Source organism: Anoplopoma fimbria, chromosome 17 (genome assembly GCF_027596085.1).
Source record: "Anoplopoma fimbria isolate UVic2021 breed Golden Eagle Sablefish chromosome 17, Afim_UVic_2022, whole genome shotgun sequence".
In the NCBI taxonomy this organism is placed as follows: Eukaryota; Metazoa; Chordata; class Actinopteri; order Perciformes; family Anoplopomatidae; genus Anoplopoma; species Anoplopoma fimbria.
The window spans coordinates 19,151,235-19,223,323 of record NC_072465.1 but is presented as its reverse complement, the minus strand read 5'-3'; the positions used below and the strand labels follow the sequence as shown (position 1 = coordinate 19,223,323).

Sequence of the window (72,089 nt, the reverse complement as noted above, 5' to 3'; positions counted from 1 at the left end):
ATAAGGTGTGACCACAGCTTTTACTTTAGGTATTACAGCTCTGATAATGTGAGTGTCTCTAGATAGAAGGTTTAAAAGGTCAAACGTTTGAGTGCTGCTAAATCTATTTTCAAAATTTCAGTTTCAACAAGATTATTAATTGTTTATTATTTTTAGAAAAAGGCCAATTAAGGCATAGAAAGAACAGAACAGAACAGAACAGAACAGAACAGAATAGTGCACACTGCAAAAATCCTCCATCATCATTATCTTGTACCTAACCCTCAGCCTAACTGATGAAGAGGATTTTAGTCTCTAAAATAAACAATCAGTATAATTTACATCATAGCAGTGATCTATCCTACCTTTATTTTAAAGTCCCAAATCTAAGTCTAAAATACTTTTTCTTAGATGTTTTTTTTTCCATTATGATGATATTTTGTGCAGTATAGAATAAATGTTTGGCTCTACATGTTTCACATGTTGGAATAAATGGTCTAGATTATTGTGTCCTCCAAATTAAAGTTGTAAAGTAGACATGATTTGCAAAAGTCAGCTTTTCGCTGGTTGGTTCAGGGGGAGAATATGAGTAATATTTGAGTCAGAGTGGTCAGAGTGATTTTCAGTCTGGGGCTCAATGGAAAAGAGGCCCTTATCTGGTGAGTAGGTGTTCATGAGGCCTATTTCTGGTTGGAGTGCCGACAGACAAGCTCAAGTGTTTCCTCTGTTTTATCACACACACATACACTCTCTCACACACACACACACACACACACACACGCACACACACACACACACACACACACACACACACACACACACACACACACACACACACACACAGTGACACACAATAACTCACAGTCAGTAAAGGCACTGACTGAGATTGACCCTCACACATTTGCGTGTGCACACACACCAGCGCTGTAGCGATGCAATGTTGAAATCCTCACAAATCAACACTCCACATGATTTGGGAGAGTGTGAAGTGTGACAAAACACACACACACACACACACACACACACACACACACACACACACACACACACACACACACACACACACACACACACACACACACACACACACACACACATTGAACTCAGTATTCTATCACCCTGTCTCTATGGCAACTGGGACACAGCAATAACCAGTGTGGTGATGTGTGAGTGTGTTTAAGTGTGAGAGTATAAGTACCTCTATTCATGTACACATTTGTTTGTGTAAATAAACATGTGCTGAGGTGTCTGTGTACGTGATTAAGATTTATGGATATACAGTAACATCTCACCTCTCTTCAAGCCTGTGAAGAGGATATTCGAGGGGGTTCTCATTAAATGCTACTGTTGGACCTCCATTATAAAAAAGAGAAGTCTGTAAAACAGGCCAGGGCGCTTCCAATTGCATACAAGGTAATTTATTACTGTTTGTATCATGATTTTTTTAAATCCATGAAGGTCTGGAAGTTTTTTAATACATCCATGACATTTACTTCTTATCAAATTTGAAATATTCTTGGGTGGGAAGCCAGTGCGGGATCATCTCTGTATGGCCTGTTGGCCTCCTGTCTGTCCGGTGAAAAAAGTTGACTCAGGCTCAAGACCCAACTTTTACTTTACTTTTGTCATATTTACATTTTTGTAAATGTTCAAGCTTTAATGTCATTTGTTTTAGTGCTGTAAATGTAGCTTATCTGTTTATTACTGTGAACAACTTTTTAACATCTGCTCTTAAAGGTGCATAATAATAAACTTTGAATGTAGGACATTGTTGTCTGTCTGCCAAGCGACCTGTCTGTCAGTTCAACTCTATCAGTAAGGATATACACTGTTCGGATGTGTCTTGATCATTAAAGTTGAAATGGGTGAGCGTACCGAGTTACAAGGGGCTCTCCTGCTTCATTAATAATCCATAGGAGACCAATTCACCTCCAGACAGCAGTAATACTAACTAACCTCTTCCTCTCCCCATTCACATGCTCTCCCTTTCTTCATGTCTCTGTCTGTGCATGTGTGTGTCTCACATGTCTTCTGGTATGTGTGGTCTACCTTTTTGCAATTATAAATGACCTCTAGACGGGTCATGCAGTCTAGAGGTCAGCCCGGTGAAGTAAAGGACGTCTCCTGTTTACCATCTAATAGGTTGGCTCAATGTAGCATGTGGCTGATGTTGTGTGTGTATCCTCCATCACCAATATGTTTCATTTTCTTTTATTTCTCAACATGTGGGGTCAAATACAACTATATTTTGTACATTTTTAGAGATGCATGTATTGTATTTCTAAATGAATAATAAATGCTGAGGAGTGGAATCTATTAAGTGTGCTGAACATGAATACAAGAGTAGTAAATATATGTATCGATTGATGTATGGATAAATGCAGTTTGAATAGCAGAATATTGCACAGTTGAATAATTGTCCATTATTATACAGTTTAATCATTATTGCACATAGTAAAAATCAGAAATTATTGGCTGAAATATGTCCACAGGCCAGTCTATTGAGTGTCTGACACTTTGAGGGATTGATGGTCACAGGCAGGAAGGACCTCATGTGGCGCTCAGTGGTGCATCTTGTTGGAGTGAGTCTTGCATTGAATGTGCTCCTGGAGAAATAATCACCTCATGCAGTGGATTGGGAGAGAGATTGTCCAAGATGACTGTTGTTGACAAACACAACACGCTGAAGGTGCCCCGGCCTGTAACATCAGACTGGACTGCACCAACGTGGCGGGGTGGGTGAGCGGATGACATTAATGATTCATGACCGGGGTTACTGGCAGAGCGCCTGATGTCCCTCCAGACTGGCTAAACGATGATGTCATGCTTTAGAGTATCGATCAAACTCCCCCCCCTAACACATCACTCTGCCTCTCTCTTTCTCTATTGTCTCTGCCCCTCCCCTCCTCCCGTCCTCCCTTCCTCTCCCCTACACTGACCTCATCAAGTCCATCATCAGAAACCAGATGCACCCACTAAAACAATAAAGCTCCCATCCAGAGAGTCATAAAACACATCATAATCAGATGATCCGCGCCAGGATCAATTTTTTTTTTCCAGTTATACCCTGGACCCTAGGAGGCAGTTTTGGATGCTGCAGCTGGATGCAGAGGGGGCTGAGAGGATTGATGGGGGCCGAGAGTTGGGTTACATCTAAAGTGCTCCAGAGGATCGATAGCTTGTGTAGGCCCAGGCACAAAGTCAGAGTTATGGACTGGACTCTCGTGGGATCTGAAGCCCTGACAAAAACAACAGATGGTGTTTCACTTTCAAAAAGCATTACACTCGTCATCAATTTAAAATATAGCAGTGTTGTCAGGCAATATATGTGCAAAAAGAATTGTAGCAATACCAGAGTGTAGAAATACTTTGACTAGATGTTTTACATATCATATTTTACTTTAAAGTTAAAGTCACAAGTAAGAGAATCATTATGAAGAATGGCCCATTTCAGAATCATGTTTAAGGTAGTTAGAATCTGTAAAGTTAAAGGACTTTTTACAGTATACATTGATACTATAAATACATGTAATGGAGATTTGTCTCAGCCCTGCAAATGAAAATATAGAAGAAATTTTGTATTTAAGTACACTAAAGCTGAATCTACGTTCAGAGGCTGCATCCTCTGAAGGCTGTAGCCTACATAGGTAGGTCCTCCAGGAAACTTCAGATCCTCCTCTGATGGTAAAACCTTCAAAAAACTACATTCAAGTATTCCAGTACTCAATCCATTTTATCAGATTTATTCGAAATCCTAAATGTATTTTCTTCTAACCTGTGTCTTGCCTGCAATAAATATAGTATAGAACCGATGACTCTCACCTGGGCCCCAGCGTGTGAAACTACTTTGATTTATTTTGTTAAGTTCTATGTCCATGTGAATCTTGTTTTGGAGAAAATAAACTGTGTTCAGATGATTGAGAACTCCTGGCTTCCTTTCATTCATTCTGATCCAAAGCCACAATGATGGGCATGGTTAACTTTTCAGTCCTAACCCAATTAACAGTCCCCAAAAGGGCATGTTTGCTGGGTAGTCACTAATGGCATGCATGTTCAGTATGCTCATGTACGGGTAAGCATTGATCTCAAGGTACAGATGAGATCTATGGGGTTGTGTTGGACCTGATATTGACGCTATAAAAAAAATCACCAATCTTTGGGATTCATCTACTGGTGACTGTTAATATCAATCCACTGTGCTGATATATGTCACCCTTGAGCAAAATGTTCAACAAACATTGCCTTCTCTTGAGCAACAGTGTTGCACAAAAAAAAGACAAGTCTGTAAATATGAGCAATCTAGCCTTTTGAGGAAAGTTGAACATTAGTTAAGTAAGAGATAACGGGTGTCAATGACACACTTAGTAGAGAGCATAATGGTACAAAAGGATCTGCATGGCGCTGAGTTTAAGTGCCTACCATGGCATTAAAGATTTACAGCACAGCAGTAGACTCAAACACAAGACATTCATAAATGTGACAGTTACATTCATGCAACTTTGCTTAGAATTTGGGGAGGAAAAGAAAAAATAGGAAAGAAAAGAGATTCATGAAATACTATTAGTCATTAATTTATACTATAACACTGAGTTACAGTAATTCATATTCATTTAAAAAAAAAAAAAAAACAACGAGAAATGCACAAAACCTGCTGTACTTGATTTAACTCCTGTTGCCTGTTACGGGCTTGAAACAGCAAAAGGCGATGGTACACACTCTTGTCATCAAAGGTTTCTTTTCTTTCCTTCCTCTTATCATGAGCTCAGCTACTGCTGGAGTACTGACTACCAGAGTGAGTGCTCCTCAGAGCAGAACCGATCATGTCACTTTTACAGATCACTGTGCTTCACTCAGGACGTTTGGACACAGCCAGCGATTGTGCTCAACCACTTTTGGGGACACAATGGAGGCCAGAGACACTTACACACACACACACACACACACAGAGAGAGAGAGAGAGAGAGAGAAAGAGAGAGAGAGAGAGAGCGTGTCCCACATTTACCTTGCACTGTACTGCAGAGCTCCATTCATAGTTAATCAATGGAGAGGAAATGTAGATTCTAATTATCCTTTGCAGTGGCCTCTTTTCTTTCTCCCTTTTCTCCTCCATTTATCTGCCTCTTTCATATCCTTTTTTTGTCCTCCAAATTTGTCTCATACGGCCTCTCTTCATCTCAGTCAGCTCCCCTTTTCTTCCTTGATCCCTGTCTTTCTCCCCCACCCCTCCCTTTTCTTCAAGATTCGTTTTTTTTTAGTGGAATGATATTTCAAACAGTAGCCAGTTGCTGAATGAGAGGGATTTGCTACCACCCCGTCTTCTGCACTATCTCTCTCACACAGACACAAATGCAAAACCATCCACAGTTCTGAATGATCTGCAAGAGGGGATCAAATGAAGTATTAATTCCACTATAATTAAGACACACACAATAACATATGCAAGCACACACTTTATGGTGAGAGCTTTTCATTCATTAATGCTGCAAGTCTCACAGTTTCGCACATCACTTGGTCTTTAGTGAGTGAAAGAGACGAAGGAGTGCATCACAATAGTGCATCTGTAGCAAAGTATATGTGCTAATAAAGCTTGTTTACTCTCATGCATGGAGAGATACATCAGCGTGTGCATGAATGGATGTGTAATCGTGCGTGCATGCTCCTGTGCATTGTTGTCTATGCAGTTGCTTTTTGCCGCCTGTTGGATCTGCTGTCACATTACCTTTTTCTCAGGAACAAACGAGGCAGCGGCTCTGCAGAGGAAAATTGTTACATCTAACACTGTCAGGATTTTATTCCACGTCTCCACCTGCATGTGAGAAAACATTTTAGTGGGGCTTGCATTCATCAGCTTTGTAACCATTTCTGTTACAGTTTTTTCAGTAATAATTAATCAAGTGAAATTTCTTCGGGGATTTTTCACTCACTCTTGCAGGACCTTCAATCATTGCAGCTTAAACTCCTACGGATGCATCATCTCACTCCCAACAGCACCAGTGACACATGCAGCCCTTATGGATTTAACTTGAAGCTGTGGGGCCTAAAATTGGATAAGACTGTTATGGATCAGGTCCCTGTTTGTTCTGTTTCCCATAGCAGCAGATACAAACCAGATGCTGGAATGTCTGATTTCCCAGAAGCGGTGATGATTTTTTTACTTTATTTACAGATCAGATTAGGATGGGGGATGGCTATGTTTGGGTTATTAATGTTTGAATTAACTTTTCATGTAACTTTATATTTCAGTACTAGAATACATAGAGTGAAAGAGAAAGGGAAAGTGAAGGACAAACTAAACTGGAACTGATACGGTGCATATAGTGCTTAGTTTACTGGAAGGCCACATATCTACATGCATGGTTCAGCCCGGTAATATACAGATTTTCATATTTATATATATTTAATTTCAATGGGGTTGCTGATTGCCTGCTCCTGCCCTAATAAGAGTAGATATTGTATATCTCTATAAATGTGTCTAATACACCCAGCAGGAAGTTGGTGAGTGGGTATAAGTGAGTATCTCAACCATTCAAAAGGGATTTTATGATTAATACTAAAGGATAATTTGTTTTCATTACAACTTGAGTCTTATTTTCAGAGTTTTGGCCACTAAATAAAGGGTTCAGGTATCCTTGTAAACATCGTTTTCAAAAAGAAAGATGTTCATTGGGATAAATGCAATCCTTCAGATGTAAAATGTTTGTTGCTGTTATGCTATGTTTCCATTTTTTTAGCTCCTTATAGGCATTACAGATACACACATAGTTCACGTTATCCCTAAATACATTAGCATATTTTCATGTATTTCATTTTAGCAAACCAAATCAGTCAAAAACTGCTATGTGCCTTTTTTAAACTCCACATGAAGGGAAAGCACTTTTAACCACAAGAAGAAAAAAAATCAGACTTTTGCTCTGACCTTAAAAGTCCCTCAGCATAAAAATTCATAGGCAGAACTGCAGCCCTCATTTTCACGTGTTTAATCAACACCTTCATCTCGCAGCAAAATGCATATGTGTGATTAACAAGATGAGAGACCTACTTTTCTCCCATCACACAGACAGCAGCGGGTTTCCAGCTGTAAGCATCGCTCTCCCTCTGTCTCACGTGTGTGTGTGTGTGTGTGTGTGTGTGTGTGTGTGTGTGTGTGTGTGTGTGTGTGTGTGTGTGTGTGTGTGTGTGTGTGTGTGTGTGTGTGTGTGTGTGTGTGTGTGTGGACATGTACAGGCCAACCACTGAAGAGCTTCCACTGTAATTACACACACCTTGACAGCCAATTACTTCCTGCTATGAAAAGAAAGAGAGAGGAAAAAGAGGGGGAAAGACACACAGTGTGTGACCTCATGACTGCGTGTTTAAATGTATTATTGTGAAGCCAAACGTAGTCATTTCTGACTACATGTTGATGCTACACCTTCCACACCACCCACAACGACCGACAGGTAATAAAACCTTCTTTTAAAGACATCTGTGGAGGGTTTGATGCAATGTTGCAATAATGTGGTAAAGAAGACTTCCAACTGCAGCTTTCAAAACATTTGATAAAGAATATTTATTATTATGACGAAGGCTTGTTTAAGATGAAGACATATTTGATGTGAATAATTGGTTTCCAGATTGATCATAGATTATCTATTTACATAGATATTTATTTGCCTTAAAAACCTGTTTTATTAGAATTCTGAATGTGTCAATTATGACAGCTCGTCTGTTTAAGAACAGTAATGCAACTTATAGTGAAGTTACTACAGTAACTATAAGAATTGCACTTGAAGGAATAGAATTGAGAGTCGGGAAAGTGTCCTGTGTTTGCAAATAGCAGTGTTTGCAGCATAAAATACAGTTATTGCACATTAAAGCACCTGTTACGGAGGGTACCTTTAAGAGTGCAACAAAACGATATGTGGTGGTTTTATTGTTGAGTTTTAAGGTAATCAAAATCTCTCATTGGTCTGGTTTATTGTACATTTTTGACACGCATGGTAACACAACGTTAAGCAAGAACACACACTAGTTGGATACACACTTATTTACAATGGTTTGAAGACATTTATCAGAATATGGTCCTGAGAACTAAAGCACAAATATAGAGCAGAGTTTTGAAAGATACTAGGGGATTAAAGAAAAGTAACAATAAACAAACCCAGAGCTAAATAAACTTGTCAATATACTGTATAGATGACTCAACTCCCTGAGGAGCCTGTCCTTGTGATAGACACTGTGTATTCTTTTCACTTTACTTCGCTTCACAGAGCTTCAACAAAGAATATCGAAGGTCAAAAACACACCCAGGCACAACCATCAATGGACTTTGGGAAAACATTTTCACATGTTTTCATAATTATTATTTATTTCCTGAAACGTAAGACACATTGTACGGAGAGAAATCAAAGTGTAACATACAAAGCGCCTCCAGTTATAGAACTTATGACACTCATCTCAGAGCAAAAAACATGGTTCATTTAAATCATCTTGGGGCACCGGGATTCATAGAAGATAAACAGCCACAGCCACATTATTGAACACTAAAGCTGCCTGTATGCTTCATCAGAAGACTTTGTCGGACACTTGAATAGCTTTGGACCCTCACACACCTTTCTGATTAGGATTCAGGGATGCCTGTGTCTGTGTCAACATGCTTATATACAAATACACATCCATTATCTTTTTGTTATTTGACTCCTGACTTCATTTGAACCACATACATCGTCCTGTAAATGTGTGTCCACCCACATTTTCTTTAGAAAATCCAGCGTTTGTAATTCAGCAAAAGTGACCCTATTCCACTGTAGCTTTTATGAATTGAATGATAATGTTTTGGCAATACTCTGCATGTTACTTTAAATCTCCAAAGGCCATTGGTATAATGGGAAGCCACAGCAGTAAAGATTAGCACCAGTGAAAAGTCTCAGGAGCACTGTTATTTCAATTCATCCAATCACTGAGGGTTTAGGGTTCAGCTTTACTATATGGAAGAGTTTGGGAAGTGGGCCACAGTGCAAACTGGTGTTAAAGTGACACACATGATTTGCTTCTGACCCGATTCCTCTGCTAATTATGGGTATATATGTAGTGTTACAGTGCCACTTTGTGCCGTCGTGCGTAAGCAAATGTTTGTATTCTCACATTATTTACAATATGGCAATATGACTCTATAATTGCTAAGCTATGTATGGTCATATTGAGTCACTGTGAAGATGCAGGAGGCCACGTTTAAAATTAAATCTCCAACGTCACAATCCACAGCACAGGTGACTAAATGTATCTGTTACCTAGGAGGTATGGTGAATCATTGACATTGCTTATACACTTCTTCATGCTAAAATCCCACAGTTTAATGCTTTGCCTTTTTATATATGTGAAAATTACAGTCAAAACAACACCTGCAGCAAATCTGTATTAATTCATAAATGTTGGGAAATCTCAAATGAATGATAATAATAGAGTCAAGTAGTGAGTGTTTACCATGTAGGGAATAGTAAATCAATAATATTAGATTAATCTTTTCCGTCAGTGCACACAGTAAGTACCATTAAAACAAAATGCAGTTTAGCATCCAAGCAGAAATTCCTTACAGAAGCAAAAGTGCCTATAATATACATTTATTGATCATATATAGAACAATATACAGTAAGAACAATATATAATATGTTGTGCAAGAGCTTAAGGTTAAAGGTCTTATCACATCATGTCAACATTTGTCTCATTGAAGTTATTTGTTATTAGATTATTTTCTTTTCTTAAGCATCAGCACTTCAGGAATTCATTTTCATATCAAACCCACTTCACATCAAACGCCCCCTCTGTGTTTTCTTTCTGCAGTGGATCCTTTTTTGTTTGTTCTAGTAACTCATCAGTATATTTCAGAAGAAATGGCCAGTGGCAGAGATGACAACTAATGTTCACCTCTGTCTCTCTCTGGGTAAAGACACTAGTGAGTCGTGCCTGTTTGCGAGGCCGATCTCTTCCCACCTTCCCACTGAGACAGAAAACAGGTCAGAGTAAGACTGGCTGTCCCTGAGACACATATTGTGTAACACGCTACCCAACAACACTGTATTCAAAAATACCCAGTGCAGAGCTGCACTGTGTGCAAGTGTGTGCGTAGGTGTGTACTATATGTGCAATAAATGAGCGTACACTGTGTGAAAGTGAGCGAGTGTGGCAGCGATACAAGTGAGTCACCAGATTATGATTTATACAGTATGTTTGCCTCCGTTTCTGGTCCATTATTTAACCAGTGAATTGCTTTACTAATCTTTATTAATCTGTGTCATCTGTGATAGGGAAGACGTCCTGCTAAGGAGAACGGCAGCAGCAGTCGTCTCAGCAAGAGACCCAAAACGACATACGTTGAAGTGACAAAGCCCACTGGTGACCAAAATAAGTCAAGTGACATTATCGAGCATGACAAAGATTGTGTAGGGAGGAGGTTGGATTTAACACGTTGTTTCACCTTTCCATCAAACAGTAACACTCTGTGTGTTGTTCTAGATGGCACAGACAAAGAGCATATTTTGTCGTATAATTTAGAGGACTTGTTTGTAATAAGGCATATTAAATGTCTTCATATGTTTTTTCGACAATCATGGTTTTACTATAATAGTTTTGTCCAACGTAGCCTGCTAGCATTGCATGCATCACTGTCATTGTGTATATTGTGAACATGTGCACTGCAGTGAATCCAAACCAGAAATTATGAATCATCATTTCAGTTTCAGTTTTGTGCATGCATGGCGCTTATTCCTAAATGAATTGGTGCTAGCTAATGCACGCAGAATGGACATAGAGTATCAGAAATCAAAGGGGTTAAAAAGGGACCATAGGTACTAAATGTTTTAGGTGAGTTACTACCTTCTGCAGACATAAAATACAGTGGTGATGTCTCATGAAACAGTTGTGACAATTTCACAAACAGTTTAGAGAATATTAAGATTGTTTAAATAAATGACCCAAAGCATTTGAAAAACTATAATATTTTTGGTGCTAATATTGATCGTGTAGAGTATATTTGTACATTGTACGTACAGTATATTACAAAGAACACTGCTCTATATCAAGAGGTAAACATAACATATGTTATGTATTATATTAAAGTTCTTATGTGTCTAGTTCTTATTGTTTCCCTCAGCGAGTCTCCAATAATGAGACAGTGTCTGAAATGGGTCTTCCCTTTCTCTTTCAAATATAATAATTGACGTGTTTGCCGTGAACAGAGCTGCGAGTGAATCATTGACATATTAATATTGTGTGATGAAGGAGTGTAATGCTCTAAAACAGAACTTTATAATCAGCATGTACATCAACAATGCAACGCTGAGAAGAAACCGAGGTAATGTAATCATTTTCATTGGCTCACATTCGTTTTCCATCTGCTGATATTTCAATTAGTTTGATTGAAAGCGGCGCGGGAGAGAGTACATCTCAGTAATTAATATTGGGACAAATAGCAGCACGTCTCAGTTTTCGAGGTCATTTATTATAAATATTGGGAAAGCCTTATCTTGGCGTATACATCTAATATATTGGATGTGTTGTATATCACGTTAATGGAATGTTTGGAGAAAAGGTTAGATTCTTGAAAATGTATTAATTTCTAACAAATAAGATCTCTGTACAGAGTTTGTTGTCGTGTTTCGATATTTAAAGACTCAATATTTCTAGCTTTTATTCCAACAGGTTATATTTCTATTTCAGGTGCTGTATCAGCATTGTTATGCATGAAAATAGACATACACCCAAGAAAAATACAAAAAAGGTTCCCTGAGGAACATCAAATTACCATAGATACTACAAGTACTACTGTATATTGAATAACAACGTACAACCTACTGAACAAAATCAGTTGTGTCACTTTAAATGTTTTGTGATTTTATGTCATACAGTATGTTCTTCATCTTTGTCTCTTTGTTCATCTCTTATGTTTGAATTGCATGAGGTGGTTTATATTGTTGTTCCTAGTTGTGAAGTTTCATAGAGCATATTGTTGTATTACTTTAAGTGCCCTTTGCGTTTCGCTCATGTCCTGACTGTTTACTGTAATGTGGACCGACGTCTGTTGTTTCTTTTTGCCAGAAGCAAATGGATGCACAAGGTCAAATGTGATGGGCAAAGTCAAACAACAAGACTCATGTGAAAGGTCAAGGCAAAGAAAACAAAAGCAAGTAAACGTGTAATCGGATAAAAGGAACCACAAAAAACGTGCAAAATAGAACATCATTTGTTAGTTGTTGGAGTTGGCAGGGTGTTTTTTTTTGGTATCTGAAATGTTTCTCTGGCATACAAAACTGTTGAGCTGAAAGCTTAAATAAAATCTAAGATTTGAGCTCTAAATGTCTGATCACATAGTTTCAGATTTAAAGGAGAATATGACTGTATAATAAAAAAGTATTGTAAGTGAAGAATATTTATAAATATCTTGTTTAGACAATGTTATTGTGCGGCTGATTGTGTTGAGACAGTATTTAACGTTCGAAAAGTTTGTTGAATGAGAAAACTGTATATCTATATATATAGAGAGAGAGATATACAGAATATATTAATGGATCATTACTAGCTTTTCTTTTTTCAATACCAGCTAAAAAAAAACCTCTAACTGTAATTTACATTTTAAAACACATTTGTTGTTCTTTGCTGTATCCTCGTACAGATCTGTGTGTGGATAGATAGATAGATAGATAGATAGATAGATAGATAGATAGATAGATAGATAGATAGATAGATAGATAGATAGATAGATAGATAGATAGATAGATAGATAGATAGATAGATAGATAGATAGATAGATACATACATACATAGAATGATTCATACTTCGCCCTCTATCTTTCATCCCACTGGTCCTTCATATCCTGATGCCCTTCATTCAAATCAGAATCCTTTCATTCATCCCCTCCAATTAACCAATAGGGAAGCTCAATCATAGCCAAGACCGCCTGCTTGTTTTCTCCCGGCGCCAATACACACACTACTTCCCTCCTCCACTTTATGAAATTTTCATTCTGCCTTTCATTCTCGTACACTGATCTCTGTCTTTCGATTAGAATGAATGAAGTCAGCGCAGCAAAGCAAACGAAGAGAAAGCATAAATAGAAAGTTGGATTGAGAGACAAAACACAAACTCTCACACACACATATGTACACAGAAAGAGCGAGATAATCACTAAGTGAATACAATTCAATGCCAGATTGATGGGGAGGTGGAGGGACTTCAATGTGTGATGTAACAGGGATTTTCTCTGGCGGAGTCAGTGTTTTTTTTGAAAAATCGGTCTGCAATGCAGGCTCGCAAAAAGAAGGGCATTAGCGTAGTAGTCATTTTTTTTAAAGAACGATATTGATCACATGTGACGCATCTGGTGAGGGAGGATTTGCACAAATACACACCATATCTGCTGCAGATTCTTCCTGCTGGGCAGCTAAATTGAGCATTCAGTAATTCACTATTTTACTCAGGGGCATTCCTGAATGTGTACATTATAACTTATGCTATTTAACAGAGTTACAGCGTTGAGGGTAAGAAGGGGTTGCAATTTGAGAAGGTATTCAATCCACTGTCTTTATCTGTTTATTTGCACGTTGATGATTCTTCTGTCGCTCTGTGACTGAAATGTTGTGCACATTAACATACTGTATCCTGAGTTATTTATGTGAGTCAACAACGTGTACACCTGCATCTGTCTCATGCACGCTTGTCGACATTTCTGATGCCGTTTTTCTGTCAATATTTTTCATAGGTGTAGCAAAGTAGCTAGATGATGGCAGTTAATCAGCGGGCTGAAACCAGGCTGTGAAGTAAACGCTCCTATCCAAATATGTCTTTAAAGTATCATTAAAGATCTGTATTGTGTGTGTTCTGGTGGCCTAGTCTTGTTTCTGGTCACCTGGTGAATGCAAATCCAATATTCAGCCTTCTTTTAGCTCTCTCTATAGCTTTTTTAAAATGAATGTTAGGCATTCATGTAACTGTAATAGATACGTGACTACATAGGAAGAATGTCATGAAACAATAAGTTAATGTTTGTTATATAATAAACAGTATAGGCCTTAAAAGAGTTGATTTGATTAATCACAAGACAGCAACTGTTAAGCAGTAAGATTTGTCCCCTTCATTTGTGCTAATTCAAGGCACTATGTGAGCAGCAAAGAATAATTTACAGTTAACAATCTCATTGAAAAAAACTTACCATTGTTTTGTGGGCTTGTAAAACTTCAACTCATATTTTAAAGCTCAAGAAATAACACTTTCCATACACTGTTGCTCTTCAAGTCTTTAAAATCCTGTGTTTTTTCCCCAACTTATAATATTCATTTGCACTTGTGTATGCCACACATATTGGATCTCCCATTGTGTTTGGTTGTACCTCCCTGTAATGCCTCCAAAATCCAGAGACGATGATAAGCAGCCTCTTTCATGTGTTGAGGTGAAGCGAGTCCCTGAGGGATTGACTCCGCGCTGCTCAAAGACAAGATTTCCTCTCACAGATGAAAAGGAAATGAACGTGGGTGGGAAGCAGTGCAAAAAGAGAGAGACCCGGAGATCAACAGAGGGAGTTCAGGGGTAAAACTGAGAGAGAGAAGGGCGAAGTGAGAAAGAGCATAAGACTAGGAGTCACAGAACAAGTATGAGAAAGTAGGTGGGTCATGAATGAGGGAGTTTGAGAGGAAAGAGGGATTATGTGAATGCAAGTAAAGCAGAGAAGAGGTTAGAACAATAGTCGGTGAGAGTTATTAGCAGTGGTAGAAAAAGTAATACCACAATGTTCAGCCCTGCATTCAAAATGAACAGATATGTAAATACAATTCTATGTTTTATCATTGACGATTTTGGAGTAAAAAATGTAAGGTTCAAAATGAGAAACACTTCTCAGTTTAATGCCGTCCAGTAACAACACCTTTAACGATGACCTCAGTAATAAACATAAAACAGATTATAAACTTTTCTGACACTGAAAATGATGAGCTTCGTAAAGATGGATGCTATTTTATTAGACATTATTAGATTATAAAGGTGTAACCAATAAAGTGAACATCTGTAAAATCTTACGTAATCTGGAAAGTAACCAGTAGCTGTGGCTGTAAAGTAAAATGTGGTGGAAGAAACGGTGCAATCTTTCCCCTTTAAAGTAAATGTAGAAGAGCAGAAGGATAAAATAGGATTTAGTTGAATTGTTCTACTAAGTACAGGTACTTCCACCACTGGATAAGAGCAGAGAAATAAGAAGTGTACCGTGTGATACAAATAACAGAGTGAAGAGGAAAGAACATACAGAAACTGAAACAGAACCCTGAAGAGCCCAGAAGTCTGTGATGTCTTCTGTTCCCCTAAGAGAACTGGTTAAGTAACAGAGCAGTACTGGTGGACCCCCATAGACTTCATTATATGTGGGAGTTAATGTACGGCATCTCTGAAGATGCTGCACATTCAGCAGAAGCATCATTATAATGTATATATATATTATAACGTTGCTGTGTAATGATCCTAGATGAGAACATCTTCCTGAAGTAAGATCATACTTTACAGGCCTTTGAAGCTTTCTACCCCGAGAAAAGAAAAAAAAAAATGACAACAAACTGATCATCAAATGAGGATGCAAAAGTTTTCTGTAATATGAAATGTACAGTAAAATATCAGGGAAGCATTGTAGCAACATGTTTAATACACACAAAAACAATAATGGATGAGCATGTGCTTATGGAAAATTGGTTACAATTTATAAAAGATATTATCATAAAAGGAATTCTGAATAAGTGTCAGTCTTGGGAGAACTGAAAATGTGTTCATGACAGATCAATAAAAAATATCCAGGGAAACATTTTTGGGATGAGAAGATTAATATTATATAAGTCATATTTCTTTGGGGATCTATTGGCAGAAACGGAATATAATATTCATAACTATGTTTCATTAGAGTATAATCACCTGAAACTAAGAATCGTTGTGTTTGCATCAGGTTAGAATGAGCCTTTCATATCTACATAGGGGGGAGGGTTCTGCCATGTTGCACCATGTTTCTACAGAGGCCCAGGATGCACAAACCAAACACTGACTCTAGCTGGAGCCTTTTGTGTTGTCATGTTACCTGAGGGCCACCGTAGTTCTCCAACATGCTTGTGAAACTGCAGTAAGTGCAAAACTGTGGAACCACTAGATGCCACCAAATCCTACACACTGTTCCTTTAAATATTACATGTGTTTTTAGTTGTTTTCCCCCCAAAACACACAAGAGGTAACAATGAGCATACTCCACACTCAAACGCAAGAGCGCAATAGTTTGTTGTGATTTTCGCATAGCATCACTTGTTAGGGTAGAGTTATGATAATTGTGAGTTCCAGTGAACAAAGTGAGATTATCTTGCTTCATTAATAAAGATTTCATAGAGATAATACTGAGAAAATACTCACAGTGACGTGTTCATTTTGTGGTATAACCTCACACTCCCAAACCACCAAAAGCACCATGTGTGGAGAAGAATCTCCCAGGAAACCACTCGACCACTACATCAGATCAAGGAGAAAGTATGAAGTAAAACATGTACCCAAATCTGTAATTAACTGAGCAGAGCGGAGCGCTGCAGAGTGGAGCCGAGCCAAACACAGGTCTAAATATAGGACGCCGCTGCATGATTTCTTCTGCTTGAGCAGGGATTCACCCAACCTGAGCTGAGAATGAGAGGAGAAAGGAAGAAGAAAGGAAAGGAAAGGAAGAGGAAATGTTAGGGACATGCCTAGAAACATTCCTTGGTTCTTTCAATGTATGGTCAAATGTGTGTGTGTGTGTGTGTGTGAGAGAGAGAGAGAGAGAGAGAGAGTGATCGGTCACATAACTGTGCCTCCTTTCACATCCATGACAAAGGGGAGGTTCAGCAGAACTGTAATCTCTGTGAGTTTGTCCTTGAATGCTGGCTGCTTTACACTCTGTCAATCATCTCATGCACCCTGGTTGCAATGTTGTGACTGGCACATCGATCTGAATCTTTGACAGGTGTACCAGAAGGAAATCTCATATCATCTCCCTCAGACTTCATTCAGGTTTTTAGCAACTAATTCAAACCTAAACCTTCGACGGTGGTTTTGCATTATACCGTAGTTATTTTTTAAGGCAGATGCTTTAAGCACCCAGGTGTCTTATAAGGCGCATATAAAACTATTTGCACCTTGGTAAACATCATGGTGGAGCCAAACAAAAAACAAAGGAGATTACAAAAGTAATCAGGATACTTTGTCTGGGAACCATGAATACTTACAAAGCCAAAAAACATAACAATGACTTAATGACCTTTAATTGTGACTCAGCATTAGTATTTTTATTCTAATCGTTCTTGACTTGTTAAAATCCCTTTTTCTTCATTTTACTTTTCAGAAATGGGCCGTCAGATAAGATGGATAAACAGCTAACTGATGAAAATGTTGATTCACGTTTTTCCGCACAGCATGTCATGATATTATCCCATTTTCAATTCCCTCACACTGCATTTAGAATCTATATCTTTCTTCGACGTCTCAAAATGAGACATTCAACTAGTGACTGCTCAAAGATGGCCGACCAGGATTTAAGTGCCAACATTTTTTTGCTGACGTTTTGCAAAAGGTTCAAGAGAAACTCGAGCTCTGTCTTAATCAAAGGCTAATAATTTTGCTTCCAAAATAAATCCTTCACAAATCAGCATGCTCTACGATTTCTGAACCACATGTGATCAACTGAAGTCAAGAGAGGCTGATGTTACACATCTGGTGAGATGTTAAGAGGAGTAATTTATGTAATGGAACAAAATATGAAAGCCTTTTACGCTCATGTGTAAGTCAACCTCAAATAAATCATGGTTTTGTGGTAGTCTTTAATGAGGCACATTGGAACAGAGATAAAGGGTATTAGAATACAAAAAAAATATTTCTTTATAGTCAATATCCCTTTAAAGCTATATGTGGTACTTACTGTATTAAGACTGTCTGGCAGTATCTTCAGAAACAGAGCATTCAAGCCTTAAAAAAGCACATAAAATGGTTGACTTAATTATTTTTAATTAATTAAATGTAAAAACATTCTGTTACTAGTCCTGCCCTTAAAATCCTACTTAAGTTAAAGTGCAGAAGTATCAGCAAAGTGTACTTTAAAGTATCAAAAGAAAAAGTACTTGTTCTAAAGAAAAGGGCCGTTTAGTGACTGATTAAGGACTGTAAATGACTTTATCTGATTGGAGTATATATTTTTTTTTATTGTTGTAGGGTCGTATTTCATATAAAGTTAGGTAGTTATGTCCAGTTCCCAAACTAGGGGTCGGGCACCCTCCGCCAATGGGTCAAAAGAAAAATAAAGTTCACAAATTCAAATGCAGCAACTAAAAAAACCAAATAAAAATGTAGTGCAATATTACAAACAAGAAAGACAATGAAAACAAAACAAAAACAAATAAGAAAGAGAAAATAACAACTTGGTAGAGGAGAAAGAATAAATAATGGCCTTCCAGATACAGGAAGTCATGTTATTTCAACACTTTCATTTCTAATGAAGACACATGTGCTAACGCCAGTTCATGTGACTCATACATATATGTGTGTGTGTGTGTGTGTGTGTGTGTGTGTGTGTGTGTGTGTGTGTGTGTGTGTGTGTGTGTACAGTCACACATTTCATTTCTATCCTAAATATAATGGTGTCATATGAACAGAGGGTGACATCCTGTGGCCAGCTGTGGATTCTTACCTGTCATACCAAAACACCACCAACAGGTGGCGGTGTCATTAAACCAGACCAGACTGACTTCCTTGACTCCAGTCTTCTTCTTCTTCTTCTTCTCCCGGGTCAGTCTTTCTTTCTCTTCCGGTTGTCATCTGTTCGTGCGGCAGGTATACATAATTCCTACATATGTCGACTTTTACAATCTTAATCAATCTTAGTGGATTTTACATTCCTCCACTAAAACAACAACCTATTGTGATAAATCACTTTATTGGTCACATTTCCACCCCAGAATGTTACAGATTATATCCACATTTATGGTCGAATTTTACATTTGAAAAGTGCTAAAGCTGCCTGAAGCTAAGCGGCTAGCAGCCAGGCAGCAGTTCAACACACAGTCTAAACACGGCTAACTTGTTGCTTTAAATGTCTGTGTTTTTGTCTAATGTGTACTTTAACATTTGACTGCTACAAGTGCTCCTCTGTTTACATTCTGCAAAGCTTTAGTGGCTGCTGGCTGGCTATTGAAGTGGATGCAAATATTGGTGATTAGAAATAAATATCAATGTCTTATTTTCCTCTCTTCAGATAAACCAGTGTCGAAATGGCCAAGTCTAAGAATCACACAACCCACAACCAGTGTAAGTATGACTGCCGTGTTGCATAACTAGTTGATAACATCTCAATACCAGTTTTACATGCATGACTTATAAGAAGAACAAACTGTGCAGCTGTTTTGTTTTAACTGTTTCTTTTCTTGTCTGAACAGCTCGTAAAGCCCACAGGAATGGCATCAAGAAGCCCAGATCTCAGCGCTACGAGTCACTGAAGGGGGTGAGGACAGCTACTGCTCTGTGTCCATTGATGGGGATGTTTTGCATGTGCACTGATAAATCAGTTATGCAGGGTGTGTGTGTGAGTGTGTGCATGGTAGTAGGTTGCTTGCATAGTCTCTGTTTACATGCAGCATGCCAGTAATCAGACTTCTCCTCTGATCTGGTCTTTTGGATCAGTGGTTTACTCTTTGTGGATATATTAGTGATTCATTGAAGTTTTTATGTGTGTTGGGTGAATTCAGTCAGTGACAGACCGTGTGAGCACATTTTTACTTGGGAGAACAAATTTGCCAGAAACTGACATGTTGTGGAAACAGATCAGAATTATGGAGGTATCGCTGTGCTGATTCTAGTCTGTTAAACTAAAATTTGATATGATGCATCCTTACTAGTAATATTTCCTTACATCCTGCTGCTTCTCTTTTACAGAGTCCATTTCTTCAATTATAGAAATGGGGATTTTTGTATAATTTTTTTAAGGAAATCAGACAACTACAATAAGTTGTGGTAACATGGATACTAAGATGTGGGTTAATGCTTTGAGTGAGAGGAAGATCCCTAGTTTGTGTGTTCCCACTTGTATGGGTTAGGAAACACTTGGATACTCTCCACTCTTGTTTGGAGAACAATGAAAGTTACATTTTCTTTTAAGTCTAGTGGTTCCTTTTTAGAGGTAATTTAATAATTGTAAATTCTTTTGATTAAAAAGCTGTTAAAAATTATGTTAAATTCCAAATTATTAAGGTTCATGGCAGTTGGTGTCATTGCAGGCCGTATGACTGAACGTTAAGAGTTGAATGATTAAAAATGTTTTTCATCGAAAATGTTAATGTTACATAAGCAGCTGACAAACGCCAAGACAATCGACAATTAAAAATGCTGAAAGCAACGTTGACCTATTTTTCGGAGTACAAGTGGTTTAGCAGTTGTGGATGGTTATTACTTTCTGAAACACCATTTAGCTTTTTTGTCACTGCAGCATTGTTCACAAGTATAAAACTAAGCATATCCCTTCAAAATTATCCACTCCATCCAACCACATCACTCATTATGCAAATTCTATTGTCAAAGTTGTTACTGTTGAGACCAGTTTAGGCCAGGCACTGATGGGAGTTGTTTTTTTCCCTATATATCAGCGTTTCTGAAACCAGAAACCTCATATGTAACAACACTACTCAAATGCAGACAAACAAGTGTTTGGTTCGCTTTTGTTTCTTTTTGCTGGAGTTTGGTTGATTTGTTTAAAAAAATAGATCTTGGAATTGTGCAACACTTTCACACTGCTCACTTCATTGATTTTCTTTCTGTGCTGCAGGTGGACCCTAAGTTCCTGAGGAACATGCGCTTTGCTAAGAAGCACAACAAGAAGGGCATGAAGGTGCAGCAGAAGGCACTTCAGACGAAATAGGCTGCCATCCGGTCACCTCAATGTCTGTCAGCGTTTAATACTGTGTTTCCACCATCACAATAAAGCTATGCTTTGTTAACAAACAAACATACGATGTTTCTCTTTTTATTGAAACTGCCACAGTTTGATGTTATGGATTTAATCATTTGATTAGGTGCCTGGGATTCCTCCAAAGCGATGCTTGTAGTCTTAATGTATCAATTATTAAAATCACAAAAGATATGTATTACTCAAATGAAGGCAAATGCCAAAAATATGAAAAGCAATAAGAACGTACGATTCAAAGAATACCCGTTAGATTAAGTAAATTGCATTTCTGACATTGCTCTGTCCTTTTTAGAAATGTGATGTAACTACACTTTCCATCAAGCTGGTCACATACAGCCAGTTAAATCTGAAGCATTTAATTTGCTAATGGTATGGTTTGGATAGTACGATATGCAGAAACAAGATTGAACTCGGGTAATCTGTGATTAAACAGATGATGTTTAACGTCTGTGTAACGTACTCGCCAATAAACAGCTTCTGATACTGATTCTGAAAACTCACCACTGGTCCCACAAGAAGTGTCAACCTAACTGGAGTTTCTGTCCCATCATCAGATAGTAGCCCTATGTGGAGAAACATAACGCCTGCATTCAATTTAAATCTGTCTTTGAATTTAATCAGCTCTTTGGTCCTCAAATGGACTTTATCTTCATTTGGACAAGGTAGGACTGTCTAGGAAAATAAACGAGATAACATGTTGAAAAGAGGGATTTTAAAAGTATCCTTGGCAGGGCATGACGTTTGTTATCAAAGAAGCATTAGTGATTTATTTTTTGTCTCTCCTTGGAAAAAAAACCAAGCTTCTACTCTAATGAGTTAGAATTTAAAACACTTAAAAGTGTAAACTATTGCAACAGCAGTGTCACCAAATCAGTGGTGGAAGCAGTATTCAGATCTTATACTTAATTAACAGAAGAAATACCACATTCTAGAAATACTTCTAAGTCTTATCTAAAATCTGATGTATAATGTATAAGCGTTACAATATAGGCCTACTTATAGTACCAAAAATAAAAGTACTCATTATGCAGAAAGGCCCATTTCAGAATTATAAACATTATACCACTGGTTTAAAATTAGTTTAGCATTAATATGTACATCCGTTTTATTATGGAGCTACATTCTGTTACTTTATATCCTGCTATGTAGCACAATAATTAATTGTTGATTTAATTGTTTTTATTTTAGTATTTCTAATTATCTGCATGCAAAGTAGCAAGTAACTTAAGCTGTCAAATACATGTAGTTAGTGGAATAAAAAGCACAATATTGGTTTCAATTTTAATTTGGCATTAAAAGATAAATTAAATGTTCCTCTCTTTTATTTTGACGGTCACACATGTTTAAATGTTCCTCTCTTTTATTTTGACAGTCACACATGTTTAAATGTTCCTCTCTTTTATTTTGACAGTCACACATGTTTAAATGTTCCTCTCACACATTTTAAATGTTTTGACAGTCACACATGTTTAAATGTTCCTCTCTTTTATTTTGACAGTCACACATGTTTAAATGTTCCTCTCTTTTATTTTGACAGTCACACATGTTTAAATGTTCCTCTCTTTTATTTTGACAGTCACACGTGTTTAAATGTTCCTCTCTTTTATTTTGAAGGTCACACACATTTAAATGTTCGCGTTTTATTTTTCATTCAACAAATCAGACTTTTGCGTCACACGTCACTTCCGCTTACGCTGACTCCAGCTTGCATCATTTCTCGTCTCTCTCTTGGCAGCCCGTGGGCACACAACATGTGAGTACATCCATTCAAACTCACTATTCATAAGAAAACCCGCCTATTACCGCCACACCTCACTGACTGTCTGATAGTTTATGTGAGCGTCCAAACGTCGCCTTTAACAAACTTTACTGTCCGTTCAGCTGCAAAGCTCACTGTCTGAAGCATTGACCGGCTAGCTTAGCATGCTAGCTAACAACAAGCAGGCGTCATTCTTGAGCACTCACTGCAGTGAAAAAGTGACTTATTGGCCCTAATGAACTAGTTTGGGCTTTGTTTCTGTGGTTGCACTTTCGACTTTGAAATACGGTGATGACATAGCCTGAGCTTAGCACATGAGATATCCAAAAGGACTGCATGCTCTGTTGCCAAACTATTAATAAGACAGGATCTGAGGAGGGTGGAGGAGACATTTACTGACCAAGACACATTTAATGTTTACCAATAATGCAGGGTCCATGTCCTAAGTTGTCCTAAACTGATCTGTGGAATTGTGGGTCAATGTATGTCTGCTGAAAGTGAGATCAACTCAGTCTTAGTTCAGTTGTTTGTATTTTAAGAGCCAATAATGGATATTTTAAAGGGTAATAATAATAATAATAATAATAATAATTTTTATTCACACATATATTGTACAGTTGGAAGAAACAAACATAATTACATGCTCGCTAGGAGACTGATCATGGTCTTGATGTCAGTCCCCTCAAACTCACATTCTCTCAGACCATCTCGAACATCACATAGCTCTTGTATACAAATAGCAACATCCATACAATCAGCAATGGTATCATTACATATTTGGCGACGCAAAACACGGCTGTTATACACATCAACATATTTACATTAGTTTTTTGTACATGAGAAACCGTTGGTTAATAGCAACAGACGTCTGACTATACATCAATCCATCAGAACATAGGCGAACTAAGGCATTATCGCTATTATGCACAGTGCATAGGAACATAAAGAAGCGAGATAACAATTGACATTCAATATTAGATGTTGACATAAGACTGGGTAACAGATTGCAATGAGTAGTAATACTTTATTGACATCATAACAGATTTATTTCAGTGTCTTCCTGCTCCACAAGTCTATTGAGTTACATTTGTGTTGTTTTGTTTTGCGGTAGACGCCATGGTGGAGCGAGTCCCTGAGTCCATCAACTTTCCCTCAGAGGAGGAGAAGATCCTGCAGTTCTGGCAAAAAAACGACTGCTTCCTGGAATGCCTGAAACAGTCCAAGAACCGGCCCAAGTAAATGAAAACTTTACTCATTTATATTATTGATTAACAAAGTAACATATTCTGACGAAAAAGCTGTTAGATGAGTTATTATATTAAATAACCTCTCTCAAGACATCCGAAAGTGCTAAAAACATGCTACAATAAAAACAATGCTTCACATATTTGTTAATATAATAATATTTTTGGGTTACAAATTTGTATGAACACTTAATAAGTGGTTCGGACCAGCAACATAGTCATCTTACTGTATCTTTTATGCTGGCAGTTTTTAAGGAATGTTTTAAGGATGTGACTTTCCAATTGTTGCGCTGCCAAGTATTTCCTGACTAACCAGTTATTTTTAGACTCAATTAAATACTTTCTGTTTCGACTCAGTATCAGTACTTTTCGATCAAATGACAAGATGTAGTATGAAACAATAAAGCATTGAAGTCAGTTTAATATGCTTATAGCAATGTTGTCATGTGTAACACACAAACATTCAATATTAAGTAACAGGAAATTGTTTACAATTTTATAATGTCGATGCATCATAATCAATTTTAGTTTCAAAATCTTGTCTCATATCTCCTACTGAGGTTGAAACTGCAGGATATGTGCAATACTTACATTTCAGAATGAGCTTGTTTTGCTAAACAAATAAAAGTTGCAATGAAGTTGCGTTTTTTTCTGTATGAAAACACGCATATAAACGGGGGCAGTGTTAATGTTGTTTGTCTGTTATCTTAAGTCATCCTGCCTTTTATCTCATATTCATCTTCTTTTATCACAGAAAAAATACTGTAGAACTTTAAAAAGAAATATGTTATGTTCTTTTCGTACCAGGTACACCTTCTACGATGGTCCTCCGTTTGCCACGGGTCTACCCCACTATGGGCACATCCTGGCCGGCACCATAAAGGACATTGTTACTCGCTTTGCTCACCAGAGCGGCTTCCATGTGGACCGCCGCTTTGGCTGGGACTGTCACGGCCTACCTGTGGTAAGAATCTGTTTGATTTTTTTACTTTTTTACTTTTTTTAACGGAGACTTACAGATTTTTCCTTGGGTTATTTCTTTGTCTCATTTTCTGTCTGCTTTTCTAGGAATATGAGATTGATAAGACTTTGGGGATCAAAGGGCCTGAAGATGTGGCCAAGATGGGCATTGCTGAGTACAACCAGCAGTGCAGAAACATTGTCATGAGATACTCCGGCGAGTGGGAGGTGAGCACAGAGGAAAGGACAATAGGTCAGCCAACTTTGTGGCCATTCTTGTGGGGCCATTTTATTTTTGTTTTCATTCCATGTGTCAGTCGAACAAAAGCATATCTGACTTGGTGCATTGAAGCTGCTCTAAAATATGAGACCACACCTTAGGTAAACCTCAAATGTGCATTATACAGTACCAGTCAAAAGTTTGGACACACCTTCTCATTCAACTACTTTGAAGAATCTAAAATATAAAACATATTCTGGTTTGTTGAGCATTTGTTTGTTTACCACATAATTCCATATGTGTTCCTTCATAGTTTGGATGTCTTCAATATTAATCTACAATGTAGAAAAAAATAAAAATAAAGAAAAACCATTGAATGAGAAGGTGTGTCCAAACTTTTGACTGGTACTGTATGTTTTTATATAGGATGTTTAATATGAAGACTGACCTAAACTGAATATAATATTATTCATTTTAATGAGTTTAACTGCAGCATTTTGGCATAATATCTTGATTTGCTATGTGTATGTTTATTTTATTCCTAGACTTCAGTGAGGCGAATGGGAAGGTGGATTGACTTCAAGAACGACTACAAGACTCTCTACCCGTGGTTCATGGAGACTGTCTGGTATGAATGTCACATTTACCATCTTATTTGTAAAAGTTTGGCCTTAAAGATACATTATTTGTATATCACTTGAATACAAGATATTACATGTAGGCTGTATTTGATATACTAATAACAAAAAGTTGTGTTCATCACAGATTTATTATAATTCCAAGTATCTACTTCACTTAATCATTTCTTCAAGTTTAACCTGATTATTATCCCGAAGGAAATTTAGTTTTCAGCCATGCTTTGACTTAGGTCACGTAAGTACACTGATGATAATGAATAACCACAATCTACTTAGAGTAAAACACTTCAAGTAATATATATTTCTTAAAAAGCAATACAAACCGGACCCCTGTCTCAACGTGTCCTCTTGTGTGCAGTTTGTCACTCCTTCCCTCTTTACGTTTTTACATTTGTCTTCTGTTCATTCAGGTGGGTGTTCAAACAGCTTTACGACAAGGGTTTGGTCTACCGAGGTGTCAAAGTCATGCCTTACTCCACTGCCTGCAGCACTCCCCTGTCCAACTTTGAGTCCAACCAGAACTACAAGGTTGGCACAAATCACAACCGCAATCACAATCACGACTCAAGTGGTCTAATGCGTCACTAGTAACAACATGTACTGTTTGGGTGTAAACGTATTGAATTGACCGAATCTCTGTTTCACTTTTGTCTCCAGGATGTACAGGACCCATCTGTGATTGTCAGCTTCCCATTGGTCGGGAATGAGGACGTGGCTTTGATCGCCTGGACGACAACACCCTGGACACTGCCCAGCAACCTGGCCCTCTGTGTGAACCCGGAGTTCTTATACGTCAAGGTCAAAGGTGAGTGACGAAGCTTGACACGAGTGCTGGTTTCCAGTTCTATATTACATACTTACTGTATATATACAGTATTAACTAGTGTTGTCAAAAATATAGATTTTCGACACATTGATTTTAAATATTTTAAGCAATCTCAGGTAGAGGGTTTTAAGGGGGAGATAGCAGGTCAACACGTAGGGGTGACGTTCATCAGCTTGGAACCTGAAGAGTCATTTTAAATGCAGCTCAGCAGTATGGGACAAGTTGTTTGAGTCATGAATCGTAAATTAGAACGAATGAATTGATACATTAAGATGAATTGAGAAAGTGTATAAGGCCTTCAACATTATGATGGAACTATATATGATTTTTTTGGTTGATACCATTTGTTACACAGATTTGGTGCTAAATGTAACAATTCTTTATCACACGTGATGTTAAAAATGATCAAAAATCCCTCCAAAATACCACATTAAGACACTTACACCTAGAGGAACCCCACAGAAAAATCCATGCTGTTTGGTATTTTAAACTTTTGAGGGGTCAGAGGGTTAATTACCTAGACAGTCTAAGTAGGCCTGCCACAGTTTCATAATGAACTGAAATATTTTTAACGCCTAAAGTAAATGCCAGGGTTAAAGGTTGCTCGCTGCACCCTCCCCTGCTCCCACCAGACCCCTCTTGAAACATGGAGCCCGCCTCTTTTACCATTCTTTGTGGGTGTGATTTATACATTACATATACAAACAATGTGTTTAGGATTAAGTTGTTTACTGGAGCACAACATTGTTTACAAGAGTTCATAGATCTCCATTTCCTTCCGCTTATCCGGGGCCGGGTCCCTGGGGCAGCAAGCTAAGGAGGGTCCTCCAGACGTCCTTCTCCCCAGCAACACTTTTCAGATCATGGCTAAGAAAATGACTCGATTTTGTTGCTGTCGTGTGTACTTTCTTTAAGAGTTGGAGGAAAGAAATCTCTGCTCACGTATCCTGCCCTAAAACATGTTTGTCTTGTGGATTACTTGAATTACCAAGATTGATAGTTTTGTTGAGCACTGGTCCTTGAATGCTGCAGCCTAGGGCCAGAGTTTTCTCTCTGAAAATCTTGTTTCCCTTGTGGGTTCAGTGTCCTGGACCACAGTATCAGCTGATGGGTGTTTTCTTGTTAAGAAAGAACAAACAAAAACAAATTAGCAGAGCAGTAGTGCTGCCTTGGCAGATTTGCACCCAGAGGAAGGGATTTCTGCACCATAATGTGTTGGTGGAGTTTCTAGCCTTTGGCTAAGTGTTAGCTGATGAAATAAGATGTTTTGTTTTATAACACGGGACTTTTTGTGACTTTGTTTTTATCTACAACTAACCAGACACTTCACATTCATGAGCATTACCTCGATGCTAAGGCATAACTGATATTCATGTAGGCTAATTAAATACATCATCCGTCCTCCAAGTGCATGTAGACTCCCCTAAAGAAGTTCGCCCTGTCAGAGTTAATCGAAAAGCAGTTACATATAGTCATGTTATGTATGACATTTGCTAATGATTTCTACTGTAGATTCAGGTTGCACTTAGAAGTGTTTAGTGCAGTTATTTTAAAGGGATGACTTCTCAATGTCACAACCCCAAATTGATGTGTTTGTAACGGCACAATCTGTGATCAAGATCTGACCTGAAACCTGCTACCTTACTCAAATTGTCAGGTCTTTGAATTCCTACAAACAAAAACCAGACAACAGCAAATTCATTTTTTTTATTTTTTTTTTATCATATAAAGAATATTAAGAAGGTGCTTTATAGCAAGTATTTGTGATTCAGGACCACCCACACTGCTGCCAGATATAGAATATATAAATACACACGCACAGTTGAAGGTGAGGTATTGTTCAACTTTATGGTCATTCTGAAAGTTATAGTTTGTTGCGGCTGTTTGCATTGTTGAGTGTTTTCTGGATGTAACAGACTTTTGACTAAATGGAATTCAGCCATCGTTGATTTATTTATTTATTTAGACCTATGTTTTTCATGCTGTGACATGTCAACGTTTCTTCTGTAGAATAAAGGCCTATCATTGTAAGTTAAACCGCTGGTTCTGTTCATGTGTGGTATGATATCTGCATTTGTGAGTGGGTCAGAGCCGGAACTGAGAGGTGTGGATGACCGTCAAATCAGGACACTTAAAATAAAAGTGTTGTCCTTGTTCAAATATATAAAGAAATACTCCAGAGAGGTGGCTGCTGTAGTTTTTGGTTCCCTGTGAGAGAAACTGGTGGTTTTTTTGAAAGGGTGACCTAGATTTATACCAGTTTGTCAAAACCTCTTTGATCCTGCAGGGGGCACTGTTGGAGCACAGTCTGTCTTCCTCACTGCACCGCCTGTGCTGCATGGGAGACCGCCTTAGAATACCAATGAATTTTTTTTTTTTGTAACAGCTCAGTCTCTCTTTTTATCTCCCGTTCTCTCTCTCTCTCTCTCTCTCTCTCTCTCTCTCTCTCCCTCCCCCTCTCTATCTCTCTCTGGCTCCATCTTCATCCAATTTTTTCCCTCCCCTCATTTTCTTATCGCTCTCTTTTCCTCCACATGCACCTGTTTTGTCCTTTCGTTGTTCTTATTTTCTGTCTCTTTTTGAGTGTCTCTCCCTCGCTGCCTTTGTTGCTGTTCGGGTTGAGGGCTGTCAGCAGCAGCAGGTCTGAGCTGTGCAGTCATTTGTCACTCCACTGAGGGGAAGAAACATCTTTTATTGATGCTGCCCTCTTCTCTCTCTTGTTGTCCCTGTTGTTCTCCATCTCTCCTGGTATTGTTGCTAAAATCCCCATCTGGCCAGATTTCCAGCAGTGTTCAGTTTCCCAGAATGCCAGGCAGGTATCTTACTTGAGGGTGGCAACTTTTCAATAATTCCAGTTGCTGGTTGATTGGCCACATGACGGGGTCCTTACTGACCTTGACTTTATGTGTCGCTGTATTATAATGAGGCAGGACTTGACATTGAGGGCTATTAGATGCTTGTTTGATAGGTAGTTGTTTATCATACATGAAATTCAGTTCAATAATCATAAATCACTCTACAGGGGCTATTTAGATGACAGACTTAAAAAAATGAGCAAAGCTCCCCTGACCCCCGAAAAATATCATTTTTCATCACTGCTATCAATATCTTCACTCCCACCTCATTTCATCTACTGTGAGGTTTGTACAGAAAATAAAAACGAGAAAGGCAAACATCTGCTGAGATTTCTGAGTTAATGTTGTCACCTCCTCATAAAACATTTTTGTTTTGTTTGTCAATTGTCATGTGATGAACTCTTACTATACTGTATATTTACCTGGTTAGACTACGTCATAAATGTTGCAGATGGATAGTGCTTTCTGTTGTTGTGGCCTTTCTGTTTATTGTCAGATAAATACAACACAGTAATGGTAAACCTCTTTGGTTTCCACTGTAGCTTTTCCTTTATGATACACTATCTTTCTCTCTTTGGCCTCACATCATTTTTTTACCTAGTTTATCTCTTTATTGCTAAATGGAATCACAACAAAGCTGTTAAAACATTCAAGAAGTGAAACACAAATAAGTTAAAAAGTTAAATAAGTATATTGAAAATGACAATAAATATCGAAACGTAAAACCAAATAATATAAGATGAAATAAAACATAAAACGTGAAGTGATCTTTTAAATCAAAGCTTGTTTCAGTCGGGCTCTATTAAATTCTACAATTCACACAGTTCCTTTTGCAGATTATGAATTGGAAATTGCAATTTCGTTATTACTAGTACGAGACGGGAAGATTTTCATTATCTTAATGTCATGTCGGTGCTCTTTAATTTGTCTTCATGTCTTGTTCTTACCGTTTGTGTCTTGAAATGAGTTCTTGTTTAAAGTGTGCCTCCGTGTAACAGCAGCACAAAATGGTTTTAAATATAAGGAGCCTTGGGATGATTTTATTTGTCTCTGGGGCCTGGCAGCAAAGTGTAAAAACTAAACGAAAGCATTTACATTAGTTCTTCTGTTCATCTCTCAGACAACGTCACAGGGAAGACCTACATTTTGATGGAGGCCAGGCTGGGAGCTCTGTTTAAGTCTGAGAGCGAGTACACTCTCCTGGACAAGTAAGTACACAAGACCCTATAGCCACCTTAACAAAAACATCAAGAGTGGAAATGACTAATACTATAAAATACTTACTAACATTTTTTATTGTTCCAATCATTCTTGTAACTTAACCCCGACCCCCCCCCCAATCATCCCATATATTGAACAAATGAACTGTTAATAAAGAAGGCATGTTGATGTCTTAACTTACACAACTTACACAAGCCTTCCAAGCCACAAGTCTCCTCACACAAAAGCAGAGATTTATTTGTATAACAATTAAAAAAACTGCCAACACAAACTTAAACCTTAAACAAATGAAATGATGCGAATGCTCTAGTAAGAATCATAACATATCCTATAAAATGATTAGGTTTTTTATATTCTATGGTACATTGAAGCTGTTTTGATTGGCTTTGGGTCACCTTGCATCATAAGTGTTTTTAAAGGTGGAGGACACGTGAAATCGAAATTGAGCTTCATCAACAAAACGAACAAAACAGAAATGATGTAAATCCTGTGTTTTACATCAGTGAATTGATAACAACATATTATATGATATTGGCTATAATTCATTAATAATAAAAGTAGTCTAATATTGAATTTAGAAATGCCATGTTAATTGCAGTAATAAAAATACAATAACCCGCCTAAAAAACAAATTTTTGTTTTTAACTGATAGAGATCTCATACAGCATCTTATGTCATATTTAACATGTGTTTACCTCGATCATCCTTTTCTAGATTAGTATCAACAGCTGGACAGTCAGTCGATACTATTCAGAGAAATTTTAGTGAGTAAATGAAATGAAGTTGAATACAACTTTAAATGTGTTTTTGTGTTTTTAGATTTGCCGGCAAGACGCTGAAAGGGAAAAAATACCTGCCTCTATTCCAGTACTTTGCCAAGGTCAGTAGTTTGTGTTCTTGTTCCACAGGTTTATGTATTGTTTGACACAAACTGAAGACAGACCTATGTCTCACTTTAATTACTTGTCAGACCACAAATTGGCAACTCGGTTTATGTTCTCTAAATCCCTCTTTTAATCTCTCTCTTTCTATCAACGGCTCTATTTATTTTCCCTCCTCACCACTCGCCCTCCTTCATCTAATTCTCTTCATCCTCGTTCCATTTCAGTGTGGGGAGGAAGGAGCCTTCCAGGTGGTGACGGATAACTATGTCAAGGAGGAAGATGGCACAGGAGTGGTCCACCAGGCACCTTACTTTGGAGCTGTGAGTTTTTGTTTTTTATCTAGCTTTGTGCATTTTTTTTTTAACCAAGAGATAAATCTTTTGATTTAAAAAATGATGAAATAAACAAACTGCCCATTGCTATTCCCTTTGTGACCCAGAGAAATTTAATTTAAAATGATTTCAAACAGGAAACGGCATTTTTCAGAAGCACAGACTAGTAATTGTTCAGCATTTTGACTTGATAAATTAAAAGTTAATAATCAGTCAATTGACTAATTGTTTCAAAACCACTTCTGTAGTTTACCAAAAATACACAAGTGTTTAATTGCATGATATGAAAATTGCTAACAGAAGTGGGAAATTAGCTCCTTCTAACAAGTGTTACAATATAATTTGTGATACATTTTCAGACCATTCGGATACTCTCTTAGGCACAAGCCATTTAGTCAAGACTTAATCAAGACCCAAATCAACCAAGGCTTTTTAATGTGAGTGTTAGATATACATCAAACTTTCATTTTTTTTATAATTGCACAGAGTTTAGGCTGTGGTTTAAGGCTCGTGAATAATTCAATGTGATAATTTATGATGTTTCAATGCAATGATATTGTGATGAAATCATATATCGTGATATCGTGAAACACAATTCATTTGTCTAAATTAATAATAACAAGCACATACCAACTCAATTTCTCCAGAAATGTCACCACTTTGCATTACATTTCTTAATAAAATAGAAAATATTCAGCATTTGTCATTTGTCAAGTATTTAATTCACACAGGAGTATACAAAATAGGCCTTAGCTTGTGGTTATTTCATATAGATATATATTTATTAATTGAATTAGCAAAAAAACATTATATTTTGAGATATATTATTATCAAGGTATTACTCTACCTATAATGGGCTAGAAGGTTTGGCCGTATCGCCCAGCCTCACTGCAGTGACTGAGTGTACTGTGTGCAGCCTTTTGCTGTTGATCATCTGTCACTGTCTGGAGCCTCCACCTGCCTCTTGTCAGGCTCACCTCCTCCTTTATAATTATAATTCACTTCACCTCCCAGAGGGACTTAGAATAAAGTTGAGAAATGTACTTTTGAAACATTGCTTCTAGTAAGCTTGTTAATCCAGTCCTGTAGATGCTCACATGGAGCACGCTCCGGAGGTAAACAGGCCTCCTGTTGTCGGGTGTAACTGTGGATGGAATATAAAAGCATTGCCTTTACTGATATATTTCAATTAAATGATGTTCTATTTCTGTATTTGCTCTAGGAGTGGGGTTTTGTTGTCTTTGTGGTCAACATGTTTTCTATAGCTTCATTGCTTTGAGTGCCTTTTTCCTGCTTACTGGAGTCAACACATGCTGACATTGGTTTATCCGTCACTTAACAAGAGGACTAAACTTCACCGTAAAATGAAAGAAAGATTTGTTCTTGACACCAACAAATGAAATAATGACAATACGATTTCTTTGGTGGTTTAATGATTTCAAAGCTAAGACATTTCATAAAGAATATTAGGACCCACTGGTCTTGAGAAATCATTTAATTAAGAGTTTTGTCTTTGAATACCCTTCATCATGTTAACTTTAAATTATTGTTGAGTTTTTTATAAATGTAATGTAGAATAGTGTCTCACATCTGGCTAGTTAATACTTTAAACCTCACGTGGATACCATGTTTCTTTGTGTACCCACTTCATATTGATGTTTATGCCTATTTAAGAGGGTTTTATGAAAGTTTAGTATTGAATGCTACAGTATCAGTGTATTCCTACAGTGCAGAGGCCAATGTTGCAGTGCCATCGGAGGAATTGAGTCATTTCTGATAGGTTAGATGCCCTTGTCAGGGGCAGATGGATGCCCTCATGTCTGTAGCCAGCTGTGGATAAAAAACGTTCTTACTATTTGTCGTAGCTTTTTCACTGGAGTCAGTCCCTAAGTAAACCCTTCACTTTCCATTTGCATTTGCATTCAAATGTTCTATTATTTTTTTATATGGTAACACTTCTGTTATTTAGGGATCACATTCACTTTGATTGGTTGCTGAGGACCTAAAACATAAATGCATTTCCTCTGAAGATATACAGCGAGAAGAAATGCGCTGGCAAAGTACATTTTTCAAATGTTATGCTATGTTATGACTGGATGTGAAGTGGCCCTGTGAGCCATCCATCTTGGATCTTGACAAGGTGTATGAATACAAAATACATTTACAGCTGGACAGTGCTCCGATCTTTCATGCATAGCTGTCACATGCCAGCAGTGCTTCTTTCAACACTGCAAAAAGTATCCAGCTCAACAAGGAATTTGATATGGAGTCATAACATATCTTTGAACTAGGGAAACCGGCTTCCAAAGGGGTTAGATAAGTACTTACGTTCATAAACAGTTTGATCACTTAGGAGAATATCATTGCAACTAATGCCATTAGCTTGAAATAAGTGGGTCTCTGTATCAAGATAATCTGACTTAATTACCTCCAGAAACATTTTTCAAAATGATGTATAAGGCTACAGTAAATTACGCTGTTAAAATAAGGGGGCTTCTAACAATATTTTTTATAATTGATTATTCTGACGATTATCTTCTTGATTGCTTGTTAGATTTATATAATGTCAGAAAATAGTGAAAAATGGACGATACATTTTCTGTTGATTGATTAATCGACCAATCATTTCTGTTCTAGTTCTCTTTTTTTGAAGTGATTTACAGTAATAATGAATATAGAATTGTATAACACAAATACCATTACTCCCTTAACCCTCTGAACTGTGTATTCTTCTCTCTGCAGGATGATTTCAGAGTGTGCACCGAATACAAGATCATCCAGAGGGACCAGGCTCCTATCTGCCCTGTGGACGCCTCGGGCTGCTTCACTTCAGAGGTCACTGACTTTGCGGGACAGTATGTCAAAGTGAGTGACACTTCAGACATGTACATGTAGATTAGGTTAGCAGACATTTCAGGCTTCCACCCCTGGTGAGAGCCACTGGTGTGACACATGTGATAAAACCCTCAACAATATTGATAGCTGATTTAATTCATTATGTGATTTATTGCTTTCTGGGCACCCACTCTCCGATTCCTCTCCATTTCCTCTGTTTACATATCTGGGGAATACATTTTTCTATAATTAATTTTTTCATTTTTCGTTCTGAACAGTTGCACTGACATGTGCCTTTTCTTTTTGGTCATAGATTTAATGCTTTTTCTAATTGTGTTAGGTGGTAACTGAGATGAGAATATGAAATATTCATCATGTTTTCCAAATGTAATTTAAAATTATTCATAAGGCGCATGACTTGTTCATGGATGTGGAGAGAGTTAAGGGCATCGGCGTCAGAGCAGTTTCACAAAGTTGTGTAGGAAAACCTGCTGCCAAAGCATATTGTCGCTGTTTACCAGTACACTGTGTGCCTTCCCTGTCACACCCAACTTCATTACCATCCTAAGTGGATAGTGAGTGAAAAATAGAAGTCATACATGATCTCTTCACTATTTCACATCCTGGTGTAAAGGCCAGGGAGTGGACTTGACCGGCCCGGCCGCTAACAGTACAGCGTTAGCTAATAAAGAGCGTTCAGGCACAGTTCGCTGTCATAATCCACTTTTGAAATATGTTTAAACCAAGCGTGAGTTTCATGGCTGTCCGACACATTCTTTATTGCCGCATAAAAACTCCGGGGTGATCTGAGGGTGCGTCAGTCGCGACGCAGGCTACGCAAAGAGAAGCCGAGAGAGCAGCTGTTCCTCTGTAAACTTAAAAAAACAAACCCAGTATTTTACGAATCATGAGAGGTGCATCTTACACCCAGAAGAGCCTGCAGGTTAGCGGCTCCAGCAGCAGAGCGAGGATTCAGAGTCCGTCACCTTCCCGGTGCCGTGGAACCTCATATGAAAACCGCGGGCGCTCCGGTAATCGCAGCGCCGCCGTCGAGTTGGGCACGGAGATACATCAGCAACATGCCAACGAGAAAGAGGAGATGCAGGAGCTCAATGTCAAGTTTGCAGGATACATCGATAAGGTCCAGGCACTAGAGCAGAGAAACGCCGTTCTTCAAGCTGAGCTGGCAGCACTGCATGGCCGCTACAAGGGAGGCCCCACAGGCATCGGAGAGGAATACGAGCTCAAGTTTAAAGAGGTGCGGGAGCTGATTGAGTCCCTGACCAATGAGAAGGGGGCAGCTGATATCGAGCGAGGCTACATCGAAGAAGAGGTGGAAGTGTGGAGACTAAAGCTGGAGGAGGAGCTGGCACTCAGAGAAGAGGCAGAGATGATCCTGAGGGAGTTTCGCCAGGATGTCGACAATGCCACTCTGCAGAAAGCTGAGCTGGAGCGGCGTATAGAGCAACTGGTGGCCGAGATAGAGTTCCTCAAGAAGCTGCATGATGAAGAAGTGGCTGACCTCATGAAGCAGATCGAGGACTCAAAGATCACCGCAGAGCTGGATGGCGATCGGCCCGACCTGGCCGCTTACCTGCGCAACATGCGCGCAGAGATAGAATCTGTCGCTGCCCGCAACGTCCAGGAAGCTGAGAAATGGTACAAGAGCAAGTTTGACACCCTCAAGGAGCACGCCGGCAAACACGAGGAGCAAATGAAGACCATGAAAGACGAGATCACGACCTTCCACAACCAAGTGTCTGAGCTGCAGAACCAGATCGATGGTATGAGGGCTCGCAACGCAGCCCTGGAGCAGCAGCTGGAGGACATGGAAATGTCCCACATGGATAAGGTGGGGAGTCTGGAGAGTATCATTGCTCAGTTGGAGGCCCAGCTCTGCGAAACCAAACTAGAGATGACAAAGTATCTCCACGACTACCAGGAACTGCTGCACATTAAGCTCAAGCTGGATGTGGAGATCGCCACCTACAGAAAGCTGCTGGAAGGGGAGGAGAGTAGGCTCGGAATTGCCAAAACCGTCTAAATATCCAGGATGAGAGGATCCGCAGGTCTAAAGCTGCGACAGAGAAGACAAGCAGATCGACGTGGAGTGGAGAGATCAGCTGATACTTGTTAAAGAGATTATTCCCAATCTTCCCATTTTTCCCCCTTCTTTACCCTCCTTACTCCACGGGCTGGGTATTTGAAATTTATATCCGATACCGGCTCCGATTTGATGCCGATTTCAGTACAGATGCCAAAATAAGACTTTCCTTGAAACCTTGCTTTGGTTATATGTTTTTTCTGCAAAAACATTTATTTTCATTTAACAAACAAGGAAAATGATATCAAATATAACATTATGTCTAAACACATTTCTAATAGAATACTCTAAAATTGGCTTGATATTTTCTTTGGGACACTCAGTATTGAGATTTGATACCCAGCCCTTCTAACCATTTAACTTACCGTGACCCCATTTCCTTTACTTTGCTTACAATGTCTGCTTCCCTGCAATTCCCCCCAGTCCTTCGTACTTCAAATTTTGCACAATTTTCCCAGAACAACCCTCCTGTCCTCCTTACCTCCCAGCTCTACCCTGCTGCCTCCAGCATCCCCCTGGTTCCTGTTCTATGGCCCTCAGGTCTCCTTAGTTAGACGCTTTTTTTCCCTTTTCTCCTTTTCCTACAACTCCTGGGTTTAATTCCCTCATCTACATCCGCTCACCTTTTTGCCGCCCCCTCTTCTCTTGATCAAACTTTAGGATCCCACCTCCTCCTACAAAAAAAAAACACTTTAGTCCTGCTATGATGTGTTAGATTTCAACCCAAACAAAGCAGAACAGATGTCATTAGTGTTTTGCCTTGTCTTTACATTCCCCCTGATTATTCAAAATGTTTGACAGGACTCATCTATTGACTATTTACACTAATGTTGACCCACTGTTACATAATAAAGATTGAAGTGAGTGCATTCAAAATAATGCATTGATCTCTTTTTCGTTTTGCGTGTGCGTGTGCGTGTGTGTGTGTGTGTGTGTGTGTGATGTTGCACTCTTTTATTATTGGTCTACTTCATCTACCTGTAATAAGTTTATTTCTCTGTCTCTTTGCCTTCTACTAACTTCATTTTAACAAAAAAATAGTTGGTGTTAAAAATCTGTTTTCACCAAATCAGGCCCAGTAAATAACAATTATTTAGATTTTTTCTTTATCGTGTAAATCATTTCTAACAACTGAATTTCCCACCAAAGAATAAAATGGCTCCGTGAATTCAGCCTAAGGCGTGCTAGGTTACGTAGGTTAGCTGGGGTTATTAAACATAATTAAACAAGAGCAACTGAGTGATAAGGAACCAGAAACTCTGCTGTGTAATTATGCTTTGTTACAAAGATATTCTAAAAGAGTCACAAATATGTGTGAGTAATAAAGTAAACATATCTAGTAACCCTTGTTTATACTAAATTGGCCAGGTGGTGAAATTCTCTCAATTGGTTTGAGGCAAAGTTCCAATAAATCTCCACATCACAGGTGCTCTTTCATGTTTTAATGAGCCTGGGTCAGGGTATAACAAAATGTACTCCTGGCCGAGAAAATTTGAAGCCCCTCTCTCTACAAAGAGGTCACGACCAACAGTCTGCCAAACACCTTGCTGAGAAGTCATATTTATGAGCTTCCTGTGAATTGCTTGGTGAGAGGGAGATGAAATAGTGCGTGACGAGGCACAGGGCTGATTGCATATAAGATTGTTTGCCATAAACAATGACCTGGATGACAAAGCAGGCCATTTCTTCCTACCTCTTTGGTGGTATTTGTCATACCTGAATAAGCAGACCTAGACCTTGGCTATGAATTTACCTTGGTTTTTTCTCAAAGAAAAACTTAAACTCATACTGCATTCATGAATCCAGAGCTTTCCAACCTGAACGAGAAAATGGTATATTATAAGTCAAATATGTTAATCTAATGATAAAGGAATGGCTGGACAAATGTGATGCACAGTAGTGTTACCATGGTATGTTTTTTCACTTTGCAATTCTCTTAAATACAAGAAATAGATAAAGTAAAAATACCAAAAATGATCCAATCCCTGCAATACCAAATTTACAATATATCATACATAATAGTAGTAGTATTATAACTAATAGTAATAACTGCTAAGCTCAGCTGTAGTTGTGCCACTGCACTTCATGATTACACAAGCTTTCTTATTATGAAGAGGTTTGTGGAATAATATGTAAAGGAAAAATGTTTAAGACGATAGTAATTAAGTGTTTTAATTCTGACATCCATTTAAATGTTTCGCTGTTATCCAGGGTTTTTTTTTCATTGGGGTTTTAAATACTGCTGACATGTATACTAAATATGTTATAATTATTATATGGGAAATATTTTGGGCAATGGACATAAAGGAAAAAGACAAATTGTATTTGTAAAGAAGATTTGCTGCAGGAGATACTGCAAGTTCCAGGAATCACGCTTTACTCGTGCCAAGGACAGCTTAACAGTGCTTCCATTAATAGAATAAGTGGAGAAAAATAGTGAGATGATTAATTTTTATAAAACTTGGGTAGCAAATGTCATAATTTCATAATCTCGCTTTCACTTACATTTTTAATTTCATCCTTAATTTATCAACTCCCTTTTTCATGGTTAAACTATTTAACATCAGCTGAAAATCTTGTTTTTTTTCTGACCTCCAGTGCCTTAACTTTGCAACAGTCATGTACAGGTGTTCTCCAGGGTTTGTCAGTACACTGACGTCGAAGTTGGGTGTAGTTACAGGGGCAACGCTGCACCCTTCTGACCACACCAAACCACATGGGAACTTAAACCAGAGAACAGTGAAACCTGGTATTGTGCTACTCTCTAACACTATGTATTTTAAAATTGTTTTATTAATTTTTTTCTTCTTCTATTTTAAGGATGCCGACAAAAATATCATCAAGATGCTGAAGGAGATGGGTCGTCTCGTCAATGCCAGCACTTTCAAACATAATTACCCCTTCTGCTGGAGGTGAGAGAAACAGTCAAACTGTAAAACTAATGTTCCCTCTGTGCCACGTTTGAGTGACACTTTACAGCTCACTCAAACCAACAGCATCACTCTTCCACTGGGGACCATTAAAACAACCGTTATAGAATAACCCCACCTGCTGCAGTTTACAAATTGCAAGACAGAAGACCAAATGTAAAGTTCAGAGTTTAGTAGCGTTAGAAAAAGTTTGTGGTTCTTCTTTGCTCATGCCTCCCTCAGGAGCATCAGCCCTGGACGTCATTAGAGGTTTTGTGGTCTCTGCATAGAATCAATTCACAAAGCCAATGTCAGCGTGATGACACACACACACACACACACACACACACACACACACACACACACACACACACACACACACACACACACACACACACACACACACACACACACACACACACACAAACATAACCTCAAGTTCCCACATTATCACATCGTAACAAACATATGCAGACCCACACATACACACACTAACTTTTTAAGCAAAATAAATCACTGTCTCAGTCGGAGCAGCTGCAGGCTGACCTGAGCAGGATTAATTAACCCAGTAAATAGCAGAGATGTGCTCTTTAAGCCACAAGGAGACACAGGCTGGTAGAGATGAAACAGTTGTTTTATTAACCACTACGCACCTGCAAGGTAGAACTCAGCAAAGTGGAGTTTTGTCTATGCTTCAGAATAAACATTAAACCACAAATTGGTTGTAAAGATTAACAAGTAGAACACTATTAAAACATATCTGGCTTCAAGTCAAACGAATGTAATAGAATTATGATACTATTAAGATTTCCAGTTTATTTGTACTTAAACTTTATTTGACTTGGCTCATATTTTCTTTTGTTTCTGTGGTTGGGAAAGAGCAGCTTTTTCCACAGCCCAGCTGGTGGTTAAATCAAACTATTAGACAACATTTTTATTTTGACCTGATCAAAGTGAGGGCGTCAGCAAAGTCATTAGGATTTTTTCGCTCTATTTCCCTGAATGACCAATAGTTATTTAGATATTTTAGTCTGAACCAAAGTGGCAGACTTACCGACTGAGCAACATTTCCATTCTTACAGCCATGCTGCTAGCGTGGCTAAAACACACTGCCACCTATTCAATTCAGCTAGTTTTGTATTCAGTGGTCAATACAGCAAATAAAAATATAACATATCAAAAATAACTATAATGCAAAAGTAAATACCAAAAACAACAATCAAACTCACTGACCAACCTGAGAGCTAATGGCTTGTTCATAAACTATGATTTGTCTTATAAATGCGTTTTTTGTTTTTTTTTGTTGCTTCAATATGTTTTATGTAATGTGTTTATATGCTTTCAGGTCCGACACGCCTCTGATCTACAAAGCCGTCCCCAGCTGGTTTGTTCGAGTGGAGCACATGGTGGACAAACTACTGGCCAACAACGACAAATGCTACTGGTGAGCTGCTTTATGAGACAGCTGATAGCTAGCGTGGTGCTAAGTGGCAGGGAATTGGCAGCTATGGCCTCAAATACTTCAAGAGGAGACAGACAGCAGTTGCAGTCCCAAAACAATTACAGCCGCTATTCCGCATGACCACGTCGGGTTGTATTTCTCTGCAGGACCGCCATGTATTACTAGACATAGTATTTCTCTCAAGGATTTTTCATTTTCATTTTTTTTAGGGGAAAATTCTCATCAAAACATTTTGTTATGATGCACACTGCATACTGATTGTTTTATAGAAAACATGAGCTACTGCTAATTTTAAAGGCAGAACGTGGAGAAAAAGTAAGCGTCAGCACGATGGCTTTGCTAAGTGGTATTACCCCTGGTGCTCCCAGTGCTCTTTCTGAGCCACAGTAGCTGCCTCTGGTAATGGGACTGTCAAACTGAGATGAATGAGTAGCCGCTAGGAAGGTGAAGACGCCCAGACACACATGTACACACAGACCGGCACATACGCACACACTACTTTAAAGGCGACATTCCTCATATGAGGGGTAGAAGTGTCGTATTTTGTACAGGGCGACCATTTCCATTTTATGTTAAAGCAATTTACAGTATGTTCGTTTTTTTTTGCAATAGAATCAGGCAACTACTGATCATTTTCATTATCTCTTAATCTGTACTCTTTTTTTTCTTTTTTTTTTTTTTTTCAAATAATCACATGGTCTAGAAAATGGCAGTCCATAGTGAAAAATCCCAATCATAGGCTCTCAGGCATTTTTTGTCCAGTCATAACTACAAAAAGATTTTCCATTTACAACAGCAAATATTCCCATTTGAGAAGCTTAAACTATTGAATTTGGAAAATTGACTTAAAGCTGCTAAATTGAAAACTCTGGCATCTCTATTGCCTCCACACGGCCCTTAACATGGCGACGGCTAGCAGCTAACGGTGCTTATAACAGCAAGAATGCTGACAGAGCTAAACGCGTTTACTTGAGGGGGAACCGGAGGATGTATGCTACGTTTCCACGACAACTCGTTGGTCCGGACGGCGTTATCAGCTATAACTGCTGTATGAAAGCAGTGCAGAGCGGCGGCCGAGAGCGAGCCAATGGGGCACGCTCACATGCACAAACATGCACTAAATGGCAAAAACATTTAGTGGCACACAAAAAACGATTAAAACACACAGAGGGAGAGTGAATCAGGTAGATATCTTTACATAGCTAATTGCTATATTGATACTTTGAATATTGAATAGAGAACCTTTAGAACATTTCTTGAAACAACCACTCGATTATCAAAATTGTTGCAGATCACATTTCTAATCGATTAGTTGTTTCAGCTGTAGAGCATTTCTTTGCAGCTGAAATGTAAAGACGTGTAACATATTTGTAGTCATGATGAAACATTTACAACGACTGTTCAGAAAGAATCACTGTAAATTTTTAATGATACATTTTGCTGTTATACTTGGGGAGCCTTCAGTAAATTATACATTAATACCCACATATTTCCTCCTGTGGCTGCAGGGTGATGCTCTTAGACGGCTTTCTAATTAAGCTTATACTCGAGCCTTAATTATTTGATTTTGTTAAGAGAAGATTTATATTTTCCTTTCCTTGACTCCACTTTCATACTTGAGTTGTAACCTCAGGACGATTGTCTGGCTGTCTGTTTCTTTGTCTCACGGGCTGTTAGTGAGGGTTGCCAGTTCATTAGCATCTTTTAAAAAGAGTAAAATCTTTCCAGAGCTCCGTACCTCTTTACGAAGTTCATGTTAGCTGATGGAGACTTAAAAGAATCCTTCAGAAAGCAAAGTGCTATTACCATATTCTCAATGTGATTTGTTCATTTTTATCTCCCTTTCCTCAAATGTGCAGTGCAGTGGTTAGACTCAGGCTAAGTATATATTGAGCAAGTTCAGGCTGATTTCTCCAGATGTCCCTCTGTCTGAATAAATTAAGGACTGAATTAATGAGTGCTCGCGAGGAGAGCTGGTCTCTTTGGGAGGCTCAAGGTGCCGGAAGCTCGCTCACTGCCTGATTTCAGAACGCAGTTTCTTGAAATTTGGTATTGAGTGACTTTTCCTTCGAGCGATTCTTTGTCTGTCCCTCTTATTCAAGGCCAACCGTTTGCTAAGCCATTTTGAAATATTTATTCATTTTTAAACAATGGGTTCTTAATTGTAGACAGTGGCAGACAAAAGTAGGCTTCTCATTTTTAGTTGTTGATTCTGTTGGCTGAATTGACATTTGTCTCGAGCACATTTTATTAAGCTAGTCAGCTGGATGTGTTAACATTTGCAGCTAACAGTAGAGCGGATAAACACAGTTTTAAACAACACTTTTGGAGAGGGTTGAAATAAAAAGACCAAACTCTTCATGTACGGAGTGTCATTTTCACTACAGCCCCACGCAGACCTGCCTGCATATTTACGATTACTAAGCCACGATTGGACGATCACCGTTCAGGAGGAGGGGTTTAGTCTATTTCCTGATTAGTTGCACATTGGCTGTCATCAGTTTCTATTTTTCTTCCCTCCGTTTTTTTTCATGTTTTCGTCCTCTTTACCTTTTTTCCACATGCAAACGCTCAATCGGTCCTGACCACAACCTCTGTCCTTCTGCCTCCCTCTTGTCTCCGTCCCCAGCGTCTCTGACTTATAATAGAAGCCTGTACATGTTAAATGGCTCCTCTGTCTGTCTTGAGCACAAGACAGCACACTTTAAATTCTACATTTAGCATGAAGCAAGAGTGGGAGGGCGAGATGGTGGATGAGTGTTCACTGGGGGCTGAGCAGCAGCAGCAGCAAAAAAAAAAAAAAAAAATCATTAAATTGATATATTAGGGGCCTAAATAGAAATGCCTCCCACAAATGGGAATTGATGAACTCATTGCGTAGCGCGTGGATCTTGATGACAATTTATACCCCCCCCCCCCCCGCTCTGTTCTCCTGAGCAACACTGCCTGGCAAAGCAAGAGAGGGGGACAGAGAAAAAATGACAGGAAGAGGAAGAGATTGTGAGATAGTGGATTATAGCTAGAAATCGGTTGAGGCAAAATATGGAAAAGGGAGAGCAGAAAAGAGGTACGGAGGAGGGAGATGCCTTGGAGGGAACGTTAACCTTTGCAGTATAGCTTCATAAATACAGCAGCACAGTTTATTTTAAGGGCTAAAACGAGGAAGAAGAGAAAGTCAGCTTAATAGGAATAAGGAATAATGGACATTATAATAATAATGCCCGCTCTTGTTGTGAGAAAATGCATTCACATTAAATTAGAAAGGTAACTGCAGGTCTTAAATATTGCATTTTAAGAAAAAGGTATTAAAAAAATCTCCAATTTGATTTACAAAAGTCTTCAATATTTTCTCTTCCAAACCATAGGCAGTAACGTTGGTTCCAGAATGGTTTTGTATCTGATTGCAGGCTGTTGGGAAACATCACCCACTTATAGTTTATACGTGGGCGATGTTATCACAGTGGATGTGAGGCTGTTGAGTCTTTTTTTGTTTCAGCAAATACTGTCACTACTGCCAGCTACAGTATTTAGGAAGCCCATTGTCTCAAAATGAGCAAACGTACAAAATAAATAAATTAAATAAACTTCAAATGAACTTAAATTCATAAATCGTCTCTCCATGTCTATTTATTTATAAATACTGCTTATCAGAGTCCAGGTTGTGTTAATTAAATTAATTATATCATTAGGAGTTATTGTTATGTACTGCTGGTAAGTAGTACAATGTTATATAGTAATAAATAATTATACGCCATATTGTCCTGACTGGTTTTCCATTGTATTTTCACACCTACAGTAAGACAGTAAAAGGGCTATTAAATTGCATGTCTTGTTGGAAACGTCGAAAAACCTGATTAAATGGTTTCTATGAGAATTGTTGGTTGTAAATGGATGGTAATTGGTGTTTAAACATGAGCATGACTGCAATATTCTTGTTTTGTGGCATTTCAAGCAAAAAATAAACCTCAATCCTACATTCAGACCTGAATAAAATCATCATCATCATCATATTCTCTCTGTTTCGGTAGGGTTCCAGAGTTTGTGCGTGAGAAGCGTTTCGGAAACTGGCTGAGAGACGCAAGAGACTGGGCGATTTCCAGGAACCGTTACTGGGGAACACCGATCCCTATCTGGGTCAGCGACGACTTTGAGGAGGTCAGGAAAACACACAAATACCGCACTCGTTTTAATAGAGCGCTTGATGCTTCTTATGTGTCTTTGTACTCCGCAGACATCACACAATTTGTCTGTGTCATGACCAAATACCAAGACAGTTACTCTTTTCTCAGGGTTGGCGGCACTCATAAATCAATCTGGGCTAAGCATGAGAGGGCATAATTGAAAAGTTGAACTCTCCATAAGTCTCACTCTTATTTACTCTATAAAATGAGTTTGGGGAACAAATCTCTTATGTCATTATTACTGGTCTGCTGTGAGGGCACATAAATCCAAGTTTTCTCATAAGTTGGCGGAGTGAAAATGTTTCTCACTGACCTCCTTTTTGACGCTCACATAATTTAGCGTGTGCGTGTGCGTGTGTGTGTGTGTGTGTGTGCGTGTGTGTGTGTGTGTGTGTGTAGGCTTGTGTAGGAGAGACTTTTTGGCATGGCAGAGTGATGTGACCGTGGTGTCAAACCAGAGAGTGTAGCGTGACTCCGTACTGCAGTCTGAGTCAGCTCCCCTCAGGCACCATTACCGAGTGCCTCCGTAAACCCAACACATGAATGCTTCATTAACGTAAACAGCAAATATACGAGAACCAATGCGTTTGGTTACTCTTCGTGCCGATTAAGGCGACTTCAAAGGTCCACAAGTCAAACGGCGAGAGGGGGAGGAAAGGAAGGAAGACGCGGAAAAATAAGGGGAGGAGGAAGAGCAGACAGAATAAATTATCTTGTGAAGAAAATGAGGAAGTGAAATACACGAGAAGGGGGGTTGAAAAGAGGGGGAGGAAAATAAATGGGAGTAAGAAAAAAAAAAAGGAATCAGACAGCAGAGAAGCAAGCCAAACTGTATAAATGTTGGTCTAGTTATGGATGCTCGTTGCCAAACCCCGGCCCCGACGGTGTGAAGTAGACTGAACTGAAAAGAGATGTCAGAATTGGGTTGTTTGAGCATTTTGAAAAATGAAGTCTCGCTCCCTTGGCTGAAAGAGGGACAGCCAGCGACCTGCTTGCTGGAAATAGCATTGTGACTGTTTCCAGAACACTTGCGCTCCCTGGTGCATCTTTCGCTCACCCCTTCAGCGGCAAAGCACACACCCAAAGCTAAAGCTGCGAGCGAGTCTGTCTGTCCGTCCGTCTGTCTGTCTGTCTGTCTGTCTGTGTGTGTGTGTGCAGGATCATTTCTATCTCAGTATTGTTTGTTTTTTGTTCTCTCTCTGTTTGTCGCTGTCTTTTCTTTGACGTGTTTCTTTTCCTCTTTCTGTTGAATGTGACGGTGGTTTTGTATCTGGGCCATGTTACCTGGCGCTGTGGTAAAACTAGAGCAGAGCCCACAGGTTAACTCTCTGAGGAGACCAGATAACACACTTTATCATACTTTCCAAGGTAAAGTTACTCAGAAGATGTGTTCAAGTAGGCCTCCTTTTAAAATGTGTGTTATATTTTTTTGCATTAGAATTATAAGGTGTAAAGTCCTTTGCGGGTTTTAAACAAATAACTTCACATCAGAATGCAACTGGCTTCAATTTCTAGTTTGAAATCTGCTTTCTTGCCAGGAGTTAGATGAAAAGAGATCAATACTACTATTTATGTGTTCAGTAAATAGAAAACCACCAGCAGCCTGTTGGCTTAGTTTAGCACAATGACTGGAAACTGCTGACCTGAGACTGTCCAAATCTAACAGTCTGCCTACCAGCAACCCTTTAAGCTCACTTATCTCATTTGTTAAATCCGAACATAAATGGTATCAATTTCCTCGTGGGCGGCTGTGGCACATGAGGTAGAGCGCTTGTCCCGTAACCACAAGGTTGGTGGTTCAAACCCCTCTACCAGCAACATGCCGAGGTGTCCTTGAGCAAGACACCTAACCCCAAGTTGCTCCCCGGGCGCTTCATTGCAGCCCACTGCTCCTCTGGGATGGGTTAAATGCAGAGAAATAATTTCCCCATTGTGGGACTAATAAAGGCTTAATTATTATTATTATTATTATTACCTTAATACAAATAACTAAATGGGGGCATTTATGTTTGATATTGGACATAGTCCCTTACCAAAGAGTTATGTATGTATGAATGGATAGGCATATCCCAAAATGTCAAACAATTCCAACAAGTGAAATGAAGCGTGAGAAAGAAAGGAGGCTTGAGTCACTTACTATAAAATGGCAAACACAAAATTTAATCAGTCCACCACGTTGTAAAGGTCAGTAATAATTAATTGTACAAACTAACCCATTTTAATGGCTTATTGTAAAGTGTAGCCTCACCAATAATGGATTTTGGAGGCCAACACAGATATAGATTTTTTTTTTTTTGGGGGGGGGGGGGGGGAAAATCAGATCATTACTAATTTAATCCAACATAAAAACATAGCATCAACCTTGATATAGGGCCGCAATGTTAATACTTTTTTTATTCATTGATTTGTCGTTGATAACATTTCAGAAATGGAATGGAAAGGCCTAATGTGATGTCTTCAAATACATTTTTTGCTTGATGATTCAAACAATAAATTGCTTATTTAAATTATTGTGATCAACAGATCGATTAATTTGTAATCGTCCATTTCCGTCTTCAGGAAATGGACGATTGTAACTGACAGCTGTTCTTTGATATTGCTCACTCAACCTGTACTATGTGTGTGCTTGTGCGTCAGGTGGTGTGTATAGGGTCCATTGCTGAACTGGAGGAACTGACCGGAGTCAGAGTAACTGATCTGCATCGGGAGAGGTGAGTCACTGATCAAACACCGAGATTATCAGCCAACCACCTGAGCATGTACTCAGCGGTGTGTGTCTGCTGTGGTAGTGGGATACCTTCAGATTCACAGGGTGTATGGGTGTAGATGGGTGGATATGAGATGATAAGTTTATAACATGGTGTCTGCTTTTATATGTGTTTGTGTGTGTTGGTGCATGAATTTGTCGTTAATCTGCCCTCTTCCTCTCTAATGTGACCTTTCTGCCTGAACCACAAGTGTTCTGAGGAACACAGATCACTTTCCTCTTCATCTCCTAATTACATTTAATCACCTCCACGGGGTTGTGCATATTTAATTTATTGGGGAGGAAAAAGGGGGCCTTCCTCCTGCTCCTGTGTTTGAATTCTGTGTTTATAAGGTGCCTGTGCAGGTTTGGAAGACATGGCAAGGTGATGAATATGGTTGTAGCGATCCTTCAAGATTAAAAAAGGAACGAATCTAATTAAAGAACTGCTCTGTAGCAGTTTATCATATGTTTAAAACCAGGTTTGAAAGTTGTGCAATGGTTTAAACTTTACGAAATACAAAATATGTATGGATCCCTAACAACTAAATGGGCAGACTGTTACATCAGATAATAAGGTTTGAAGTGGCCAAATCCCAGAGATAATGGCTCTGCCCGCATTGCGAACACTATAGCAAAATCTTAGTAACACGCCACAAAAATGACTCAAAATGTACTCGGCAGTGCATTTCTTTTTGGATTATTCCTGATTAACTCTCCCCTTCCTCAATAGGCCCAGTTGCAGAGCTCTTAGAAGCAGAGAACTACAGCAGAGTGTGCTTTAGTGATTACTAAAGGTGTAATCTGCAGTTTAAAGGCCTGAGTCCTAATCATTCTAGAAATGTGCAGTAGGCTGTTGCTGAAGGGTAAAATAAAGTAACTTTTTACTTTCTGTGTATATGTGATGTTAATGTTTTGTTGTTTTTGAATTAATACAAAACTAAGGGAACTTTCCATACACATAATTTCATTTAAATTAAGTTGACACCTCACACAAACTGACACTTTATACCTACTACATCCAGGTTCATGTGTTTTCCTCAGCTTACGTAACTTTACTGAAGAAACAATTATTTTTTTCATGGGTGATATGAAAAAATATACTGACTCATGAGTGAGTCAGTATATGAAGTAAATGCATCCATATCCTTGTGTCTGAAGCTTATGACCCAAAGCAATGACCAAGGTTATTCTAGTGGGTGTCAGCACAACGTTAGCAACAATGTTTTTTTCTTAAACCTCGTTCCCAGAGGTGAAAGATTATAAAATCCTTGTCTTGGACTGTAGCCAATAAGCCTATAGACGCTTGGATCCATATAGTGAACGAATGTTTAAAAAGTGGCCCAAGGCAGCAAGAAACCCTGAACTAAAACGAGACCGTTGAATTTGTTATTTCTGCTATTTGTCTTAACAATTGTTCCTCTTTTCTCTTTCTTTCCACCTCTTCTGTCTCCACTTTCTCTGCCCAGCATCGACGATCTGACAATCCCGTCTCGGTGTGGTAAGGGCGTGCTGCGGAGGATCACAGAGGTGTTCGACTGCTGGTTTGAGAGCGGCAGCATGCCTTACGCCCAGGCCCACTACCCCTTTGAGAACAGGAAGGAGTTTGAGGACACTTTCCCAGCAGACTTCATCGCTGAAGGCATTGACCAGACGAGGGGATGGTGAGCTGTGGATGAATGGATGGATGAGAAAGAGGTCAACGGATGAGAAAGAGGTCAACGGATGAGGAAAAGTGACATTGAGTCCTTCCCTGCTGAGTTCGTTGAGTGCAGAGCATGAATGGTGTCTTTCTAAAAAGCTCATTTTTCGTTTTGAATTAAACAGAATAAAATAATTCAGTTAGTTAGTTAGCATTAAGTTAGTAGATAAGTTTTTCCTTAATCCTACCTCAGAGAAATAATGAATTGTAAAGTTTGAGTCCTGCTTGTCACGCTGACCTTGTGTACCATCTTTTGCATCCTCCTGTAGGTTCTACACCTTGCTGGTGCTCTCCACAGCCCTGTTTGGCAGACCGCCCTTCAAGAATGTCATTGTTAACGGATTGGTGCTCGCTAGGTGAGTCCATTGACTTATTAACAAACCTCTATTCCTCCTTCCTTTCTTTCATTCCCAGATAAAATGAATCTTCATTAAAGATTAAAGGCTGTTTTCTGTTTTTCTGCTCAACAAATGCTGTGAAAATATAAAAACCAACGGTGTGACTCTCAATACTTGAGTACTTCCAATTTCCCAATCAGGCTTTGGTTTCACAGGCAAAACTCAATAGCAGGTTTGGTTTTCATATTTAATGAGATTTGTTGACATTAAGACAAATACAGGATGTTGCTAACTTAATGTTTCAGTCATTTTCATGCACGTTTCTGGCCTTTTTTCTGAAACGTCATTGTTTTCTTGTTAGCCTTCAATACTCCTCCTCCTTACTACTATTTTTATGTAACTTTTTTTCTCCCTTCTTCACCTGCCCATTAATCCCCTTTTTTGTGCCGTTTCTCATGATCATTATGGGATGTGTGCTGCAACATTTAGCCCTTAGAGCTGCTCCACAACAGGCCTACTCGTCATGTCCTCAGCCCCGGGGTCTAAATGCAGCACTGTGGCCTGCTGACCTGGAAGGACTTGACTAATTTGAATACCAAGTGCTTGGTTTCTAACATGCACTTTTGTGCATGCATGCGTGTGTATGTGCATTAATGCCTTTGCTTGTCTTACTCCTGCAGCGATGGACAGAAGATGAGCAAGCGCAAGAAGAACTACCCAGATCCAGGACTGATAGTGCAGCAATATGGAGCTGATGCCCTCAGGTCAGCTCTGTGCTTGAATGTGAATGAGTGTGTGTTTCTGAAGCATGAATGCCTTTGTGCCGGTGGCACGGTTCTGGTTGTTACTGTTAACCCACCTTATGTCATTAGCAGGCATGGTTTTAAAGGCTTTGAATCGCTATGCACGCTTAATTAGGCTCGTTCTTCGTCCTACTAACAGTATAGACACGCTCACGTATACTGTACATACACATTCATAGACACATTCGCTCCTTTGCCCTGAGCAGTGAGTGTGCCATGGCCATATGGCCGAATGAATAAAGCACTATGCATTTGCGCCATATGCTCTCAAACAGTATATTCTGATGATGAGTGAGTGGCAGAGATAAAGAAAGAAAGGCGTTAGATAGAAACTGAAGCAGTGAGAGGGTGAAGTATAGACTGTGAGGGTTTTTTGTTGCTTATTTTAGTGACAACAGTCAGTCTTCATGTTGGCTCATTTTTAGTTATTTACCAACTGATGGTTCTGTCTATTCTGCATTTTATTTCAAGTGTATATTCAATAGTTGCTGCTATTAAAATCACTCCTGGCCTATTGCATGTTGTTGCATCATGTTAGCTCGCTTCCAGAGTCGTCATCAAACTTTTTTCTAACCGCTCTAACCCAGTGAGCTGATGCCTGCCACAGACTATTATATCCATAAGGATTATTCCGATTTTCTTCAATTGTCATGTCAACAGTGTCTTTATTTGGCCTTAATGAAGAGAAGAGATTTATTTGCAATGACATGCTGTTGGTAAAATTTGGTTTTAATCCAAAAAATGATGCGGAACCTTTTCAAGGTGGACATTTAAACAAACTGATAGAGAAAATCCAATCCAGATGTCTTTATCAGCTGAATAGCTTTGCATTAAGAAAATGCTGCCTACCTCACAGCTTTTTTTTTTTAATAATAAGTGTTTACCTCAGATTGTTGTGGCGAGAAGTTTTCAACATGGCTTTAACCGTCTGCACTCATCTGTGTGAGCAACATACTGAAGTTCAAATGTTGGCCGTAACAAACAGCGGCACTTCAGAGGCACGTGTGAGTTATAGGCAAGTAATGGGGCATGATTGACAGCTGGCAAACCCAGACTACAATCGTTTACAATTTTAAAAAGGAATGAAATTGTATAAGGCTTTATATAGTGAAATATAGCCTGATTTCATTGTGCCAATACACGCCTCTCACTGCAGCGGGGTTTTTTTCCCACGCATCACTGAGAGCGTGCGTTAGAGAGCTTAAAGGGACGGGTGTCTGTCTCGGGCCGGGTCAGGCTGAAAAACTGCAGACTTTGCAGGGCTAGGGTTGGAATTCTTTGGCCCGTTTAGGGCTCTACACACTGCATGCTCTCACTAACTTATTATCAATCCTGCCACACTCACCAACTCCGTCTCTCCTTGTAGACTGTACCTCATCAACTCCCCTGTAGTGAGAGCAGAGAACCTGCGTTTCAAAGAGGAGGGTGTGCGAGACGTGTTGAAGGATGTCTTCCTGCCGTGGTATAATGCCTATCGCTTCCTGGTACAGAACGTACAAAGGTTACAGAAGGTAATGAACAGAGTAAAAATATCGTACATTACATAACTCCCACTGTGTTGCTTTAGCTATTCCTGGTCTAAAAAGTGCAGCAGATTGTTACTGTCATTAACCAATTATTTATAAGGTAATCACTGGAACAAAAAGGAAATAACTTGTTGTTAGTGCCGTGAAATAATGCAGTCCTAGCTGCAGTAATACCTCGCCCTGATGTCCCTTTATGGATGGTTAAGTGGCTGAGAGTATTTGGTTCTTGATTGGAAAAAAATCAGTAGTTTAGAAAACACAGATTATCCTATGAGAGCAGAAGAAGTGGAGTTGAATTGGATAGAATTGATTCTTCACATAGTGTACTGGCTGTTCAGTTACTTTACATGATCACTTTACACATGCCAACCTGTAGGTACATTTAAACATATCAATGATGCCACTTACAGACAAAGAAAGCAATACTTACTGCGTTCACACACACACACAGACACCAAAACATACTTCAAAAATACATAAACATCAGATATTATTTTTTGAAGAATGTATAAATTAAATACAATTTAACATCAAGCTATTTCAGGAATTTGACCAATAGACAAGGGAACCTGTATGACAATTGTCCGAAGAAGCAGTCAAACCAATTTCATAACTATATAAGTAACTTTAATTTCTAGTAAAGTAAGAGTTCAATAACAACTATGTCAACATTACTCACAACACACACGCACCAACATCAACTATAAGAATAGTAATAATCGTAGTTATAAGGTGGCACATTCTGCAGAAGATGCTGATTCAGGCCCGATTTCAGCGGCTGCGCATCAACTATATTGTGTGTCTTTGTAAAAATAAAAAAAAATGTTTTATTTAACTGTGTGTACTTGTTTGGTAATTTGTCAGGAGGATGAGATTCAGTTCCTGTACAATGAAAACACAGCGAAGCAGAGTGACAACATCATGGACAAATGGATTCAGTCCTTTACACAGTCCCTCATCCAGTTCTTCAAGGCCGAGATGGACGGTGAGACACACACACACACAATCACACTGCTGTCATCACTTGATATGGACAGTCACTAAGAAGATTAGTACTTATTAGCTTAAAATTCATCACACCCGGAATCATATTCATGTTGTTTCTATATTCAGCCTTATTAAACTAGAAAGGACAAACTAGACTGTAGTCTCTTGTTGCAGCTTACCACCTGTACACCGTCGTGCCTCGCCTGGTCAAGTTTGTGGACATGCTCACCAACTGGTATGTGAGGACCAACAGACGCCGTCTAAAGGTGAGATAACTGCTTTGACTCTATAATGTTATATTGTAAGGCAGATACAAGGGGGCAGCTAATGACTAAAATGTCTCATGAGGGACAATCACTAGCAGTAGTAGGCTTTAAGTCAAAGTATAGTTATACATTAGTGTATAAGTACAGATGATGCTACTCTTTACAATTTATGTCCTGTATCTTTCTTTTTGTTGCTGTTTTACTGAGCATTTAAATGATTCGTTTAATGGAAACATTGATTTTAAGCTACCACTAAGTGTCTTTATCATTGCCACCATCTGAGGACATTTTGTAGCGATCAGTTTGTGGCCCTCCAAGTCAACATTCGGTTGAAGTGAATTGGGCATACATGCGCTGATGTGTGTAATGGCTCTTTTCCCTCTTCCAAGGGGATTGACTCTTTGCTGTGTTTGTGTGTGAACTTTGTAGGGGGAGAGTGGCACTGAGGACTGCCTGTGGGCGCTGGAAACCCTCTTCAGTGTTCTGTTCTCCATGTGCAGGCTGATGGTGAGTCATAATGTTTCTGTGTGTGTGTTTGAGTGTGTGTGAGACAGTTAGAAAAATAGAGATTGTATGGAGGACATTTCTTGTGGTGAGGTTTTGCTCTTGTGTATGCAAGACGCAAAGCAATAACTCTGGTATGGAAGAGGTGTGCGTGTATGCGCTTACATGGCTATGAATTATGCATGAGCAGTAGGAGTTTTTATTTATAACACATTGAAGATGTTTGCATGTGAGGCGAGATGCATGCTAAGAGCCAGTTAGCCTAACCCGGATCAATGCAGATCAGCTGTTAGCTTCACAAATGAATTACCCATGGTTGCAAATGGAAGAGTTACACTAGAAGTAACCTCACTCTGTTTGAACTTTATCACCATTGAGGAAAAAAAAAACTAGCGTAAAAATCTGTTTTGTATGCTGATTATACAGATGCTTCTGACTTTAAGACCTCATTGTCAGAAAATGTAAATGAACTACAGTACAGAGCATTTAATAATAATATTATTCTCTTCCTTTTTCTCTCATGTCTACTTGCTTTTTTCCCTTCATCTCCTCAGGCTCCCTTCACACCCTTCATTACAGAGATGATGTACCAAAATCTGCGTCACCTCATCAATCCCGTCTCGGTTGAAGAGAAGGACAGCAGCAGCATCCACTATCTCATGCTGCCCCAACTCAGGTTGGAAAAAGCCTTCAGTAACGCTCAAATGTTACGGGTATCGTCTGCTTCATTTAAAGCTTAAATTAAAGAAGAAAAAGGGCAAAAGACCACTGAGAGTTGTCGCTATCCATAAGAGCTAAAAGTGACTCTTGCGATTGTCATATTCAACGTGTCACCTGTTTTCCCCCGGTCGCTCCACACATCTTTCAAATATTCTACTTGTAGGAGCCAGGCAGAAATTGAGGACGTAGGTACTCTTTGAATAGAGTTTCCCGCAGTGTGTCATTGTGGAGGCCTGCTGCCTCGCCTGAAATACAGCTAACGTAAGAGGGAATTATCACACTTTTATGAAATATATAAAGGAAAAACAAGCAAAGCCACTGATTCACTCAGTAAAAACTACATATTTAGTCTAGAAACTACATTAATCATGGAACCCAATGCATCAGGATCTGTCTGATTCGCTCACAAGGTGACAATGATTAATCATCCAATCGTATATTTGCTTTGCAGTAATTATTTAGAGCAGCACGTCCCAACGTTGTTAGTTGATACCCTGATCAAATTTTCCATTTAAATATTTATTAGAATACATGGGACTGAAGGGTTCGGTAGATAAAGATTTGCTTTTGAGTAATTTCTGAGCAGATTTTCTGCTCATGTGTCAAATGCAAGACTTTGTTTCTGAAGTTAATCACAGATGCATTTTCCACAGCGGTACAAAGTTATTTATGAGCATCGACCAGGTCATCTGATACGGAGAAAGACATTGAAATCCTTCTTTACAGCTTCTCCCAAGTTCACTGCTTTCTACTCTAAAAGTAGCCTAACCCTGTTTGTATTTTCAGTGTTTCAACTGTTGATGCCTTCTTTAGAAAGCGATAAGAGATTTCGAGAAGCATTTGTGCTCTTTGAGCAGAGAATTTCTGACCCAGAACTTCAAAATGCCTCTCTTTGATTATCAGACACCTAGATGGATATTGCTCACAAAATATGACCATTTCATTTCCTTCACTTCAATTACTTCTGTAAAATGTGTGCCTTGGTGGCGGATCAGTTTAGTAAAGCCCGGGAGGAATTTCTAATTGCCCAAACGTAATTGCATCATCTTTAACAACGAAAAGTTCTGACATGATTAAATATCCGTTTGATTTAGCGGAGGGAAAATAGTTTGTGTAATGGTTCATATAATCTCCCCTGTCGCTTTGGCAGCACTCAGTGCTGCTGCTTTATTAGCTGCTTGTCCTTCCTGCTGTCGAATGGGACCACTTCACCCCCTCCCAAAGGTCAGCCACCAATCAGGCGGTGGGAAGAGCTGCTCCTCAATCAGCTCATTAAATGATTGGCTGTCCCTGGAGTCCTCTCCTCTCTCATTTTACTCTGCTGTTGTGTGCACACATGGAGGAGCACACTGTTGAAGTAAATGAACAAGCATTGTGCACGTACACACACACACACACACACACACACACACACACACACACACACACACACACACACACACACACACACGAGTGTGTGTTCCTCCAGACTGTTAGGGCTAATATCGCTATTATGCCTGATTATCAGTGGCTGTGCGATTTAATTTGAATTCAGTGGTGGAAGTCACAGTGTACCTTATTAGTGGATGCTCCTGAATTAAACTCTGGCGCTTGTGGTTCTGAACTCTGTCTTTATTAAGATGTACGGTACTAACCATGTCACGCTCTTGTATTCATTTTCCTCTAAAGAATAGCAATTTTAATTTCTAAACCACTGATTAACCGGAATATGACGGCTGCTGCCTGTAAGTTTTGGCAGAAATGCGCCTATGTCCCCTGACTGTGCCCTGAAATGGTACAGAATGTCACAGAATACAGAGTGACTCCTAAGAAGGTGGGTTGTTTTGAAAGATGTTCCTCTCATCTTCTCACATCCACTTAATATAAAGAGGCAGCTCGGTCAGGTGGCACCCATTGCAATTGCAAAAGTCTCACCAGGTAAAGGATAATAACTTTCTCTCCCGTATAACCCAAAATGCAGAGTTAAGAGGTTATTCAGCACTTATATCATCGCTTTGTGACGCTACTTATGCTTTGGTGATGCTTATATTTTCTTTATTTACATTTCTTGTTTCAGAGAGAGTCTGATCGACAAGCGCATCGAGAGCGCCGTCTGTCAGATGCAGTCTGTGATCGAGCTGGGCCGAGTGATCCGAGACAGGAAGACTCTGCCCGTTAAGGTGAATCATCAGCTTTACTCAGTCTATTCATACACTCCAATATAAGAAGTACAGTAAATCAAGACTCTAGGAAACATACGATATATCGGCTGATATCAGTAGCAATGTCGGCCGATTAAGTAACAAGAAATTTGCAGCACAGAAATGCCAAAGACATGTTTGTGTTTGGTTTATTAGACAGTTTCTCCTCACTGAGTTTATTTCATAACTGTAAAATATCAAGTATATTACATGTTTACAGTTCTTTATGGGATCCCTATCTAGAATGTTTAGTTTATGTTAACAAAAAATAGGAATATCTGTTACTATGTTGCTTTATGATTTTTGTATCTTACAACTACAAATATTAGTATTTGCTTCACAAATCCAGCATCAGACTGGCTCTTACATTATCTGTACCTTTTCACAAATTCCTATTGCTCTCCTATAGATGGATTACATTTTTTCATATTAGTGCACTGAGTTATGTTGTGTTCATTATGACAACCCCATTTCTGTGTTTTTTGTGCTGTAACAATTGACCCACTCTAATGTTGGTGTGCATTTCAGTACCCATTAAAGGAGGTGGTAGTTATTCACCAGGACCCAGAAGCTCTGAAAGACATTCAGTCCCTGGAGAAATACATCCTGGATGTAAGTAGAACCCGCCGTGATTGTTTCGTTTAATAATTTGTGCCGTCTTGAAGCGGTCTTAGTACTTTACCAGTTCTCTGCTTCAAGGAAAGAGGTGCATCGTCTTTTCATCTTTCCTTCAAATTTTTGTTGTTTTTTTTACTCTGCTTTGATCAGTACCATTATGTTTTTAAGAGAAAGAGATTCCTCTCCTAGAACCTCTTTGACACTCCAAAGCCAGTGTGTTGATTTGATAGAGGGGAGGGAGCACATGCTCACACATCGTCTGTATCTTCAGCAGTAATTTAAATGACTGCGGTTGGTTCATCTCAAAAGGGGGTGGAGCAGATGTCTTGGAAAATGGTTTTACGTTTGATCGACTCCAATTGCCACACATGCAAACCCTTCATCAACTATAGAATGCACACACAAGCAGAATGTTTTTTTTTCCCTCCAGTACATGGAAACATTATATTGCTGCTAATGTGTTTGTGTGCTTCATAGCTACAGTAATATGCATCATTACAGTTCCCGCTGCTCTTCTACAGTTTGTTACATATAGATACATATAGAGCCAGCAACAGTTGGCTCTTTGACTTTCCAGGTAAGGTCATGTTTTTTGCCATTTAGACATCATGTATGTTTAACTATATGTAAAAAAAAAAAATCCTATAATCGAGGAGGGTGTTTCCAATGTCAGATATAACATTTTTATACAAGTGAGTCTGGTCCATTCAGGTGCTTCCCAAAAGACTGGGGGAAAAACAAAATCTGACAGACTAATTGCCATAGTCTTTAGTGCAGGAAGCCATTAAACTGACATTATCCCTTTGTCTTTGGATTTGCTTTGCAGCAAAGCTCAAGAAGTCGATGCTGTTCCACAGCTGACTCGGATAACTACTCTTTAGAAAGAATGTTTCAATATTTTCCATGATCAATGTTGATGCTTTTGTTCCCACTGTAGCCACGTGAAGTCTTTCAATTCTAACTGGTGCATCTTAGATGAAAAATTGATTGTGGCTCCCATATTCTGATGACAAAGGAAATTGACAGAACATATAGAGATTGAGGATTACCTGGGAAAAGGGCTGCTGGTGCAACCTTTTGTTGGAACCTTCAAGATTAATCGTAGTTCTAGCCACTTCTTATCTCTCACTCTGTTTGATTTCTGGGGAGGAAAACATTTAACCTTGCCGGCATCTAGCTTCCCTCCAGTAAACAAGGTTTATTTAATCAGAACTGAGAGCAGTTTAAGGTCCTGCAGCCCAGGGAAGAGCCTTCAAACTCTTTTACTGTTGATGTAGGTTCAGTTGAGCTGAGCTTTTGGAAGTTAGGTTGATTAGGTCTGGATTCACCTTTTCACTGTGGCTTTTACTAAGATTCCTTAATTATTATTCTATAAGTATTATTATTTAACTGGTCCTTCTCTGTGGTTCATCTAATTTTCTTTTATCACTACTTAAATGTGCAGCGATTGGGCACTTTATGTTGTTATCGGCTGACTCACTGGTTGATTTCATGCCTGAGTTGCTCTTTGAGTGAATTAAAGCTCATGTCCGGAGCAATTACAGTCTTTAATTACAGGACAAAGCAACTACTTTAACTTGAGACCCGTGATAATTACCTTCACAATGTATAGAGTAGTAGATACTCTTGGCATTAATACTAGCTCTGGCATATTCCACGGGTCGCTTTAAGTGACTGGTGGTTGCCGTACCAGGTCTGCTCTGCTGCCTCACTCAGGTCCGCCTCAGCTCAGGCCCATTATAAGAGTTGGGCTGTGTCATCAAGATGGCGACGACCAGAGCTTCAAAACTGCTCTTCAGAAACCAATGGTTGATGCGATAGAGATTACCTCTTTATTTTATACAGTCGGAAGTCTTGTAGAAGAAAGTAGGCCCAAAATGTGATTGGCTGTTGACGGCTGTAGCTTTGATCAGCTTTTCTCTGCTGACAAACTCGTTGCCGAGCTGAAGATGTTCAATGGAATTATTCAATGACTTGCTATTTTATTTGACAGAAGCCTGAATATATATTAATGCACCAACGTCACACACAAACAAAGCCATATATGTCTTCAGGATAAGAGGTATTTTTTTGCACTTTAGCATAGATTCATTCCTATTTTTCATTAACCAAGCTCAGCTCAAAACAGAAGTTCCAGCTGCTATTTTCCACCCCACACTCAGCCCACTACAGCAGCTTATCTGAGCTCTGATGTTAAAACTTAGTCCCACTTTTCAGTGTGATTGACTGAAAGAAGCTGTGCATGGCAGACCAAGGTGGGAGTCAGATTTGCTAAACTTAGTACATCTATTGCTACACCAGATATAACCGGATCGCAGATTTCTATCTCCATTTAGATTGAAGAATGAAATGTACTCTAGTGAAAGGCAGAAGTATTGGCTTATTAGGAGGAATGGCGTGACTGACTTACTCTTTAAGTGCATGACTCTACAGAAATCAATTATTGATTTGCTCTTAACGGTACATGCCTGGGGTATTTAAAGTATTCAATTAGTTTTAGTTTTATTTAATATTTAATAAATGCAAATAGTATTTTGGTATCTAACTTGTATATTTTAAGTCTTACATTGCTTTTGGAGTGATTGGACAAATGTTGGGTGCATGATGAGTTTAAAAGGTTTAAAGGTCACTATACATTTGCAATGTTGCCAGGAGGGCTTTGTTCATTTTCTTTAGCTCATGTTTTTGGCATTTAATGATTTAACAGCATGTAATGAAAACACAACGGGTTTTGTGACTTTTGCTTTGCATTGCAATTTCATTTTATTTTATTTATTTAAATTTCTGTATTTATTTAAATTTTTTGTTTTTATTTTTTGTAACCCTAGAAACTGGTTATCATCCATATACTTGGGAGCGACAAGGCAGCTACGTTACCTTTCCTAACACATACGTTGTTTCTTGTTTTTCATCTTCCAGGAGCTTAATGTGCGACAGTTGACAATGTCAACGGACAAGGACAAGTACGGGATCCGTCTGAGAGCCGAGCCAGACCACATGGTGCTGGGCAAGAGACTGAAGGGGGCCTTCAAAGCTATCACTGCTTCTATCAAGGAGCTCACCAGCGAACAGCTAGAGGCCTTCCAGAAGACAGGTATTGCCATGGTTGGGTGGTTGTCTGCTTGTATTTTTAAAAAAAGACGCAAAATATGTGACCTTAAAAATCCCAATCAACGAAAAATCTCCAAGATATCGGCAGCCTGATTAAGTTATCTTGTTTGCATTTACACATGTACACAAGTTTACATTTTTTCTGCGCAAATGACATCCCAGAATTATTTTTACGTTATACATCTTTTTTTACCAAGTACTCTATGCCAATGACACATACCAAATACTAAATCCGTAGTCAATTATTTTGATTACCCTATAATTTACTAGTGAAGAACAGCAGGTTAGTCTTAATATTTTACACACAACTGCACAATTGCTGCGAATTGTGTTGAAATCCTAAATATTTCACTTAAAAACTCAACTGTGAATCCTTGTAATGAAGTGGAGCGCAGACAGACGGGCAGTTTATCCTCAGAATGCAAACCCTTACCCTTCTGAAACTATAATCAGAGCTGGAGTACGGATCAAAGCAGTGCAAGGTATCTTGTCTCTCCAATTACAGAGAGACGGGGAGAGCCCCCAGAGTCTCTGGGGAAGGAAGCAGTGGAGGTCAGCTGGGCTGTGGGAACTCAGCATTTCCAATCACTTGGATGTTTGAAGTGAAGCCAATTGGAAGGAAAGAAGGAGGATGGGCGATGGAAGGAATGAGATAGATGTGTTAGAGGATGGTGGAGAAATGGTGGAGAGAGGAAACACACAGATGATTGTGTGCAGTGTAACATTTCACTGACTTGTCATTAAAGGCAAGATTGGAGGAAAAAACCTGCTTTTAAGGTGCTAAACTGTATAATGTTTCAACTATCTCTGTTCAAAGGAATAGTTCAACACAGTATGAAGCTTCAGCTAGCAGACATTTTGTGGAAGGCTCACCACTGTCTCTTGAATAATCTATACATGAAAAAGCTTACAGCTCACACTCAGTTGAGAGTCCACTTTTAACCTCTTGAGCAATTTCTAGCTGAGAATCCGTGACTCAGAAAACCTTTTTAGACTAGAAGGGTAGCAATTTGGCAAGAAAACTGAAGTGTGTTCATGACCATTGGTTGTATGACTCAATATTCCTTACCTGCAGCTTTTTATCCCATCATCTTGATGGGGCAGAAGAAAAGAGGTTAAGAGAGAAGGTGGAAAAAGAGCGGAGAAGAAAGGAGGGACACAGGAAATCAAAGCATAGAAATCAGGGATTAGAGGGGAGGGGAGTGACTGTTTCACCCAGCCTCTGGGTTTGGAGAAGTGAAGAGGAGAGAAGAACCCTGTCACGGTTTTTAGTCAGAACACAGACGGGGGTAATTGCTGCCACTGGCAGAATGGAGATATAAACCTGACAAGAATGGGTTAGCTGTATTGTTTAAAAGCTCAGATCTTGTGTAGATTTGGCAAGGAAGACTGCAATGTGAGGAATCTGAAAATGCAAGCAAATACTGGTCCAGACCCATGCTAATTCATAATTCAATCCTTTTTATTTTATTAGACTGGTTGTATTTTAGATTTTCATAAGAAAATCATCTGAAAATCAGCATCTTATACTTGTCTAGTTGAGATTGTATGGTATTATTATAAATTCCTAGTTTAATTACTATGTAGTGATGTGAGTGATTTAACAAAACTGTTACTTCCAAACAGTTAAAAATTGTCTTTTTTTTTTTTTTTTTTTTTTACGTCACTCTACATCCAGCTTACAATGTACCAGAACAGTTTTCATAATTGTCTCCGTAGACTCAACCACATCGTTTTGTCCTACATGATTGTTGCCGAGAATATCCCAACCCAAGAGGAAAATCTTAATATTTGTGGTGGCAAACTGTTTTAATGAGTGTATATTAAGTATGGTTTGAATCATTTTCTCGTAACCCCTGGTGAGTTTTGTGTGGGCTGTACAATTTATGGTCGTTCGGATATGTGGTCTGATGATGCTGAGACACTGGAGGGTTCCACTGGTGTTGAATTCTGCATGAACAGCATATCTACGTACATGTACAATTCATACGCTGTTCTGTGAATCCATGGATGTTATTTTTTTTTTTTTTTACATTTAACAGTGTTTATTTTTAGGTTCAGTGCCATAACTGTGGTTCTTAACATGTTCATATTGTTGTGGTAAATGTTAAGGATCCATCAATGTGGACGGCCATGAGCTTCATGAGGAGGACCTGAGACTCATGTACACCTTCGACCAGAGCTCTGGCTCAGCAGCACAGTATGAAGCACACTCTGATGCTCAGGTATGCTTCAAATCTAAACCCAATCATTTTTGCTTTAGATAGCTTTTGCATGCAAATTGAACCATATTAAGGGGAAAAAAAGGAACATAGCTTCCCTGTTTAAAGGGACAGTTCAACCCAAAACTCAAAAATACATATTTTTCCTCTTATTTGATTGCTATTTATCAGTCAGGATTGTTTTGATGTGAGTTGCATAGCTTTGAGGATATGCGCCGTAGAGATGTCTGCCTTCTGTCCAATACAATGGGACTATATGGCACTCGGCTTGTGGTGCTCAAAACCCCATTTACGTTTGAAATACTCACCAGCAATGTCTTTTAGCAGAAATCATGGCCCTGTTACTCAAGATAATCAGCAGAGCTTGTTGTGAGCAGTTTCATGTAGGAACTATTTTCTTTCGACCATGGTTCTTTCTTTTCTCGACCAGAAAGAATAATTAATACCCAAAATGTAAGGCTGTTCCTCGAACCTTGTAGATAGATAGAGCTTTATCTTAGTTATTTTAGTTGGTTTTAATGTTTTGAATGCACGTCAATTTCTTCTTTAAACTTGCCGCACCCATCATAATTGATTGAATCACAAATTCTTTTTACTTTTGAGAGTTGATATACCATTCATGTCCTTTTATTATTCAAAAGATTATAAATAATTGTTAAATTTCAGTCACTAGTTGACACACAAAAAGGTATAGAAATACGCACACACATACAGTACACCCTCCTCTCTCCTTACTGCCACATTACTATTAGATTGAGCCACAAAGTGTAGTGTAACCTGAAAATATATATAAGTAAATGCCTCTGCGCGGCTGCTCCTGTACCACGCTGCCATATACTGTAAATGCATTTATTCGTCCTCACTGTGAGTGTGATGTATGAAATCATTTCACGGCTAAGTGGAAACCGGCATGTATGCGTTTCCCACAGGCCCTCTCTAATCAGTGCTCCTCCAGTCGTATACACCACCACACGGCTGCACCTTAATACCAGTTTACTGAGCTGGCTTTTTAGTTCTCTCTGTTACTCTCGCTCGCTCGCACCAACTCTCCCATCTGTCTGTTTCTCTGTTCTTTCTCTCTCATATTCTTTTTGCCTTTGTGGACTTTTCTCAGTCCCTCTGTCATCTCTTTCCCCCTTTCTTCCCATGGTAAAGCGTTTGGGACTAGCAGCACAACAGACACTCAATATTGTCATTATTGCTGCGTGGGTGGTTGTTCTTTTTTTTTTATTACTTTTACATTATAAATGTTTGAACAACAGTGCAAAGCAGATTTATTACACAAAGGCTGCTCCCTGCCTCATCAGCTGTATAGTTTGAAGCTCGTGTCTGAAGGAGTCTGGTCACTGTGTGGCTACAGTAAAGGCTAAGATCTTTATGTCATGTGAAGTGATGTCACACTCTTCTGCTATACTGTCAAATGCACATTGCAGTAATTGTGAGGTGTAGATCGTCAGAGTACAACCAATCAACATTAACATTGTAGGAGCTTACTGTTTGTTGTTATAGTAACATGAAAACATTTAATTCATGCCTTAACTTTATCACCTTGGCTAGGATGTCAACAAGCTTTCATAATTTGCCAACCTAGAACTGACTTAAACACATACTAAGTTGATTGATTAAAACAATTAAACAATTTTTTCTTACAATATACCTCTATACCTATTTCTCTTTTCCAAAATATTGAAACTTAATGTCCTGATGAAAACTTTATATTCATGCTCAAATACATATTCAATGATCCTGGTTTGAAATAAGCCGATTCTGATTTTGGTTACAGACTCAAAAAGCTGTATCGATTGAAAATAGCCTGATCTGGTATCAGATACCATGATTTTATTAAAACATGCAGTACATGTATCTGTATGTATTTATTTTTCACTTAGTTAGTAGGACCATGTTTAAGTCAAGCTTCATGTTGCTTTACACATAAAAGAATGTTCACAGTCTCTTCCACACAGTGAGGCCCAGGTATCTGGTATCTTTTGTAAACATCAGTTCTGTGATCTCTTTCTCGAACACGTAGTTTAACAACCTTCCTGTTGTCCTCTGGCTCTGTTGTCCTTTAGGTTCTCGTGCTGTTGGATGTCAGCCCGGACCAGTCCATGATGGATGAAGGCGTCGCCCGAGAGGTCATCAACCGCATTCAGAAACTACGCAAGAAGGTGGGAGAATTATTTCAGCAGCATTACTAGCTCTGGAAACTAGAGTGACACATTACACACTACTAGTGAATGTTACAATCCAGTGACTAATTAATAGAATACAACATATTAGAAACAGTTTGCCAACACATGTAATCGAGACTGTGCCAGGGTGAGCAAAACATGCCACGGAGGCCTCCGTTTGAGGAGGTTTACTGGACAAAATACATAATAATATTGATATGTGGTGATGTGTGACAGTTAAGCAGGGGGAAGGAAATTGGCTGAGTAAGAGAGGCATTTAGGAGCATGTCATGTTGAGAGCATCAAAATTACACAGCATGATGTGTGGTATTTTCAAAGGATGATGACAACCTGCAAATTATTTCCTGTAAAAACAACAAACAGAGTCATATTCTGGATATATGTAATCATACTTGGCCACTAAAGGGGATTCTGATCCCTTCCTGAAAATATATGAGTTATGTATGAGTTAGAAGTCCTCCAGCAGTGTATTTGTCAGCAACAATTTAAATTTATCATTTAAGTGATTCATTCAGCAAAGATACTAAATGATCTCGCTTATGGAAATGGTATGACAAAATTGGAGAAAAGATAAATCGGTAAATGTGGACAAAGTCGAAAAAGAGTTGAAAAAGTATTCATAAGGAATAAGGAAATGACAACACAGATGCTAAGAGAATCCAACTGCACGTACTTAAAGATGGACAGATGTTTTTTTTTGTTTTGTTTTTGACTTTATTTATAACAGATAGAAAATGCGAAGGTTACAGTGACAAACTCAATGCTTTACAATTTAACGAAGGCTTCCTGTCCCAAACTGATGAACCATAATGTACAATCGAACAGCGACGGCTGATGTTATTGACGGCTGAATTGTGCATCGCTTTAAATGTTGCTGCCGACAGGAATTGTGGGATGGCATTATTTTATTTTCCTTTCATAAAGTATGGTCCAGTGTACCCTATGCTAAAGGAAATAATAACGGAAGCATTGAATCACTTTTCGAACAGCTCTTGTCATGGCTGCCACTTAATACTTCGGGGGGTCTTTTCTCTCAGTTAGAAACCTTCCTAAGCAACGCCCTGGAATGGTTTGTCACTATTTTCTGACATTTTATAAACTATGAATTGGTTGAAATAATGAAAGTAATCGGTCCCTACAATGTGGACCAGGCATAAACAAATTTGATGTATTATTTGGCTACATTTGCCTCCTGATCACCCCGTGCTACCCCTTTCCTCTTTATGTCCCATGCTAATTTTGTCAGGGCAGTTTTGAAATCTTTCCACTGCAGCGTCACAGTTAGAAGTTTCTCCATCATAAGGCAGGCTTAATGGAAGCTTAATTACAGTCTGGCCCCTTTCAGATTCTAATGTTGGAGCTTTGAAGTGGTCTGGGGAGTAAAGACGGATTAGCCAACAGCCCCTTGTTTTCACAAGCAACAAACAGTTTTTTCCGTCCCCCTATAGCAGTGGTGTGCACTGGCTCCGGGCCAGGCTAAATTCCTCCAGTTATTTCAAACTGAGATCTGTTAGGAATTTTCCACCCCTGCGATGGGAATTAATTTTTAACAATTCTTTGACATGTTTGGTTGTAGTTTGTGGGTGTGCATGCATGTCTTAAAGAGTGTTTGCGTGGGTATTTGTGTGTTAACATATGCAAGGTTGAGAAAAAAGGGGGTCAGCGTTTCCTTTTTGTTATTGGACTTGACTGGAGATCGCTGACAAAGTAGTGATACCTGTAGCTCTGTGACTTCACACACACACACACACACACACACACACACACACACAGACACTCACTCACACTCTCACACACTGTACGAGCCCCTTCAGGGTAGGGTCAGTACCTTGACTTGGTAGGAAAAGCCTATAAACCTTCCTCCATTGATTGACTGCTTCTCTGTATCTCGCTAACGTTAATCCTCTGTCCTTGAGCCACATACTGCACTTGGTGTATGTTTGTGTGTGTGTGTATGTGTATTATACAGCGATATGTGTGTGTAGGGCTGTGCAGGGGGTGCACACATGTGCAGGGGCTGCACACTGAAGATTAGAATGAGATCAATGTGTTTGAATGTGTCAAGGTTAGAAGAAGCTGTCGGCACACAATGCCAAAATAGACTGGCTTTCATCCAATAAAAACCTCCCCTTGTTGCCTCCTGCCTTTATTTGGTCCTACACTGTCTGTTTTCTGCTTTTTAATCCCCACCTCCTTTCTTTTGCCCCTCTTTCAATTGTGTTTATCTCCCCCCTTCTCCCCCCATTACTTCATTCTTTAAGGTAATTGTTTCTTACAGATTTCATTTTCTTATAGAAGAGCAAATCTTTGAAGATAATTATTTGGCATAAAATGGTGATTCTTTGCGTCCTTGGTAATCCTTTTTTTTTTTTAATTATCCGATAACAGGTTTTTCTATTATTGTTCATTGTTGTTTGAAGAGTTATTCAAGAAGTACCCATTTTACTCTTTTGCTTCTGGTGATTTTTTTCCCCCACTAAAACAAACTAAAAACACTTATTCGTATTCGTTTACATATTAAAAACCACTACCTGTCACTCACTCCCTTGTCTCACAGGGTCATTTGGTGCCATCAGATGAGATTACTGTGTACTACCGCTGCCAGCCAGAGGGAGAGTACCTGGGCTCTGTGATCCAGGCTCACACTGACTTTATTCTGGCTACCACCAAGGCTCCACTGCTGCCCTTCCCCATCCCCAAGACCGCCAGCGTCATCATAGAGGAAAAGACTCAGGTATGAAAAGACACCTCAGGGCCACCAGGAATATTGTTCATAAATGTTCTGCTTAGTGATTCCCATATCACCACTCTCTGATTGTATTTGTGGTATAAGTCATAATTAGATTTTCAGTTTAAGAACATAAAAGAAAGTAAGTATGTGTTTGTCATGCTCTTTTTTTTTTTTTTTTTCTTTCTTGCAGCTGAAGGGCTCAGACCTGGAGTTGACCATAGTAAAGGGCTCTTCAGCCCCTCGGGCTCCTTTAAATGGACCAGCTTGCACCTATGTGAACGTCAGGGTGAAGGTCAACAACAAAGAACAAGGTAGCACATCGGAATGCCAAAAAGGAAGACAATAACAAGAATAAGTGTAACAAGTAAACTGTCAATAGCAGTTGCTCCTGCCTCGGTTATGTCAGTAATCCTGTAATCCTGGCTGACTGGTTTTGTTGTTCAGAAGGAGTGGTGCTGCTGGAGAACCCGAAAGGCGATAACAGACTCGACTTGGACAAGCTGAAGAAAGTGTGCAGCAGCATCTTTGGAACCAATAAAACCCAACTCAGATTCTTCAACGGCGGGACTGGTGAGAACTGGTTTTGGACCTTTAGGAAGATAGAAATGCAGCGAATCGCTGTTACGGTTGAAACATCTGCCGTCTCCTGTTACTCCCACATGTTCAGAGCATCGGTTGCTCCAGGGTTTGTGTATGTGTAACAGAAATGTGTGGCTAGCTAGTTTAACTGAGAACACACACTAAAGCACCTGGCCTTCCAGCGATCTACATGGCTATAGCTAACTTTTTATCACAAAACTACACCAGCCAGTGCAGGTGCTATTTATCACCCTGACACTGAACTGCATGCTGGTGAAGCATCATTCTATAAACTCTATCAGTAGAAGCATTTAGCCTGCAAGCTAACCATGGTTAGCCATCTAATGCTCTTTTTTTCAGTTTAATTTGTTTGGCAGTATGAGAAGGGAAAACAAAATCAAATATTAAAAACGTCTGTATATTTATGTGTTCATTACAGAGTTGACCAGTAAAATGGACCTTCAGGCTTTGAGCGGTAAAACGCTGTCAGTGACTTCAGGCTCCTCCTCCCCTGACCAAGCCCCGCCCAGCGATACCCTCCTGTGTCCTTACGTTAACCTGCTGCTCTGCGACACACAGCCAGCTGGTGAGACACACACACACACACACACACACACACACACACACACACACACACACACACATACACACACACATACTGTACATAAAGCCATGCACAACTGATAAGTCAGTCCTTCTCACTGTTAAACGGCAGCCATTAATCTTTTTAATTATAGTCAACGAATCCCCTGGGCAGAACAAAACCAACGATGAATGTATCCTGCTGATCATTTTTTCTGTGTAGTCGACGCTGTATTTAACTCAATGCATGAAACATCAAAGCTCCAACAGATCGGACCGCTTGTTTGTTGACACACAAATCACAGTCTGACCCAGACACTGTACATTTAAAAATAAATAAAATAGCAATATCACTCTACAAAAAATTTGAAGCCCTGCATTCATGTTTGGAATGCACATCAATTTTGAAAATAATCGTTGAATGCCTTTTTTCTCACTGATGTTTTTATGACTTTCATCATTTGGCTGCAAAACTCTTAAATTAGATTAAGCAAGTTAATAAATGAGCTTCAGAAGGGTGCTAGCTAGTGTTTTCAGTCTTTATACTTAGCTAAGCTAACCTGCTTCTGGATGTAGCGTCATATTTTACCATGCAGTAAAGAAAGCGTATATGTGTTTTTCCCCAAATGTCAAACTATTCCTTTAACTACTTTATATACTGTTAGTTTAAACTACCCTAATGCATCACATTTAATAGAATCTGTACAGTAACTAAAAACTGTGCTTTGGTATTTTGCACCACTGGGATCAATTACTCATTGTGTGTTGTACTGTGTTCACTGTACTGAAGAAAGTGTACCATAATCCGTCTTAAGGCTCAAACATTTTCTACCTATAGATCATTCTGTCTGTCTCTCTCATCCTCTCTTGTTGATCTATCATTCCTACTCTCCTTTCTCTTGTTTTTCCCATGGCTTTGACTCAGGCTCGTTACTCTTAAAGTACTTCAAGCCAATCATGTCTTGCTTTATAAAGGATGTAAAGTCTGTCTGGTTTACTTCTCTTCAACACTCTTCCTATCTCCCCCCAGAATGCCAGACAGGAGAGGTGGGCACCCTCCTGCTGGTGAATCCAGTGGGTCAGAATGGGCTCAACTACTCAGGCCTGCTGTCTGAGGCTGCCAAGGTGTTCGGGCTCCGCAGCAGACGGCTGAAACTCTACCTGGACCAGGACCTCACCCAGGGTAAGACGAAAAGATTACTTTATTTAGCCAACATGTGCTTCACTTCGTTGGCCTGCAACATATGCTACATTATGTTGGGGAAATGTTAGAGTAGAACAGGTGTCCTCTTATCCATAAGTGAACAGGCCAGTAAGTAAGTGGCTATCACAAAATGGCACAATTTGGAAGTGATAAAGTTCTGTATTAGGGATGAAAACTTTACAACACATTCCTAAGTGGCTTTCCAAAGTTAAATTTAGATCTGTTTATGGTTATGGTTTTTTAAACCATAATCTTTTGTGACTGCTTAATGTCTTTCCATACCTATTTTTAGCCGTCTAAATAGAAATCAACATACTTTGTAACGCAGTTTTTCTCTCTGTGTTTTTCAGAACTGCCAGCCGATTCATCGGTAAAATCTCTCGACACCAAAACTCTGTTTGTGCGAGTTCTTTCAACAACTGCCGAGGCATAAATCCAGAGAAGCAATCTTTAGGAACATTTGTCTCAGATGCCTCACAGGGTCCCTGAATGTGGCTTTTTAACAGTTAAATTCCACCAATAGTTCCTTTGGTGTAAGTCATTTGTTTTTCGAAATCCTGATGCAGAGCAGGTTTGTCTGTCAAGTTCACAAGTTTTAATCCATCGAGTCACTATCACCCATGTCTTGAAATGTCTTCAGTCGACTTAAGGCACTAAATGGGCATCTTGATATTTTGATTTGTTTCAAAGCATTCCAAGATGTGATGATAGCTCTAACTTATCATCATAGTTAGCCACGACTTACAGAACTGTTCTTTCCCTTGTACTTTAATTTGTCACAAATTACAAGCGACAGTTCCTTAAAAAAAGCACAGGTCTTTCCTCAGTCACGTTTCAGCATCTTTTCTTGGACATAAATATTCCAGGTAACCGTCTAAACCGTCTAGCTGTCAATATTATACCCATGTTTTTGACTCTATTATGCTTATGATAAAAATTATGCAAGCTACTTCTTTTCAATGCTTATTTGAGGGGAACTTGGTCCAGAATAATTATTGCTGTGACTCATCATCAGGGAAACAATTTAGAATTTAACAGCTAAACCTGCTCTTCATTGCATCAGGAATCCTTTGACAATTGTAAAGGCATTTAAAAGGTGAAATTGATTTTTTTTCGGGCTGCTGTACCTCAAGGACAAAAGGGTTCACTAATAAAAAGATCAACAACTGGATAATGTACTATTTTAAATGACAAATGGAATAAATCAAAGGTGAATCAACATTTTTTTCCCCCCTTCTGCTCACTAAACCTCTGTATGACAACAACGGACACATCGTGTCTGTGACTTACTTGGCTGCAGATATTGAAAATTGTGTTGTGTCTTTTTATGGTACTTTCTTTTACTGCAAGGTTAGGGAACAAATGTAACCATGGGGAATAAAAATGCCTTCATTAGCAATAAAATAAAATAAAAGGAAGAGTTTTACAATTTGTTAAGTACGATTATTCTCCTTGTTGCCAAGAGTAGGATGAGAAGATTGATGCCTGTGTCACATTTGTCCATTTATTAGAACTCAGTAGCTAGCAAACGGTTAGCTTAGCTTAGCAAAGTCTTGAAAGGGGTAACAGTTAGCCTGGCTCTGTACAAAGATTATCCACAGAGAGGTAATAATCTTTTCATCGAACTCTCGGCTACTAAGTGAGTGTTTTTCATAAAATTTCAAATTATTCCTTTAAGAAAATGTGTCCAGTAGAGCAGAGGA

At 39.0% G+C, this 72,089-nt stretch overlaps 3 protein-coding genes across 3 annotated transcripts; all 3 read left to right on the top strand.

The window, feature by feature from the left end:
* The first annotated feature begins 18,763 nt into the window (after positions 1-18,763).
* On the top strand, positions 18,764-20,984 carry rpl29 (ribosomal protein L29). The gene is made up of 4 exons (XM_054617239.1): positions 18,764-18,820; positions 19,242-19,294; positions 19,423-19,487; positions 20,805-20,984. The coding sequence occupies exons 2-4, from the start codon at positions 19,258-19,260 to the stop codon at positions 20,895-20,897; spliced, it is 195 nt and encodes a 64-aa protein (XP_054473214.1). The 5' UTR covers positions 18,764-18,820; positions 19,242-19,257; the 3' UTR covers positions 20,898-20,984.
* Positions 20,985-22,607: 1,623 nt separating this feature from the next.
* On the top strand, positions 22,608-71,799 carry iars1 (isoleucyl-tRNA synthetase 1). Its single transcript, XM_054616340.1, has 34 exons — positions 22,608-22,698; positions 23,816-23,939; positions 24,756-24,912; positions 25,017-25,136; positions 25,674-25,756; positions 26,177-26,294; positions 26,424-26,571; positions 30,568-30,655; positions 31,488-31,548; positions 31,777-31,872; positions 34,627-34,749; positions 39,644-39,735; positions 41,078-41,176; positions 45,223-45,349; positions 48,013-48,086; positions 49,591-49,785; positions 50,093-50,179; positions 50,842-50,925; positions 52,331-52,475; positions 53,355-53,475; positions 53,652-53,743; positions 54,173-54,250; positions 54,802-54,923; positions 57,024-57,126; positions 57,676-57,759; positions 60,685-60,859; positions 62,989-63,101; positions 65,171-65,266; positions 67,848-68,024; positions 68,212-68,332; positions 68,466-68,591; positions 69,040-69,186; positions 70,213-70,365; positions 70,737-71,799. Exons 2-34 carry the CDS (start codon positions 23,821-23,823, stop codon positions 70,817-70,819), a joined length of 3,807 nt encoding a protein of 1,268 aa, XP_054472315.1. The 5' UTR covers positions 22,608-22,698; positions 23,816-23,820; the 3' UTR covers positions 70,820-71,799.
* LOC129105364 (vimentin-like) lies at positions 35,011-37,653 on the top strand. Its single transcript, XM_054616341.1, has one exon. The coding sequence runs from the start codon at positions 35,627-35,629 to the stop codon at positions 36,761-36,763; it is 1,137 nt and encodes a 378-aa protein (XP_054472316.1). The 5' UTR covers positions 35,011-35,626; the 3' UTR covers positions 36,764-37,653.
* Positions 71,800-72,089: the final 290 nt, after the last annotated feature.

Bases quoted from the DNA above. Each gene is read 5' to 3' on its own strand.
- rpl29 (XM_054617239.1), top strand. From the start codon at position 19,258: ATGGCCAAGTCTAAGAATCACACAACCCACAACCAGT. The intron at 19,295-19,422 runs GTAAGTATGACT...TTGTCTGAACAG, and splicing joins TCACACAACCCACAACCAGT to CTCGTAAAGCCCACAGGAAT. The intron at 19,488-20,804 runs GTGAGGACAGCT...TCTGTGCTGCAG, and splicing joins GCTACGAGTCACTGAAGGGG to GTGGACCCTAAGTTCCTGAG.
- iars1 (XM_054616340.1), top strand. From the start codon at position 23,821: ATGGTGGAGCGAGTCCCTGAGTCCATCAACTTTCCCTCAGAGGAGGAG. The intron at 50,926-52,330 runs GTCAGCTCTGTG...CTCTCCTTGTAG, and splicing joins TATGGAGCTGATGCCCTCAG to ACTGTACCTCATCAACTCCC. The intron at 53,476-53,651 runs GTGAGACACACA...CTCTTGTTGCAG, and splicing joins CTTCAAGGCCGAGATGGACG to CTTACCACCTGTACACCGTC.
- LOC129105364 (XM_054616341.1), top strand. From the start codon at position 35,627: ATGAGAGGTGCATCTTACACCCAGAAGAGCCTGCAGGTTAGCGGCTCC.